This window comes from Cornus florida, unplaced genomic scaffold (assembly GCF_030987335.1).
Source record: "Cornus florida cultivar Cherokee Brave unplaced genomic scaffold, ASM3098733v1 CherokeeBrave_3.0.0_Hap2_Chr08, whole genome shotgun sequence".
Classification (NCBI taxonomy): Eukaryota; Viridiplantae; Streptophyta; class Magnoliopsida; order Cornales; family Cornaceae; genus Cornus; species Cornus florida.
Window position 1 is genome coordinate 77,603,383 of NW_026775578.1, and position 72,089 is coordinate 77,675,471.

A 72,089-nucleotide genomic window follows, 5' to 3' on the forward strand; every position below is an offset into this window, starting at 1 on the left:
GGCGTGCAAACCGTTGTGAAGGGCGGGTATCAAGTCAGCCGGAGGGCGCTTGTTTGCTCGGGGTGTCGCGGAGGCGGCATAACGTGGGGTTGCGTCCCGAAGAAGTGGGCGTCCCTTTAGCCCGAAACCCTATCATTGGGCGAGTGCAGCCAGGGGTTGTACAAGGAAGCGATGGTGGGCAGGTGAGCATACCACTTGGAGGAGACAGGCTTTGGATTGTTGGACGCAGCGGAGTCAGCGCCGTACTGCGACGAGGGCGTCGCAGGATTTGGGTGGGGGAGAATGTCACGATCCGATTCCTAACGACGCCATGAGCATAGAAGATACGCATGCTGGTTGGCTAAGAACATTCATTGACTGGGAATGGTTCCAGGGAAGGGGCATGCAGGACCACAGGATGGTACCTCTTCAGAGTTCAGGCAGGTCGACTCGGTTCAGTTCGAGGTGCTTGTCGCAAGTCTTGGACTTGACTATGAAGAAGGGAGTTGGCCATCCCTGCACAAACTGGTCGGGAGCTGGAGCCGTTCCCCTGACGAGGCCATGGCAGGCCGAAACCAGTCAGCATGTATCCTTGGGAGGGCAGGTCGTGGTGGCTGACCAGGGCGCTTGCGCGAGCTGAAGCAACGCCTTGGTGCCGCACGGGCCGTGCCGCTGCGCCGAATCTCTAGGCCCGTGACAAATGGTATCAGAGCAGGACTTGGGGAAAAGCACAAAGGTGTGCCCCCTTGTCGATCCGGGGGTCTTGAGAATGAAGACGGTGCATTGAAGTTGCGTCGATGAGGAGGAATCAATGCAGTTGGGGGGGAGAGCCTCCATCTCCCCAGGAAGAAGCGTCCGTTGAAGTTGCGCATTGAAGGGCCGGAGGGCCGCGCGCACCAAAGTTCGTGCTTAGTCTTTGGGTGATGCAAACCATGGTGAAGGGCGAGCATCAAGTCGGCAGGAGGCCATTGCTTGCTCGGGATGTCGCGGAGGCGGCATGACGGAGAAGAGTCACGTCCTTGAGGAGTGGACGTCCCCTTGGTCCGAGGCCTATCATTGGGCGAGTGCAGTGCAGGGAGCTGCACAAGGAAGCGATGGTGGGAAGGCGAGCATACCGCATGGAGGCAGACTTTGGAAGGGAGTGGACGCAGTAGTGAAGCGCCGCACTGCGACGAGGACGTCGCAGGATTTGGGTGGGGGAGAATGTCACGAAGTGATTCCTAAGACGCTTGAAGGATGGAAGACACGCATGCTGGTTGGCAAAGAGCAGAGTTTGACTGGGAATGGTTCCAGGGAAGGGGCGTGCAGGACCACAGGATGGTACCTCTTCAGAGTTCAGGCAGGTCGACTCGGTTCAGTTCGAGGTGCTTGTCGCTGGTCGTGGACTTGACTATGAAGAAGGGAGTTGGCCATCCCTGCACAAACTGGTCGGGAGCTGGAGCTGTTCCCCTGACGAGGCCATGTCAGGCCGAAACCAGTCAGCATGTATCCTTGGGAGGGCAGGTCGTGGTGGCTGACCAGGGCGCTTGCGCGAGCTGAAGCAACGCCTTGGTGCCGCACGGGCCGTGCCGCTGCGCCAAATCTCTAGGCCCGTGACAATAAGCACACTATTTTCATTGTAATCCATGTATATTAAAAAATGTAGAATTTTACCTTTAATGAGAAAAGTATGAAAACTTGGGTTTCAATATGTCATTTTCGCACCGGTGTGTGCATTGTGTATGTAATTCATCATTTAGCATTCATTTTCCATATGTGAGGTGTGGCCAAGGGTCTAACACCATTTAGTTTTCATTTTTGCATTTCAATTCACATATTGCATTTTGGTCTAAAATAGTAGAAACCGAGCCTTTAAAGGTTCATTTTCAAATCGGGTGGTGCAAAGTGTGTTCCGACACCTCCACTAGGTCTCATTTATCTTGTATGACGTGTGGCCAAGGGCCAAACAGTCATTTGAAACTATTTCCTAATTTTATTTTTCAAATTTCCTATTTCTAGTTCATTTTTGCCTTTTTGGCCGTTGGGGAGTCAAATTTTGCATCGGTGGTATTTTTAAGCTGTGGACTATTGTAGCACGTCCTAATAGGTATGTTACGTTTGCGTGCATGGTCGTTTCCGGGCAAACCTTCTCCTTTGGTGAAACGAGTCTCCTATGGATTCATTTTGCACTTTTGTTGCATAATCTGATTTTAGGGCATCTTGGGGTTTTCCTTCAGGAAATAAACTCCGGTATTTACATGGTCCCTTAGAAAACGTGATTTTAGGGGGGGTTTCTTTTTCGTGTTTTTCCAGAAAATGTCTTCTTGGTTCTGGAAATCGATCGCAAAGTTCAGCTTTCTGTTTTTTTTTTAGCAGCTTTTTGGACCTCCATGACCAGATTTCATGGAGGGGCATTTCGGGCATTCTACATTGCATTTTTTTTTAATTCTCTAGGGGTCATGTAGAAAACTCAATTTTGAGGGGGGTTTCTTCTTTGTGTTTTTCCAGAAAAATTCGTTTGGTAGCCCGTTTTCGCTCTCAGTTATGGGCAGATTCTGAAAAAATTCATGTAGCAGCTTTTTGGGTCCATCTTGACCTACGCTGTTCAAGGGGTATTTTAGGGACTTTACATCGTGTTTTTTTTTGGTTTCTTCCCCATTGTCAGATAGAAAACGTGATTTTAAGGGGGGTTTCTTCTTCGTGTTTTTCCAGAAAAACTCGTTTAAGAGTCCGTTCTTAGCCTCAGTTCTGGGAAAAAAATCAAATGTTGCTTGTTGTAAAAACACTATTCCTGCCCAGATTTCTTACCCGAAAAATAAGTTGATTTTTTTTTTAAACTTTGAGGTTTCATATCTTTATCATCCGGACTCCAAATCAAGTGATTTTTGAGTCTAAGTTTATTAAATTTTGCTTGTCTATCCAACGGTATGTACGGTTGCATTCAATTCTCTCTGAAAGCACCATTTTACCCCTCGCCAAGTACCCTTGTCGCATTGATTCGAAACCCAAAAGTCTAGTTTTTTGTAACTTTGACGTTTCATATCTTCTTCATCCGGACTCCGAATCAAGAGATTCTTGAGTCTAGATTTATTGATTTTTTTCTTTTCTATCTAATGGTATTCTCAGTTGCATTTGGTTTTGTCTAAAAAGACCAGTTTACCCCTTATAAAGTACCATTGCCGCACTTGTTTTAAAAACCCAAAAGTTTGATTTTATGAAACTTTGGAGTTTCATATCTTCTTCAAATGGACCCTGAATCATGTGACTCTTAAGTCCATCTTGGTTAATTTTTCGTTGTCTTTCCAGTGGTGTGCTCGGTGGCACCGGAATCCATACTTTCAAAAATAACTATTTTGCCCCTGGGGGCTTATTTGTCATATTTTTGATCTTTTGCTTCCACATCAGTTCTCATTGAGTTCCACGACCTCATAGAAGGTTACTTTGACTTCTTAGAGTCTTGTTTTCTGTTTTTGTTTCCACATATCGGATCCGTTATCGGGTCAATCTTCGGTTCATCACAGGACACGCTGGCCTAAAAACCAGGGTTGTCACAACAAGTAAGGCATCTAGCCACAAACTGTGCAACATCCTTCTTTATTCTATTTCACCAATACTGGCATCTCAAATTATGGTATATTTTGGTACCACCTAGATGAACTGCAAAGCGGGAAGTGTGAAACTCAAGTAAAACGTCCTCACGACAACCTGTGGGAACAACCAACAAACCTTTGAACCGTAGACTTCTATCTGCATGCAAGGTCCAATCCTTCACTATCTCACCACTTTAGATCAAAGTGTGAATGACATCCAAATCTTGATCCTATCTCTGTAACTCAATCACTCATCTGAAAAGAGTAGGCTGAGCCACAAGACTAAACAAGAATGCCGACTCACAGTAAGCATAGTCATCAAAGCACTGTAATCCCATTTCTGCCAAATCCTCAAGCATCTTCCATTTCTGAATAGCCAAACCGTCCAAAGTTCCACGAGATTTTCGGCTTAAGGCATCTGCTACCACATTTTCCTTACCCGGATGATACTACAAGTCAAAATTGTAATCTTCCAAGAATTCAACCTATCACCTTTGTCTGTTATTCAAGTCCTTTTGGGAGAAAAGGTACTTGAGACTCTTGTGATCGGAGAACACCTTGAATCTCTTACCATACAAATAGTGTCTCCAACACTTCAAGGCAAACACAACTGCCGCTAACTCTAAATCATGAGTAGGGTAGTTAAGTTCGTGAGTCTTCAACTATCGAGACCCATAAGCCACTACTCTACCATCCTACATTAGCACACATCCCAAACCATCACGTGAAGCGTCACAATAGATTACATAACCCAAGCCATGCTCGTGTATCACCAACACTGGAGCCGTAGTCAACCTTGCCTTCAACTCTTAAAAGGAAGACTCACAGGCTTTATTCCATACAAACTTGATCCCTTTCCGGGTCAAACGGGTCATCGGCATTGCCAAACAGGAAAAATCCTTCACAAATCTGCAATAATAATCCGCCAGGCCAAGAAAACTCCAAATCTCAAAAACATTCTTGGGATACTCCCAATTCAAAACTACTTCTATCTTCGATGGATCCACTGACACTCCGCCTTCTAAAACATTATGTCCTAAAAATTTCACCTCTTGTAGCCAAAACTCACACTTCTCATATTTGGCATACAATCGGTGCTCCCGCAAAATCTGCAACACAACACTCAAATGGACCTCATGTTCCTGAGTTCGTGAATTCACAAGAATGTCATTCACAAAAACTACCATAAACTGGTCCAAGTAATCATAAAAGACACGGTTCATCAAGTCCATGAATGTTGTTGGTACATTAGTTAAGCCAAAAGGCATAACAAGGAACTCATAGTGTCCATACCATATCTTCATCCCTAACCCACAACTGATAATAGCCTGACCTCAAGTCAATCTTTAAAAAACAAATGGCTCCTCTCAACTGGTCAAATAAATCATCTATCCTTTGTAAAGGATACTTGTTTTTTATGGTGGCATGATTCAACTTCCGGTAATCAATGCACAACCTCAAAGAATCATCTTTCTTCTTAGCGAACAAGACCGGTGCGCCCTATGGTGACACACTCGGTTGGATGAAACCTTTCATCCTCAGATCATCGAGCTGCTTCTTCAATTCTTCCAATTCAACTGGTGCTATATGATACGGTGCCATAGAAATCAGCGCGATACCAGGCATCAAATCAATAGTGAACTCCACCTATCGATGTGGAGGCAACTTTGTCAAGTCTTTTGGAAAAAACATCTAAGAAATCACAAACAACTACTGGATAAACCGTTTCCACAATATTATCTTCTTCGGCTAAAAAACTAGCCAAGAAGTAATCACCATAACTCCGTCCACGAATCCCATAAAATGAGGAAGGTTGGGAATCACTTCGATCTCCCACGAAAAAGAAACAATCTCCCTTAGGAGTGCAAACCGTGATTCTACCTCTGAAACAGTCAATCGTGGCCCGAAATGAAGCTAACCAATCCATTCCGGGAATGACATCAGAGCTAGTCATCTCTAGGAGGATAAGGTCAAACACAAAAGTCCGCCCAGCTATCACAATGGAACAATTCCGCACAACTCGGCTCAAGGACACTGAAACCCCAACTAGCGTATTAATACACAACACCTGATCCATAAAACTGACCTCTAACCCCGATGTAAGTGTAAATGATGATGAAATGAAAGAATGCAATACACCAGAGTCAAAGAGAACACGAGCCCAAGAACCAAACACTGGAAAGATACCTTGAAGAACTGATGGACTAGAAGATGCATCAATCAATGCAAGTGCAAAAACACGTCCCTGCGGTACCTGTGCTTGAGAACTGCCAGCCTGAACACCTGACTGCTGCACTGATGTAGCAGGAGTATCCCTTCTAGCTGGTCGTGATCCCTGTGAAGACATGGCAAGCTGCGGTGTTAGCGGTGGTCTGAAGCCTGACTAAACTATAGCCGACTGCGATGGCCTCTGCCGTGACCCTCTGCCACTACTGGTACCTACTCCCTGACTTAGATAGTCTTGATTCAAATGGCCCTGCTGGTCACAACCATAACAAGCTCTCGAAGTTGAAGAAACTAAAGACGACCTCATAGGACAATTGGACTTGTAATGTCCAGGCTGCTGACATTGAAAACAAATGACTCCACTCTTATCAGACCCAGCTGGCATAGGAGTGGTAGGAGTGGATCGTGTAGGCTGCTGCCCCTGAAACTGAGTTGAACCACCCATGTTCCTCTTCCATGAAGGTCCCTCTGAAGATGACCCTGCATTCCTCTTCTGCCTTCACTGTTCCTTTCCTGCATTTCTATCTTTAGCCTCCGCTTCTAACATCAATGCTCTTTCTACTGCCTCTGCATAAATCTTAATGTACTATGTCATTATCAATGGCATCATCTTGTAGTCAAGCTCGGAGACAAACTTCCGAATCTTATCAACTTCATTACTCACCATCTCTGGAGCAAAGCAAGAGAGTGAGGTGAACTTGTTCTCGTACTCCGTCACTGACATATTGCCTTAGATAAGGCCATTGAACTGATCCCTTAGCTCCCATATCTTGGTGACTGGAAAATACTTCTCGTAGAATAGCTCCATGAACATATCCTAACTCATCTCCTCCACCTTGTGCCGGTTGGTAACTGACTTCCACCAAAGCTTGGCATCCTTAGAAAACTTATAAGTGGCTAGGATGATTTTCACATAATCATCCATCACATCCATAGAGGTCAATTGAGTTTCCACTTGATCCATGTAATCGTCCGCTACCATTGGATTTGCACCACTTTCAAACATTATAGGCATCAACTTAGAAAACCCAGAAATCAACTTGAGATGTTTCTGCGCCGGCTTCTCCTCAACTTAAACTACCGGTTGAGGTACCGGTTGTAGAAGAGTAGCAATTGTTACCCTCAAGGCATTCTGTAATAAACGGTTCAATGATAATTCCGCCGAACCTTCACCTCCTTCAGCGGGTGCTTCAACATCCTCCCTTCTGGTGGAAACACCTCTAAGGGGAACCAAATCCCTAAGAAGTGTATCTTCCTCATTTTGGTCCGCCAGATTGGAGCTAGAGCTTTCACCAACATCTCCTCTTGTCGGCCTAGGGCCAACACCCTCCGGTTCCCTTCGTGGTGGCATTGTGCTATAAAACAAGAAAATGGTTCAATGAAATGACGCTAAGGTCCACCGTGGACGACTCAACATGAAATGATGCCATATTAACACTTAGCATGCAAAACTATGCAAGAAACACTTTAGCATAAACATGTAAGCACATAATCAATTAAATAATTAAACATGCTTCTTCAAGTAATAAAGAACGTAACAAATGATCACATAATCAACACAAACAACTTCCCATGCAACCCTGTGTAGGCCTCTACCCGTCGTCCTAATGGTTTTCGAACCATCGCTCTAATACCAAGTTTGTAACAACCCAAACCCATAGGTCCGAACTGTTAACCGGGTCCTTGCCCCGACCTGAGGTCATCTAGGTCATACCATCCATTTTCCTGTGTCCAACACCGTCGTAAGGGTCAATCCCGGGTTTCAAAATACCTTAGAATACAACCTTGCAAGAGTAGTCAAACAATACAGGTCAAAGGGGATGGTCAGCAGGCTAATGGCCCTTCACCAATAGGCTGACAGAACAAGTTCGGTCGGCTGACCTACAAGGTCGATCGGCTGAAATGACTCTAAAACTTGCATGCTCTCAAGACTACTACAGTGGGAGTGTCGATCGGCTGATGAGGAAGGTCGGTCGGCTGAAACATGGTTTCCTAGGTTCAGCTCTCTGGATTGCAACAAAAAATGCACTGTCAGCCGGTTGATGATCCTTATCAACCGGCCAACAGGCCTGGGTGTTGTTATTTGCAACTTCAAACATCAAAATGCTAAATCCCTTTGCAAGCCAATCCATATGAAAACCTAATTTGCAACAAGTCTGAATTCATGGCAAAAGAATAGATAACGATTCAAGATTTTTAAACATACATAGCTTGCCCCATTCATCATGAAATGTTTACATAGTCTCAAATTTACATCAATTACAATCCAGTGTCATAGTTATAATACATATCCATGGTTTGCAAAATAAATACACTTTACTATAGTTTGAGACTTTACAAAAGATTAGTAAATACACAAAAAGGTGGCAAAAACAAATTTCTAATTCTCTTTAAGCTTGTGAGGTTCAGTGTCCACAACTTCCTTCCCGAGTCCTGAAAAATATTAAATATAATGGGGTGAGCAAATTACTCAGTAGATGGTGTCTAAGACACACCTCTTGGAGCCCCGTGAGTCCAAATAATGAATAGGACAATAAGAAACGGGATCATGCTAAGCCGGGAAAATATAACATCAATTCCAAGTTCAAAACAAGCAAATATATGCCATGAATGCAATGCCACGTATGTCACTCCCCATTTTCAAAAACATCCATTGCTTCAGAAACTGTTAATATAACCCGTCCTTTGGTGACTTCGCAGTGACACGAGAGAAGGGTTGGCTGCTGTCCTTGACCTTTGGTACCCCCGCGGTGTCACGTGTTTTCCCCTAGTTCTCTCTAGGTTACATTAACTCACCGGCCCTTTGGTGACTCTGCGGCGACCGGGTTTTCTCAAAACCATTTAAATCAAAACAATTCCCCAAAAATCTCTTTTTCATTTGTTTCATATCATTTCCCTTCATTCATGCCCTATAGTATGCATGTATGTCTCATGTTTTCAATGCAAGGGTAATAAGGGATTTTATACTACACAAATAAGCATGCTTTCATCTAACAAATTCTAACAATTTAACGGACACAATAGGTATAGAAAATCAACAAATAGGCATGTTTTCCATACAAACCAACAAATACACATAGTTGCATGCTCCATATACACAATTAAATCATTTAAGAGACAATCAATTCAAATTAAGCATGTTTGACAACACTGATAGTAGAAAAACTTACTAAGGAACGAGAAATTGGCAATTAGAGACTCCTACCTCAAGATTATGCAAAACCCCCAAATTAATGCCCTAGATCTCAAATTTCCTAGAGTGCACCAACCAAGGAATTGCTCAGATCAACTTGTAGATCTTGCCGTGAGCTTCAATTTGCCGCAAACGGCACTTAAAAATACCAAGGATCGAAGGAGAAATCAAAGTTTGAAGCCTTGAAGTAAAAAGAAAAAGAAAAATGGAAGTTTGAGAGGAAGAGAGAGATACCAACGGGAGAGAGAAAATGGAGGAGGAAATGAGGCCAAAAATGCTTCTTGGTCCATTTTAAAACATGAATGTGGGCCTCACCAAAAATTAAATTATTTTCCCTTTATTTTTATTTTCTTTTTACATCACACACATACATATATACACATTTAATTCAAAATCACTTGAAACACATTAAATAAAAATAAATATGATGCAAATGGATCTAACTAAAATCCCCAGATGCAACAATTCCGGTAGCAGGTCTCACACGGGACTGTCTAACCCGAAAAACTAAAAATTGTCAAAATGATCACCCTTGCATTTCAAAGAGTCTTGGACTTAATGAAATACTCTAAACAACTCACCGACACACCCAGTACACCCCATGGTGTCCAGTACGTACAACGTGAAAAGACAAAAATGCCCTTGCAACGATAAAAATTTCGAAAAAATAAAAAATAGCGAAAAATAGAAACATCACAAATCCACTGGGCTATCGCACATATCAAAACTTATGTAAGCAGCATCTCAATAAAAGAAAAAAAAAATGCCTCTCTATGTGTGACGAAAATGCCATTGTTTTAAATGGTTGTATTAAGTTCACTTTGTATCTATGCTCATAATTTTAAGTAAATGATATTCAGACCTATTATTTATTTTAAGGGTAAATTGCATTGACACTCCTCGATGTTTTGCTCAACGCCACTCAGCAGATTGTTAATGACTTTTTTTACATTGACATCCCCTGAGTAAAAAAACGTGCATTGACACCTCATCCCGACCTCATAAACGATATGAAATTACCTTCCTTTTGACTTATCAACAACTCCATTTAAATCATGCAATTACAAATGATGAGCGCTGAAAAGTATACATTTAAACCCCTTAAGCTTGAGTATTCTAGGACCTTTATCTATCTTATTTACCCGTTTTAGTACTTATTTGTGTTTTTGTCTATTTCAGGTCAATAATGTTAAAATGGGCTAAAAATGAGTTTTTAAGGCCTTTTTGGAGTCAAACTAAGTCTTAGTGATGATCCGGAGCAAAAAGAGGCTGATTTGGAGCAAAAAGAAGCTGATACTGAAAAGCTGAAAAGTTGGATGGATCGCAGAAAAAGTTGGATCGATCGAACTTTTAGTTGGATCGATCAGAAAAGTTGGATCGATCGAAAAATAAGTTCGATCGATCGAAAAAAGTTGGATCGATCGAAAATAAGTTGGATCGATCGAACTGGACATGCTGGCAGCAAGCTGTCACTTTTTCCGTGTGCGCCTAAAAGTTTACCTACCAAAAAGTTGCGGGATTAGATATTTTTGGGCATATATTCTAGACTTAGTGACTAAGAAAAAGGACCTTATATATAAAGGGAAGTGACCCATTTGTAAAGGAGGATTCTTTAGGCTTTTTATCAATTTTATTTTCTACATTGTAATTTTTATTTCTCTCTTTAGAAAAGTTAGAGATTAGGGTTAGAAGAAAAGAGAGAAGTGGAGGCACATCTCAAGAACACATCTCTAAATCCACTATCTCTCCATCTCTAGAGCTTCAAAGAAGAAGAAGAAGAAGAGGAAGAAGAAGATGGAGCTATGTTTGGAGCTTGATTCCATGACTACATCCACCTCCTCCATGATTGACTAGATTGGATGAGCCCTAAGTCTTGTGTAATCTAAACCCTTGTATTTCTATTTTTGGGGATTTTTATATATATTGTTGTGATTAGTGTTCTAGCCTTGTGAATTTCATGAATCTTGGTATATTTCTATGATTTCCATGGTCTAATTCTTCTTATTAATTCTCTAGTTTATGTACATGTCTATGTGTGATTAAATTTGGAATTATGTCTCACATGATTCATATGGGTTAATTCTTCCATTGATTCTCTATTTTAATTACATGTTGTCTTATGTGTGATTATTTGGGGAATTGATCTCTATACTAGTTTTTCTATATTAATTACATGTCTATGTGTGGTTGATTGAGAATCTAGTGATGGCTAGACATTAGTGCTTAATGGAATGCTTTTGTTATGTCTCTTGATGGTTCATACTTATTCCTTGATGGATTGTACCTCTCCCATAGTTTATTTTCATGCTAGTAGTGTAGTGTTAGATGGGGGAGACAATTCATGCTTGTTCTTTGATGTTCCATACTTCTGAATGCAAGAAGCATATGCTCTAATATTGTGGTGTAATGGAATTTTGAGCTTAATGAAGGATTAATGACTAGTTATGAAATGTTGTATCTTTCACATGTGTTTAGACAATTTATTCCTCTCCCAATAGATATATTGTGGCCTCTCACATGATGTTTAGACAATACATGTTTAACTAAGTCATCCTTGTGAATCATTTGGACTATGAGCTTAATGAAAGGTTTAATGACTTGATTTGATATTTTGTTCTCTTCACATGTTGTCTAGACAATATATTCCTCTTCCAATAGATATATTGTAGCCTTTCATATGTTGTTTAGACATTATACACTTGTTGAGTCACCTTTGCTAGTCAAACTAATTTTGTTCACAACAATATATTCCCCATTAATGGAAAGCAAGTGGTTAATTACATGAACTTAGTGGTGATTCCAACACCCTAAGTCCTCTCTTCTCATCTCTTAAATCCCTATCTCTACTTAGTTTTATTTTTATTGCATTTTAATTAATTCTTTTCTAGAAGTAATCAACCAACCCAACTCTCTTTTGCAATCATTTGGTACGCTAGAGTCAAAGTTGAAATTCCAACACGTATAATCCCTTGGGACGATCCCTACTCACTCTTGCTACGTTAGTAGTGGTGTTGGTAGTGGTTTTTATAAATTTAAATTTGACATAAAGGGCTTTTCTTGAACCACACATTCACTACATTTAGTTTGGCGTATTGGAACGGCCGTCGTCAGATTTTGGCGCCGTTGCCGGGGATTAACGGTTTTGTTGGAATTAAACTAGACAATAGTGTTCATTAGATTGCTTCTATTTTTATTTTATTTTCCATTGTATATTCTTTTCTCTTGATTCTCATTATTATTTGTTCAATTAGGTGCTTGACTACAAGGAAGGCGAACTTTGGAACTTAAAGCAATCATTGGAGCTAAAAAAGCTAAATTTGGAGTTGAAGTGCTAAAGGACCATTGTGAGCAATTCTTGGCACTCTTGTATTTTAATTGTTTCACTTCTATGTATGCTTGTGATAACCCTTGTTGAGACTCATTTTATTGCTAAATTTTTGTCCAAGCATAGGCCCTTGTTGAGGCCAATTTTTTTTTTTTTTTTTTTTTTTTCTTGCATTTGGGTTTTAATTGTGAATAGAGGAATTGTTTGATCCAAGTTTGGGGGGGAATTACATCCCTTCACCTTATACTCCTCCATCATGTTTTAATCCTTATGAGATTGAGTCCAATTCATTTCATGCATCATCTTATTATGGACTTGATCACTCATTGCCCTCCACCACCATTTTATGATGAATCAATTCCACCACCTTCTAAGTACTCACCCGGATTTGAAGAAAAAGTGTTAGCTTTACTTGATGTGCATATTTCACACACTTCACTTATTAATTCTCATTCTCAAACTTTAGCCAACTTAGAAGCTCAAGTTGAGCAAATTACAAATACTCTTTCTCATCAAGAGGAGGAGGAAGAGGCAAATGAAAAAATAGCAAGAACTTCAATGTATATAGATGAGGATGATGAGAGTGAGGAGAATGAATCAAGTGAGCTAATGCCTAGCACTCTATCTTGTATAGAGGAGGAAGTGGCAAGTGAGTTAGTGGCTAATCCAATAGAATATAAAATGATTAATGAGGACTTTCCTTGTTTTGATTATAATTTTATCTCGGAGATGGCTACTCTAGAGAGTGATGAGATGTTGACCACACTTGAGGTAGGAGAGAAGGAGGAGGAACTTGTTGAAGAGGGCCTTCCTTCTATTATCTCTAATGACCCTCTTGAGGAGTGTCTTTTGGAAATGTATAAAAATTGTGGTTTTGACTTTAAAAGCTCTAAAAATGAAATAAACTCTCTAATGGACTCCTTAGCTTACTTAGAAGGTGAGGAAATGGTAATTTATGAGGAGGAGAAGAGGGATGAAGAGAGGGTGTTTCTTATTAATCCAAATGAGTCTTTGAAAGACAATGCCTCACCGATTATCAAAGTGAATGATCATTTGAATGTGTTTCAAGAACACAACAAAGAGGCAAGCCTAACCATGATTGATTTTGTTTTCAAGACCGTGGATGAAAGGAACAATATCATCTCTTTTATTTCTTTTCAAGTCATTCTTTTGGAGGATGATTTTATTGTCATAAGTGGGACATTAAATGAGAAAAGTGAAAAGAGGGTCAATAAGGATGTTTCATATCCAGTTTTTGATTCATTTGATTAGTGAGTTGACCTAACATCTTGCTAGAGACGTTAAACACTAGTATTCGTAGAGTTTCACAACTCTATTCCTCCCTCATTTCTTTTTATTTTTCATTCTTGTGTACATTCTTCCATCTATTTTTCAAATTTTCATTCTTGTTACCATCATTGGGGCTTAGCATAGGATTTTCTGCACTTTCAGTTCAAAATTAGGCATTTGGTGCCAGTTCGATCGATCACAAGAGCACCTTCGATCGATCGAATTGTTCTTCGATCGATCCAACTATGGATTCGATCGATCGAACTCCACTTGAGTCCCAACACTTAGAAAATTTTTGGACCTGCATCCAAATTCCAATATGCATGCTCTCGGGATCTCCAAATTTTCAAAAGTTCGATCGATCGCAAACCATTTTGATCGATCGAACTACCTTTCGATCGATCCAACATGTGGTTCGATCGATCATGAGTCCCAACACTTAGAAAAAATTTCAGGCCTCATCCATTTTTCAAAAATGCATGCTCTCGGGATCTCCAAAATTTTACATGTTCGATCGATCGAATTTCATCTCGAATCGATCACAGCTATGTTCGATCGATCGAACTTAATCTTCGATCGATCACAACTTTGCCCCTTTGACCCTTCCACTATTTGACTTTTTCCTATTTCTATTTTTATTTATTTTTATTTTATTTTATTTCATTTAGTTACCTCTCTTGACTAAAAAAAAAAAGAAGTTTTTGGAAATTTGTTAAAAACACAAAAATATTTTTGTTAATTTTATTTTATTTTCAAAAATTCCAAAAAGATTTTTATTTTATTTTCATTTTTACTTTTATTTCCAAGCTTTATTTTTATTTTTATTTCAAATATATATATAAAAAAATATATATATCAAATCCCAAAAACATTTTTATTTTATTTTATTTTATTTCCTTTTATCTTATTTCCAAAAATTCAAAAATATTTTGTTTAACTTTAATTTTTAATTCTTCTAACTTATCAAAAAAAAAAAAAAAAAAAAAAATCTTTGCATTCCTTATTTCTTACATTTTTATTTACTTACCTTTTTATTTTTATTTGTGTACATATTTGTTTTGTCTAAATAATAATAATAATAAGAAAAAAAAGACGATTTTTCAAAGAAGTATTCCGTCTTGCTAGAGACGTTAAACTTAGCACCCATTTTGCATTTTTCTTACATTTTTCATTTTTCTTTGCATGTTTTCACATATATATTAAAAAAAAAAAAAATGAAAAACAAAAAGTAAGAAAATTTTGTATATACTTGCATTGTACATATTCTTTTCATTTTTTTGCATTGTACATGTCCCTTTTCATTTCTTGCATTGCACATATTGTTTTTCATTTCTTACATTGAACATATTCTTTCATTACATTTTGCCTTATTTAATTTTCTTTTTATATTTTTTTCATGCATTTTATTCTTTGTTTTTCTTGCATTTTGTATATACTTGCTTTCATTAAATGAAAAATATAAAAAGATTCATCATTGTGCCCTTATGTGTAGTCATGCATACTTTATGTTTTAGTTAGAGTTTGATCTTATATCTCTCTTGCATCATGTGTTACATTGCCTTAGAATGCTTGATTTGATTATTCTTATCCCATTTGATATTTGATATGAGTTTGCTAGCGTGATTATTCAAGTAGGTTGTTGATTCCAAGTTTGGGGGAGACGTCTTTCGAATTGGATCATGACCGGGCTTCATGTCTACACCACCACGGTATACTCTTTCCACTTTTTTTCCATTGTTCTCATTGCACATTGAGGACAATGTGCGGTTTAAGTTTGGGGGTAAGGTGTCTTGTTACATTCTACTTAAGATTTGAGCTTTAAATGCATGATTGAGATTTGAGATTGATGTTAACTATGATTTTGATCTTTTAAGGACTATATTGCTTAAAATTTAAAAATTGCTTGATTTGAGAGTCCAATACTCCTTGTATGCCTCGAGGATGCCATTTAGGAGTAAATTTTTCAAAAGATTGATATCTTACTTGCATTTGTGGTCCACATCATCCTGAATTTGTGATTGTTTTGAGATTCATTCTAAGATTCTACACTAGTACCGGTGCACACTAACATTCATTTGTGGGGTACATGCTTTGTTGATTATTGAATTGGTTATATCCCAATTGAGCTAGTAGCGTATTGAAAGCTTTCATTCTTGATAAAGGTGGATAACAACCCCTTTTCATTGAGTAGCCGGGATTCTTGCCTCATTAAGCAGTGAACTTCTCGCGCCGAAAGGTGGAGGGCCCAAACTCTAGGTTAATAATTGAAAAAAAAGAAGAAGAAGAAGTTGCAAAAGTAATAAAAGTGAGGACTTCTCCCAAAAGGCGAGTTGTGGGAAATGATTAGATGGTTGTTGTTTTAATTTGTAGCCTAGTTGATTTGAGTTTGTAAGTCCGTTGGGGTGTCTTAACACCTAATGTCCTAAAGCCATCTGGTTTGGGAGTCATTGACCTAAAGCTCGCTACATGAATCTTCTAGAAAGCTTAAGAGATCAACACATTGCACAATATTTCCATCTTTGATCCTCAATAAAAAAAATAAAAAATAAAAAAAAAAATGAGTGAAAAGAATAAGCACACCTAGAACAATAAAGTTTTAATAAAAGGTCCACTCTCTTATCCTGATGATCGGTACTAGATTTATGTGCTAGTTTGAGGGTAAGGATGTGATTACTTCTCTAATTGGCTAAGATAGCAACGCACTTGATGCCGGACCTCTCACATGGATTCTAGACTTGTTTCGATTTTCATGATCATTTTCTTGATGTGTGAAGGACCATGCTTGCTTGTTTGATGTTGAGAATTTGGGAGATTGCTTGGAAATGGTTGAAAAATTGCATACTTGAGGTAGTTTTCTCCCAATGCTTGTTTGTAATATTGGTGCCTCTTTTGAAAGAATGAGCTTAATGTTTGTAGGTATCATTTCTGGAAACCCTCACGAGACTTCACTCATCCACTAGGGGTAACTTAGGGGTTTAAAAGACTTGTTGCATATGTTAAATGCAATCGTGTTCCCTACGAAAATGGCGCTATCATTTTATTGCTTTCTAGTTCATAGTTGTTTAGTTGTTCATTTCATTCCTTACTTCGTAGTTCATTGCTAGGGACTAGCAATATTTAAGTTTGGGGGTGTGATGAGCGCTGAAAAGTACACATTTAAACCCCTTAAGCTTAAGTATTCTAGGACCTTTATCTATCTTATTTACCCGTTTTAGTACTTATTTGTGTTTTTGTCTATTTCAGGTCAATAATGTTAAAATGGGCTAAAAATGAGTTCTTAAGGCCTTTTTGGAGTCAAACTAAGTCTTAGCGATGATCCAGAGCAAAAAGAGGCTGATTTGGAGCAAAAAGAAGCTGATACTAAAAAGCTAAAAAGTTGGATGGATCGCAGAAAAAGTTGGATCGATCAGAAAAGTTGGATCGATCGAAAAATAAGTTCGATCGATCGAAAAAAGTTGGATCGATCGAAAATAAGTTGGATCGATCGAACTGGACATGCTGGCAGCAAGCTGTCACTTTTTCCGTGCGCGCCCAAAAGTTTACCTACCAAAAAGTTGCGGGATTAGATATTTTTGGGCATATATTCTAGACTTAGTGACTAAGAAAAAGGACCTTATATATAAAGGGAAGTGACTCATTTGTAAAGGAGGATTCTTTAGGCTTTTTATCAATTTTATTTTCTACATTGTAATTTTTATTTCTCTCTTTAGAAAAGTTAGAGATTAGGGTTAGAAGAAAAGAGAGAAGTGGAGGCACATCTCAAGAACACATCTCTAAATCCACTATCTCTCCATCTCTAGAGCTTCAAAGAAGAAGAAGAAGAAGAGGAAGAAGAAGATGGAGCCATGTTTGGAGCTTGATTCCATGACTACATCCACCTCCTCCATGATTGACTAGATCTACACTTAGGGCTTGGATGAACCCTAAGTCTTGTGTAATCTAAACCATTGTATTTCTATTTTTGGGGATTTTTATATATATTGTTGTGATTAGTGTTCTAGCCTTGTGAATTTCATGAATCTTGGTATAATTCTATGATTTCCATGGTCTAATTCTTCTTATTAATTCTCTAGTTTATTTACATGTCTATGTGTGATTAAATTAGGAATTATGTCTCACATTATTCATATGGGTTAATTCTTCCATTGATTTTCTATTTTAATTACATGTTGTCTTATGTGTGATTATTTGGGGAATTGATCTCTACACTAGTTTTTCTATATTAATTGCATGTCTATGTGTGGTTGATTGAGAATCTAGTGATGGCTAGACATTAGTGCTTAATGGAATGCTTTTGTTATGTCTCTTGATGGTTCATACTTATTCCTTGATGGATTGTACCTCTCCCATAGTTTATTTTCATGCTAGTAGTGTAGTGTTAGATGGGGGAGACAATTCATGCTTGTTCTTTGATGTTCCATACTTCTGAATGCAAGAAGCATATGCTCTAATATTGTGGTGTAATAGAATTTTGAGCTTAATGAAGGATTAATGACTAGTTATGATATGTTGTATCTTTCACATGTGTTTAGACAATTTATTCCTCTCCCAATAGATATATTGTGGCCTCTCACATGATGTTTAGACAATACATGTTTAACTAAGTCATCCTTATGAATTATTTGGACTATGAGCTTAATGAAAGGTTTAATGACTTGATTTGATATTTTGTTCTCTTCACATGTTGTCTAGACAATATATTCCTCTTCCAATAGATATATTGTAGCCTTTCATATGTTGTTTAGACTTTATACACTTGTTGAGTCACCTTTGCTAGTCGAACTAATTTTGTTCACAACAATGTATTCCCCATTAATGGAAAGCAAGTGGTTAATTACATGAGCTTAGTGGTGATTCCAACACCCTAAGTCCTCTCTTCTCATCTCTTAAATCCCTATCTCTACTTAGTTTTATTTTTATTGCATTTTAATTAATTCTTTTCTAGAAGTAATCAACCAACCCAACTCTCTTTTGCAATCATTTGGTACGCTAGAGTCGAAGTTGAAATTCCAACACGTATAATCCCTTGAGACGATCCCTACTCACTCTTGCTACGTTAGTAGTGGTGTTGGTAGTGGTTTTTATAAATTTAAATTTGACATAAAGGGCTTTTCTTGAACCACACATTCACTACATTTAGTTTGGCGTATTGGAACGGCCGTCGTCAACAAATTTAACATCTTACCTAAATTTAATGGACGAAACTAACATCTTCATCTCTTCTATATATTTAGATATAGTTTATATATAATAGTACTTATACCACATAACCACCACCACAACATAAAAATTAAAATAAAAAAAAAAATTAAATTTTTTTTTTTTGAAATATGAAGATAAATATATAGCACTATAATCACCTGCACCAGAACCATCACCACCATACCCAAACACCATAGTAAAAGACAAAATATATATATATATATATAACAACTATGGCCAACCCATACTTTTACGTCCCAAACGCCACTAGATGGTTAAAAAGTAATTTCATAGCGGGAAGAGATCAACATAACCACCACAACCACACCCAAACCACACCACAACAACCACCACTAGAGTAAAAAAAAAAAAAAAAAATTTAAAAACAACCCTGGCTAACCTATACCCTCCACAACAGGGAGGCAAAAAAAAATCTGCTGAGAGAGAGGAAGTGTTGATGGCTAGGTACTAAAATGAAAAAAGAAGAAGAAGAAGAAGAAGAAGATTAGGGTAGAGAAAAAGACTTAACGATGAGGGTAGTTTTATTAATTAACAGGGTTGATATTTTTTTAATTAATTTAATTAAATAATTAGGGACAAATATGACATTTGAACTACATGGGTGTCATTGTTAAAAAAGTCATTAGCCAGCATCTGAGTGACATTGACAAGGGATCAATGCAATTTACCCTTTTTTTTTTTTTTTTTTTTTTTTTTTTTAACAATTATGAATATAATGGCTAAATTTTTAGTATTTGGATTCAAATTTTCTAGTTCCAGAAACTGTACCCAAGAAACAGTGTCCATTCCTAAACCAAATCATCCAAAACAGCATCGTATCTTTATCCATAACCTTCACAGCTCTCTCTCCTTTCTTTCTTCTTCGTCCCGAATTACACCACAACAAACACCATCAACGTAGAAAAAATTTAAAACAGCCATGGCTAACCCATACCCACCACAACGGGGAAAAAAAAAAAATCTTCTGAAAGAGAGGAAGAGTCGACGGCTAGGTACTAAAACGAAGCCAAAAAAAAATAATAAATAAATAAATAAATAAAAAAGGTTAAAAGATTAGGGTAGAGAAAAAATGACTTCATGTTGAGGGTAATTTTGTCAATTAACAGGATTGATATTTTAAAAATTAATTAAATTAAATAATCAGGGCAAATAGTAAATTTGAAACCACACGGTATCTTTGTTAAAAAAATTATTAACCCGCATTAGAATGACATCGACCAATTAAGGGTCGACACAATTTATCCTTTTTTTTCTTTTATTTGTCAAACTAATTTTAACAAATATGAATATAATGACTAAATTTTTAGTACTAGGATTCCAATTTTCTAGTTCCAGAACAGTACCCAAGAAACCGCGTGTATCCCATACAAAATCTACCAAAACAGCGTCGTATCTTCATCGATAACCTTCAGAGCGCGCTCTCTCTCTCCTTTCTTTCTTCATCGTCCCGAACTAACTAATCTCTTCCACCGACGCTCTCAACAACGGCGATCTATCGACGGTTCTTGAGTGCTAAGCCTAATGGGCTTAAAACATAGAAATAGAAAGTAAGATTAGCCCCAACTGAACACACAAAATTGATCAAATATGGAGAACTCAGCCTTGGCGGCGGCAGCAGGAGGAGGTGGCGGTGGAGTCGTCAACGGTATGATTATCCCTCAAAATCAAAGTGGGGATGGTTCAACAGCAACAGTAACGGATTTGGATCCGAAGCAAAACCTGAACCAAGTAATAAACTCCATACAGAAGACGCTGGGACTCCTCCACCAGCTCTACCTCACTGTCTCTTCCTTCAACGTAGCCTCTCAACTCCCCCTCCTCCAACGCCTGTATGTATCTCTTCCTTTCTTTCTATCAAACAAACCCTAGATTAGATTTCTTTGGAAAAAAAAATCTTTCTTTTTTCGATTCAATTCTTAATTGAATTTATTTGTTTTTACAGGAATTCTCTTGTTATGGAGCTGGATAACATGATGAAATTGTCGGAAAAGTGCAACATCCAGGTCCCCATGGAGGTCCTCAAGTTAGTCTTTTTCTTTTTCTCCTTTTTTTTTTTTTTTCCTTGTCTTGTAGTTTACATTATTATGTCTTTAATTTGTGATAATCGATTCATTGTTATTGTATGTCTAGTTTAATTGATGATGGAAAGAATCCCGATGAATTCACAAGGGATGTTATAAATAGCTGCATTGCCAAAAATCAGATCACCAAAGGCAAAACGGATACCTTCAAGGTTACCCTTTTACTCTAATTTCGCTTCCTACCTAATAATTTCACAATTCCACTTCTTCTTCTTTACCCCTTTGTGTAATATGTAATTCATTTTGCCTCACTTAATTATCTACAATCCACACCTTGTTCTCCAATGTTATGGATAGCAATGATCTTATGTTATGTAATTCTTAAACCATTTTTTGTTATCATTTTAGCAATGATCTTATGCTCTTTTTTTTTTTTTTTTGTACCAAAGTTCAATTAAGACCATCATTTGTGCAATATTTAACTTACCTTTTTTCTTTGTAGGTTCCTTTTTAGGCAGCTTTTGTCTTCCAGTAATTCCTTAATTCTTAATACATCTGTCAAGTTTTGTGTCATAGGTTTAAACGAACTGAGGTGGCAGTAAGTGAGATTATACAGAGTTGGTAGGAGTGCACGTGGAGTGTTTTATTGGATGATCATATTTATAGTTTCTTCTGTGTATATGGACTGATAACTGATAATTGGCATTTTTGCCTGGTTAAAAGCAAAAAACTTATTGTTTAGTATGACTCATGAACATAATGTGCCTTCAAAGCTTTCCTTTACCATTTGTTGTATCAGATTGTAGGGGATATAAATTCTCTTTGTACACAATATGATGGATATAATAGAGATAATCTTAATACCATCCCATTCAGGAAAAAATAAGAGATAATCTTGGCCTAATGGTTTTTCATATGATATCCTACAAGTGTTAATATGATTCATGCACATTCCAGTGGCTCCTTTTTTGCAGATTATTATAATTCTTTGTGTTAATTATATTTTACAAATACTATACTTACACACTGTTGATTTCTTCAACTAAGCTTTAAGAATTCTGCATTTTTTACAGGGTTTTCGCAGGCATCTCCTAGAGGAACTTGAACAGGCATTCCCTGATGAAGTGGACGGTTACAGAGAGATACGCGCGGCTTCTGCTGCTGTAAGTCACATTTCTCATTAAGTTTGTTTCAATATGTTGTTCATTCAATTATGATATTGCCAGGTGTCAAGTTTACCCCGAGAAGTAGTTCCTGTCATTCCCCTTCTACGTGTGTTTGTATATACGTGCATGTGTGTATGTATACATGCATATATCCACCCCCCACCCCCAAACCCTAACCCCTGATGTTTTTTGCATAACTGCTACTACCCCTTCTGTCACACCCTGCTCCCCGTAGTCACGTGAGATAACAACCAGGAAAATGACATAACACCTCAAAGTTCTTCTAAAGTGAAATGCAGTATAATGTAATAGTAACAATAATGCTACCAAAATTTTCTCAACTCTCAAAGTCTAAAGTCTTCATGTAGACCGAACCTATACATTCCAGATTAAATACATGATTCAGAAGTCCATATAACATTGTAAGACTTTCAGAAGTCCATATAGCTTGTGGTTTTGCATTCCCCTTTTGAATGCTTTTATTTATTTATATACAATTAGTCACATACATAACATTATAAGAAAATGTACATCAATCTCTTCAAAAGGTTTTAAGTGATTCTGCTAATGTAAATATCATATGTGACACGTGAGAGACCAACAGATTAGGTCGATAAATAAAAGTGAGCTACCAGATTTGGTATTCACAAGTGCTGGCACCTATACTTTTTTTTTATTATTTTTAATAAATACAAACTTACACCATAAACTTTGCTAGTCCCTTATTCACATCAGATTAGGTGGGTCAGGAAACTTCCCTTGAGAAAATTTGCTGAGCCGATTGACTACTATATATTATATACCCCCAGGAATCCAGTTGTCTCATGCCAAAACCCTTCACATAAAGTTGTTTAGTCCAAATGAGTGCATGGGTTGAACATGTGGGCATGCCATCTTAGTGTTGGCACACCTGTCACATTCAACCACACGCTTCTTATATTCTACAAGGCTCCACGACACCTGGCATTAATTAATCACTACCATCATTCACCAAAGAATCTCATTTTGAAACTCGGGATATTACACCTTCTGATTGTTCGTACTTGGAAACCTTCTGAGAATTAATCTCAATTTATTTATTTATTTTTTTTAATCAAGGCAGTCCACATTTTTTTTATTTTTTATTATTGCTTTACAAACCCAATCATATGAGATAATGGTTATCTTTACTAGTTTCTCCTTGTGTAGATTAACACTGGCCCAACAGGAAAAGATCCTAACCACACACTTGCTTCTTATATTCTACAAGGCTCCACGACACCTGGCATTAATTAATCACTACCATCACGCACCAAAGAATCTCATTTTGAAACTCGGGATATTACACCTTCCGATTGTTCGTACTTGGAAACATGCAAAAAGTTGTCCAAGGAGGAGCTGATCCTTCCCATTACCCAACAAAAAAAGGCATAACAAGAGTTACTCTTTACCTTTATCAATAGAATTTTCCTCCCCCTCAAGACCACGTATTTCTCTTTCCCCAAATACGACACATCCAACATAAAGGATCTGTATATAAAAATGGAAAAAGAGAGAAAAAGATAACAAAGCTGTATTTTAAGCTTTCCCCCTCCTGAGCTTTTTCTTCTTTCTCCAAGTAAGGAGTGAATCTGCCACTGTACAGGGGAATAGCCTTGACACCCCAAAGATGCCAGCACAACGGATTATAGCTCTCTTGCCACTGGACAATGAATAAGCAATTGGTCCATCACTACTTTCCTCTCTACTCACACAACATCAGTTGGGACTTGGGAGTGATTTTTTATTATTTTTCTTTTTCTCTAACTTAGGTTACCAGTGGTCCGAATCTTCCCATGAACCATTGTTGATGCAAAAAAACCCCATTGGAAGGAGCATTGGAGCCCCTCCTGCTATCCATGGACTTAATTTTATTAGAACTGTATAAAATGACTTCACCTCAAAACACATATTTCAATGCCCCATTTCATGTCATCCCTTTCTGTTGGGAATCCACCTTATATGAATGGAGCTAATAACTCACTCCCAATCATTCACATCTCTCCCACACCCCATTTCATACCATCTCACGCATTCCTTCTATAATCCGCCATTAGGGCATTCTCACTTGCTAATGCATATGCTAGTTAAAGAATATATTTAGTCCTTTTTCCTTTCTGTGTGGATGTGTGTTTATTTGTTTATATATATATAGCTCTAATATCTTAACATCTGGTTAAGGAATCGAAACGGCTTGCACAAGCACAAAGCATATTACCAAATGGAGATGTGAAGATCAAGCCCGAGCTTTAAGAACCTAGGTCATTGACAAATCAGGATAATTTAGCCTATTTATGTATTACAATCTCTGTTGGTTAGATTAACTCTGATCCTATTTGGCTGATTTTGTAGGTTGAATTTCTTTAGTGCATGCCGAATATGTTATAATGGTGTGACTTCTTGTAACTTTAGAGTAGTTCATTCTCTATGAACTGTCAGAATGATGTATAAACTCTCAGAATGAAATGTCAATCTATTTCAGCATTCAATTTAAAATTACTTTCTTCTAAAAGCCAGTAAAATATAAAATTACCATCTTCCCTTTCACATGAGGTAAAACAAGAATCAATTAAAAGTTGTATGTTTGTGCTCCAGTATTCGATTCATTAGCCAGATGTCCAAGGACAAATTTAGTCAAATTTAAGCATATGGCGAAGGAAAAATTTAGGCAAATTTAAGCATATTATGTTTTATTGTATCATTTTAGTAATGGTGCTGTGTAAAACTATCAAATTCAAATATTTCCTAGATGGGTAAATTGGGATATTACTCGAACCTCTTCTAAAAATTAAACTAACCTACACGGATTTCCCTTCTGTTATGGTCAATGCTAGTCAATGACGGATTTTGCTGATGTCATGTACTGAATAAAGTGAAGTTCTCATATTACCCTTCGTCCATCTCCTCTCTCAAAGATGGTACTATAATCATTTATCACAACTTGAGGGTATTTCAGTAAATTAAACATATTTGTTAGTACATTTAATGGTCCGGACTGGGAAGGGAGGGGTTGGTTTTATTTTTAAGGGAGGTCTGAGTAATTATGGCAAACTATAATAGTTGTTTCTGTAATTATGGCAAACTATAATAGTTGTTTCTATAATTATAACAAATCATAAGGGATGTGTATAATTAATACCCTCCTAGATGTTGTTACTTATCAAAAATATTTCCTAATCCCAATTCAAGATATGATCCCAATTCAATATTGAAAACCACAGGAGAGGAATTTATGTTATCTATTGCCTCTATTGGCCGAACATATAAATTGACAACATGGCTCATGGAGAATTGGTAACTGTTGAAATATTTGGTTTATTTGCAAGAAAAACCCATGCATTGTACAAGTTTTGCAAGTCGCTCCCTGCATTGGGAGTATCCTACAATATTTTCAATAGTTAAGGAACAACTTGCAAAAAAAACTTGTATAGTAATTTTTTTATTCATCAACTTATATGTAAAAAGCTAGTGTTGTTGTATATACCTACAGAAACTTATAAATACCTTTCGTAATAACCATCTATGTAAGCTTGGTCACATGTGAACTTCAGCATACATATATTTTATAATTTATAGTAATATTATTCGTGATAATTATATTGTCCGTGTATATATATATATATTATTCGGCAATTAATGGAAAATATTTTCTTTGGATGAGCAGATGTTGTTAGAGTTAACAACTTACTTTACATCAAACCAACTTACTCCCTTTACAATTGATGGGGAAACGTAATACCAGTTGTGCTATCATTTTATCTATGGCTTCTCCATTGATTTGGATGTAAAATATTTTATTTTTTTAGTGTTTGATTGTCAAAAATTTAAGTAAAATCAAATAAAAATAATTTATTCATTAATTTTTTACAAGTTATTTTACACTTTCAACCCGATAACTTGATCACAACCTCGATTTAGACTTTTGCTAAACACTAAAATATGAAATAAAAAAAATAAAATAAAAAATTATCTGAAAAAGAAAATTATTTTTTATGAAAGATATTCGGCTATTGGCCTTGGCCAAACACCAAAAAATAAAAAAAAAAATAAAAAGTAAAAAGAATTTAGTTGTAGAAACAAACGTACCCTACTCTGTTCATGTTTATGTTGTATCTAATTTGCATGGACTTTGCTCCCAACGGAGGATCGCGGAGAATACAAACTATTTTTATGCTAAGTGGTGTGTGATGCTTCCTATTCCTATCCCAGTACCATCATGCATTGCATTAACAGGCATCCTCAAAGCCACTAATATCGGCGTTTCATTCTTTTAATTACTCATATGCCTATACCACCTATTGGACCATTTTAGATGTCACATTCATTTAAGGTTTTGTTTGTTCCGACATAATTTAAATAAAATATATATATTTTTATTTTTTAATGTTTGATAAGGTGTAGGTGGAAGTTTATCGTGTTGGATGAATAAAATAATCTGTCAAAAATTAATGATTAAGTTATTTTTATTAAATTTTAAAATAAATATTTTACTTAAATTTGACAACAAAACACCAAAAAAAAATTCATAATGGAAGGAGAATTGGAAGCTTGAAGCCATGGTCTGAGAGAGAGAGAGAGAGTAGACGAAGAATAGCCCCAAAAAATCTAAACATGTGGTTTATATCCGATTCTTTAGCTCACCTTGGTCTCACCTTTGACCACAAAGTCTAAAATGCCACTCTGGTGGAGCCAGGATTTAAATTCAGGTGGGGCATAGCAAAACATAAAATAAAAAAAAATTGAAGAATTTTAAGTAATAGAAGGAAAAACACAAATAAGAAGAAAAAGGGAAAGAAAAATGATAGGACTTGGAAAGAAACTAATTAGAGCATGAATGAACAAGGGAAAAAAGTAAATTAAAGAAATTTAAAGAATAAATGGGGAAAAAAAGGAAAAATTAAAGAAATTTTGAAAATTTGGGTTTGGATTTTTGGGGAGTGGGGGATCATATATATAATATAGGCATATACTAGCTCCGCCACTAACTTTTATGTACCTACATGCATATCCACATAAATGTATATACACTTAAACACATATTCACATAAATGTACAATAAGCTACACGCATACACTTAAACACATATCCACATAAATGTATATAATATAATAAATATGAAATGCACGTGGACTTAAAAAGATTACCATCGCATGAAAAATCCAGGTGTGGGACCTAGACCTTGACCAAAAATCCAAAAAAAATGCTAAAACGCCTCAAAATACATTTCTAAGAGTTTTAAACCCAAAGAAATATCCCAAACCACTCTCGGAACCTTCATGACACACTAACCGCGGTGCGTGACATGCAAAACGAGGAATAAAAATAAATAAATCCGAAAATTCGAAAAACACCCAAAAAATTGAAAATTTGAGAAACGTCATAGGCATGCTCTATGATATCTACCAGGGTATGTACAAGCAATTTTAATTTTTTTTTGGAAATCATGAGCACCTATAATTAAGGTGCCGAAAAGGTTAAATGATAAAGGTGCAAACTTGTAGTGGCTAAATATTAATTACTCCACAGATAGATAAATATGACCCAAAAATGAGTTGAAAGGATGCAAATTTCGAATTATATAAAGCTACTAGCATGACTAATACATGATCTTCCACTACGTTTCTTTAACGTAAAAGATTTCAAACTGGACGCATATAATTAGTGGGAAAATCTGAAAGTACATAATACTACTAAACCCGAGGATTCATGGGAATCTTGATTGCTTTTAAATTTCAAGTCCTACCATTATTTGCTAGAAAGGAGACCTTAATTTTTTTGAGTCTAACCAAGGCTTCTTTCATGTTTATCCTTTACCCGGGTATATCATTTGAGCATTCCACAGCTAAACCCAAGATAGATGAGAAGCATTGCTCATTCACAAAGAAATCTTCTCCATATCTTCCAATCAAATTGGAGTCCGCAACTCCAATTATGGAACCATCCAATGCTTCATTCACCCAACGCTTCAAACTCATCTCCCCGGCAAACATTTCTTCCGTCGGCTTCTTCCTTGTGAATGTTTCCATCAACATGATACCGTAACTATAGACATCACCTCTTGTAGATACTATTCCTCCCGTTCCATACTCTATGCAAGACTACATTAATTACAAAATCAAACACCAAAATTGAACTTTAGTATGGGAATTTTTTTTTTTTTTTCTTGTTTAAAAAGAAATAGGGATGCTCGAGCATGAACTAAATTAAATAACAAACATGGAACATCACCTGGTACCATATACCCAATTGTTGCTAAGGTCATAGTTTGTACCATACGATCCCCTTCACTTAAGAGTTTCGCAATTCCAAAATCAGCAACATGTGCAACCATGTCTTCGTTGAAGAGGACATTGCTGGGCTTCAAATCGCAATGAACAATGGGTGTAGTATGACCATGATGTAGATACTCCAAGGCTGATGCAACATCTATCATGACATTCAACCGTTGCAGGATATCCAAACAATAGTTGTGAGAATACAACCACTTCTCGAGGCTCCCATTAGGAATGTACTCTAGTACCAAGGCCTTGAAATCCAGGTTAGAGCAATTGCTGATGATTTTAATTAGATTCCGATGACGAATGTTGCGCATTACTTCACACTCGATATCAAAACTCTTGAAAGCTACTTCTAGTTGCAAATTGAAAATTTTTACTGCAATACTCATTCCATCCTGGAGCATTCCTCTATATACTGAGCCATAACTCCCCATGCCGATTAGGTTGGTTTCACTAAATGCTTTTGTTGCTTGTAGAAGTTCCTCATATGAAACTTCTCTAAGCAAGAGGTGACAAATCTACATGGGTCTGCAATTTGATCTTTTTGTTTCTTCCTATCAACACAAACATGAGGGCCACAACAAAAATTGCTAATGCAATAGGGGTTTAAAATATATATCAACCTCAGTGAAATTTTTGACCTCGATCTTTGATGAAGTTTACATGGGGGGAATTGTATTCACGGTACACCACAAAGTGCACCATTATGCATAAAGGACTTGGCTGTAAAGTTAGCAAAATGTCCTCCAGTAGGAATTTCTCCTTGCAGACTATTGAAAGACACATTGAAATAGTTGAGATACCTGAGTGCCTCCAAGGACTTGGGAATAACACCAGACAAGCTATTATTCGATAGATCCAAGAATTTCAAGCTTATTAAGTTGCCCAGTGATTGATGAATAGGTCCTTGCATTTTATTGTGGTCCAAGAAGAGAGAAACTAATGACTGAGCTCCTCCAATGGTGTTCGGGATTGTACCTGATAAGTGATTTCATGACAAGTCTATTTCTATTATGACTTTCAAATTTCCAATATGATCCAATGGTAGTTGACCTCTTAGGAAGTTTGAGGATAGGTTTATAATCAATAGATCTGTAAGGTTCCACAAGCTTGACGGTATTATGGAAATCAATTTGTTGGACTTGAGATGGAGCATTCTCAGTGAATTTAGCTCACCAAAGCATGTCGGAATCGATCCATAGAGCTTGTAATTACTTACATTCAAGGCTCCCAACTTCTTTAATCGACAAAGATCATCTGGGATGTATCTTTCAAATCTATTATTTTCAAGACGCAAATGATCTAGATTTCTTAATCTTCCAATTGCTTTTGGGATAGGTCCAATCAATTGGTTGTTTTGTAAATTTATATATTCCAAGTTACTCAAATTACCGATTCCACTCGGGATGTTTCCCTTAATATTGCATTCAATTGCCTCAAACGCTTGTAGTCTAGACGACAAATTGCCAAATGAAATTGGAAGTATTCCGTTCAATGGAATTAATGATATGCCCAATATCTCCAATTTTTTGCAATTCATTAAAGAAGAGAGAAATCTCACCAATGGAATTAATGATATGCCCAATATCTCCAATTTTTTGCAATTCATTAAAGAAGAGAGAAATCTCAACTCCGGAGTAGAAGATTCTCTGGTCAAACTATTTGTACTAACTATGAGCCCCCGTAGGAATCTTGAACTACCAAGCGTATTTGGTATACATCCAATGAATGAGTTTCTGCTTAAGGTAAGGATGTTAAGCTTAGAAGCATTAGAGATAGAGTTGGGGATTGTTCCACTGAGTTAATTCCCTGCTAGATCAAGCCAATTAAGATTCGGAAGCCAAAACCCCATGTTAGAAGGTAAATTACCTCATAAGTAATTATCGCCTAGGTCAAGGTATGTCATTGTTGACACATTGAATATTTTGAATGGAATGGTGCCAGTGAAGGTGTTTCCATAGGCTACAAGAAGCTCGAGATTAAGGTTACCCATCTCATCTAGTAAAGTACCTATTGTTCCATTTTACATTTTCTTAAATTCATTATGCACAGGGTAAACGTTTACTAAAGTAAAATAAAGGTAGACTAAGTAGTAATTAAAGTCTCCAAGTTACCTGTCAAGTTGTTATGGCCAATAACTAGATGCTTGAGCGAAGTAAGGTTTCCGATTTACCTGGATATGCTACCGGTGAATTCATTACGAAACAATCCTAACCATTGAAGCGCTTTGCATTTCCATAAGTTGGATAGAATTTGACCTGTGAGTTGATTAGTGTCAAGATCTAGATTTTCAAGAAAAGGAAGGTTGAAATGAGTGTTCACTAGGAGGCTTCCAGATAGGCTATTGTTTGATAAATTAATAGTTCGCAAAGAAGAAATGTTGAAGATAGAAGATGGAATACGCCCTGTCAAATAGCCACTTGGGAAGCTCAATTTTTCCAGACGTTGAAAATTACCTATCTCCGATGGAATTTCACCTGCAAAGTTGTAAGAAGCAACACATATATAATTTTTTCCTTTGTTATACTAGTAATGAATGTATAATGAAGATATGAACACTTTGTTTTGGTGCTTACAGGTAAATTTGAACACCAATTGTAAATCATAAAAAATAAAAAATAAAATCCTCACATGTATACTCATTGAAAATACAAATAAAGGTAAAATGAAAAAAAAACCCCTAAACTATGGGAAAACCTACAACTAACCAAAAATGCAAAATACCCCCTGAACTATGCAAAAAAGTTGCTAATCACCCCCTCCGGCCAAGGTCCGGTGAGAATTGGCCATTAAATTTGGTTAAATTTTTTTAAAAGACCATACTGCCCTTAGAAGTATGAAAGGACAAGAGTGCCCTTAATTTCTAACCTTTGACTTCAATAGCCAAACATGGCTTTAACCGGGGACCACAGTGACGGCAAGAATGTCGGCGAGCTATGAAAGATAGGGAAACTATGAAAGATTGATTCTGGAATTTGAGAGAGAGAAAGAGGATACCTCTTCAGTTGTAATAATTGTTTTGATGTGCTGAAACATAATTGAAACAAAAACAATTTAAGCAACAAACAGAGGAATGATTAAGGCAAAGATGGAAATGGATACCAGGTGTTCTAGAAATTGACCTCCAAACTGAGAACGATTGCTCTTTTTCGGGCAAGAATTGTAGAAAGATAAGAGAGCAGAGGATCAAGAATTCGAAGATCCTTAACATTAATCGACACACATCGCATTATGGCATACTTATCCAAATCAAGAATTGTACCATGCCCACTTTGGTCTAGCAACATCCGACTCCTAGAAACAGCCGTCTGTGATTAGGTTGCAAAACTTGGCGGGATGGAACGGTGGTGCTTACGGCGGTTCTAAAATCAACAGGTATGAGCGTAGAGAGAGGGAACGAGCGATCATCAGACGACCGTAATTGCCCTTCGCCTCAGCCACGCCTGCTCCGACGGCCGTAATTGCTCCGTCATAGTCACTTTCTCTTTATATTGTAAGGTATATATATATATATATATATATATACAGACATAAAATCAAGGCTCGCTTCCTCTGCTCTCGCATAGCCAAGCGGTGAACCAATTCATTATGAACACCCTCAATCTCGCCTGAAATTTCTTCGCCGAGGAAAAACAATTAATTGACGAAGATGTGATGATGCTTACTAATCAAACTTTGAAAATAATGGAATCACAAATGGGGATATATATACTCCTTAGCCGCCTCAAAATTGAGAATCCAGAACGGGTCCTCAAAACCCACTACGCAGGATAGCGCTCCGACAACCTCCAGTAGAGCAAGACGAGTTGAAATAGAACAAGTCACCCGTTCCATCGTCATCTTCATCGTCATCGCCATCATAGCCGAGGGGCCAATTTTTGGGTACAAATAACTGTTTCTAATCGTGAGGGAGGTTGAAGAGAGAGAGTGAATCGGATTCACCTGAGTGATCGAGTTGGGAGGGTATTGAGTGGTGGGTGAGTTGGAAGAAACCGAGTTGAGAAGAAACAGAGAGAAGATTGGTTAAAAGAGTTGGGTTTAGGTCAGAGAGAGAGATGAGGGGAAGAGCGGTGGTGGGTGGTGGTGGTGAGCCGCGAGTAAGGAGGGAGATTGGGTGGGAGGCGATAAAGGAGTCGGGAGAGAACATCAGCAGCGGTGGCGGCCGATGAGGAGAGATGGTTGGGTTAGATCGATGGTGTTAGCAGCGGAGCTGTGATTGTGCCATACGAGTTAGGGAGTCAATTAAAGAAATTGATATTATCAGCAAACTGCGTTGTTTTATAAGGAGGGCAGTTTTGTTTTTTTTCTTTTCCGGTGGCCTAAGGGGGCAAATTGCAACAAATTGAAATTTCAGGAGTTTTTTTTTTTGTAGTTCCAGGGGTTAGTTGCAAAATCCCCATAGTTTAGGGTTTTTTTTTTTTTTTTTTTTGCATTTTACCCTAAAAATAAACAAGAAACTTGCAAGTAATATTTAGTTAGTGTCACTACATGTCAAATGTGCAACTTGGCCAGGCCAACCCAGCCCAACTCACACTCAGCCCAAATTTTTTGGAATTTGGACTTTTAAATTCACAAATCCGGCCTAAATCGGGTTGGGATCTTTCAAAGCCCAGATAATTCAGGTTGGGTTCGGGCTCAACTCGAACCCAACCCAAAATTTAAAAAAACTTCCATTTTTTTTTTTTTTTCTCTTAGTACTCACACACACATACATCCACTGAGGCTCGGGTTGGGATATTTCAAAGCCCAGATAATTCGGGTTGGGCTCGGGCTCAACTCGAACCCAACCCAAAATTTAAAAAAACTTCCATTTTTTTTTTTTTCCTTTCTTTTTTTTTTTTTCTTAGTACTCACACACACATTCCTCCATTGAGGCTCGAACCCCTGACCTCCTTTTGAAAAGTAAGGGCCTAATACCGCAGACCACTGGCCTGTTGGTAGCTTTCAAATCTTTGATATATATGTATCTATTTATGTGAAGTGTCTTATCATTTACTAAAAATCTTAATTGGTCATTGATATATATATATATGTGTGTGTGTGTGCGCGCGCGCGCGCGTGCGCGTGTTTGTGTGTTTGATCGCAGAAAGAGAAACCAAATGCAAACAGGTATCAAAGAATTGCCGCCCGAATAATTTAAAAATAAAAATTTATTTAATAACAAATAAAAAGAAAAAAGTTTTTTTTTTTCATATTTAAAATAAAATAAGGTAAGTTTTATATATTTTTTTTGTATTAATAAAAATAAAATTAGAGTTGAAAAAACACAAAAAATAATAATTGAATACTTCATAGCCACAATACTAATAGTTCAATAAGATTTAAAAAACTTATTAATGAATTAATATTTTCGGAAAATTTTTTAAAAAACTTCCATTTTTTTTTTCACCTTCCAATTTTTTTTTTCTTTTTTCATTCCTTCCAAATATATATATTTATATCTATATATGTGATTGAAGAGACTATAAATGGTAATAACAGTGAGGCGGTTGCTGCTTTTCCTCCCCCCCTCTCTCTCGATCCGATTTGCTCTCCACCGACGGCAGCTTGTGTTAAGAATTACTTCCACTTACATGGATTGTCTTAGAGTTTTATTCGGAGTGATTTAAAAATAAAAATTTATTAAATAACAAATAAAAAAGAATTTTTTTTTTTACTTTTATATTGAAAATAAAATAAGATAAGTTTTATACTTTTGTATTAATAAAAATAAAATTAGAGTTGAAAAATCATAAAAATTAATAATTGAATATTTCAGTGACAATGATGTTTCAAATCAGAAAAGAAACGATGTAATTTGCATATTTGTTCATAAGAAAAGAAAAAAAAGAAGAAAAAAAATTTAAACAGGTCAACCCATCCAGCCCAAACACATTCGGGCTCGGGTTACTGTCAGAGTCCAGAATTTTTGACATTGAACTGGCCTAACCCAACCCAAATTCGGGTTAAGGTTGGGTTGGGACCAAGCTGGGTTGGACCGGCCCAACTTGTAGCGCTACTACATGTAGTGGTAGACAAATTACTAGCGTTTTGCCATACATGATATGGTTGAACAATTAACTACCAAGGGAAACTCCTATGCAAGTTTATCAAATTTCCTTTGTGCTTACGGATTTCCTACTCCACGGCAGGTATATATCAAAAATATTATACCCTCGGTTTCATATTAGTTGTCTACTATTTAACCTAAATTAGATGTCCCATTTGGGAATTTAAAAAAAAACAAAAAAAACTATTTTTTCATACTTACCCTTTAATTTTTCAAATATCACCCAACTTGATAATATATACCTTTAAACTGAAAAGGACAACATTGTAGTTTTAAAAGGGACCATTTAAAAACTTAAAATATCAAAAGTGAACAACTAATATGGAATGGAAAGAATAATTAATTCTTGAGTTAGATGTGAAGTTAAAATCATACATTTCAAGTTGTTTTCACCAAGATATAACTCCTTTAGCATAGACAGGTTCCCAATTTGTCTAGGTATACTGCCAATGAAGCCATTGGACTGTAATGATAGGTATTGGAGCTCCCTGAATCTGAACAAATTGGCGAGAATTTGGCCGTTAAGCTGATTATGAGAAAGATGTAGTTCTCCAAGTTTTGGAAGATGGTTGCAAATACCTTCGGGCAAACTTCCAGACAAGCTATTGTTTGACAAATTAATAAACCTCAAAGAAGAAATGTTGAAGACTAAAGATGGGATGGATCCTCTGAGCTTCTTAGAATCCAACCACAGTACTTGAAGTTCAGAAAGACTACCAATTTCTTCTAGAATATTTCCATGTAAAGAATTGCTTCCGATATCCAACATCTCTAGCTTGGAGATGTTGCATAATGATTTTGGGATAGTACCTGTGAAACTATTGTTATTCAGATTCAATTGGTGGAGCTTTGATAAGATCCCAAACCATGGTGGTGTTGAGATATGTGTGCCCTAGCATAGCACATTCTTATTTGGATTGTAAAAGTCATGGTTCCTTATCTGAATATTATTATTAAGGCATTATACAATTGGTGAATGGAATGTATTATTTTTTTCGATTCATTATGGAATTGATTGTGTCTACTTGATTACAAGATATATTTATATATGTATGTAATGGTAATTAATACTGAGTTATAAATTAGTAATCATAAATGGTTCAAAGTCGGTAATTATGGATGAATATTTAATTAGTTAAGACTTGAACCGAGTCCACGATAGATTGAGATATATTACGAGAGTTGTCTTATGCAATTACTCTCTATCACAGTCATGGCTTTTGACTCTCAAGCATGAGAGAAGTATAGACTCTTTATTAATTAATAATTACTTTGATTTGTTCGGCGGATACCTCGGGATCCTTAAATCGGCACTTTGAGTAGTTATGTAATTAATAGTTAGAAGTTTATATTCTCAATATTTGCATCAGTGCTATTTGTATTTATTTTGTTTTGATTATGGTTGATCACAAATTAAATTCGAAGACCTTCGTATGCTTTAGACAAAATGTTTTCTATATATATTTATTTAGTAAATTATTATTTTTGTCAAACAAATATTTTATTGTGATCGAGCCGGAAATAATCAAAGGTAACAAAATAATTATATTAATTATGTTGTCGAATTGATGGTTTTAATTATCCGATAAATAATTATGCATAGAGGGGTCAAAGTGCAACATTGACTTAGAGGTTATTTACTATTTAATTGGAGTGCAATTAATTTCTTTTAGTGGAGTAGAAATTAAATTATGAATGAATTGAATTGGGTCCATGGTTTAATAGACCATACCAATTATTAATTTATAGTAGCCAAGAAAATAGTAAGCCCAAAGGATTCTCACCCATAGCCCAAGTTGATATTAGAGTCATATTAGAATTAAGAAATTTGAATTAGAGATGGAGAAGGATTTATTGTTTCCTTTTCTTATTTTTAGTTTGCCTATATATACATGGGTCCATGTATATTTTAGGTGTGACTTTTAGAACAAGAAAAAGGAATATATTTTTTCTCTCTAGTTTTTAGGGTTTGTTTTCTCTTCTAAAGGAGGCTACCACAAGCCTTGATTCCAAGGTCATTCATCAAGGCATATTGGTGATTCCTAAAGGGAAGATTATCATCAAGAAGAAGGAGAAATGATCTTGCTAAGGGATCTACAATAAGTGAGAACATTTACTTTAGAGGAAAGATTAAAAGGTTTACTCAGACCTTTGATGTAAGTATTCAAATTGTTAATTGAATGATACATCATCTTTTATTTTGCATAAAACTTGTCTCTATGTGATGAATCAAGATCTGCACGTTTCCCAACAAGTGGTATCTCTCCACTGAAGCCGTTGAACTTCAAATTGATTTGGTTTAATCGGCGCAGATGAGCCAACTCGTCAGGTATAGACCCATTGAGATTGTTGTGACTGACATCAAGTGTCGTAAGGAAGAGTGATTTCCGAGATGTAGAGCAATGGTGCCTTGGAGACCCATGTGAGAGAGAACCAAGGCAGTTACCCTATGGTGGGTGAGACCACAGGAGACACCAACCCAATTGCAAACTGAGGTAATGGTTGACTAATTATTAGCCAATACATGTTCATGGTCATAAATGATGCGGGCTCTGAAGGCGAGAAGAGCATACTGATCACTAGTGAAATTTGTAATGGACCTAGCCAAGCAAGCCACTGAACAATAGTGTATCGACAACGCCAGAGAAAAAAGGAAGCTAGTCTTAATCTCCATGAGTTTGAGTTTCATGTGAAATATATCTATAGACTTAGCTAACAAGTCAGGCTTGGCAAGATGTTTTATAAGATGGTGAAATCATGGTCTGGTTATTATGATGATGGATAGTTGATCACAACCGTCTATTCTATTATCCAATCAAGATTACTATTACTACAAAACAACGATTGGAATTTCTTGTTGGGTGACTACACATATTTAATTAATTGCCAAGACGGGCACAAATCCTCTGCTGTAGATTCCCAAGCTGTCCCCTCCTGTAAGTTCTTATGTGGTTTATGTTTGGCCACGTCATTCACCACCATTTGACAATTGAGACCGTGTTTGGCAATCACACCACCATTTATAAGTAACATCACAGGATCTAAAAAGTAACATCACAGGAGTCTAAAAGTAACATCACCATTTATGTGCATACCTTTGGCCACGTCATTCACCACTATTTGACAATTGAGACCGTGTTTGGCAATTACACCACCATTTATAAGTAATATCACATAATCTAAAAAGTAACATCACAGGAGTCTAAAAGTAACATCACCATTTATGTGCTTACCTTAATTTAAGGATGAAGATACTTATAAATGGTGGTGAAATGTTACTTATAAATGATGGTGTAATTGCCAAACACATTATATTGAATTGAGTTAAGTTTGTATGTGACATTACTTAGTCTGTATTATATGCATAACGTATTTTGTGTGTGAAGATACTTATAAATGGTGGTGAAGAAGGATCCAAACGCTACCTCAATTCCACTCAAACGCTGCCTTAAGAGCTATTAAATGAAGAATGATGTGGCAAAATGTAGGTCACTTAAAACTCACAGCAGGAACTGCATAGGAATCTCACAACAAAGGATTTGCGCCCAAGCCAAGACTTGCATAAGTCTAGCCCCTAGCCCCTCAAAAACGCAAATGAGGTGGTCTACTCAATGTGATTGATGGTGAAGCTCGAGTTATTGTCCCCTTGCAAAGGTTTTCATATTTTCATTTTATAGGACCAGAAAAAAAATATATATATCTACTCATTTTATGGGAATTTCTTGTTGGGTGACTAACACCTATTCAATTAATTGCCAAGACTTGCATAAGTCTTGCCCCTCAAAAACGCAAATGAGGTGGTCTACTCAATGTGATTGATAGTGAAGATTGAGTCATTGCCTCCCTTGCAAACGTTTTCATTTTTTCATTTTATGGACCAGAAAAAAAAAAAAAAAAAAAAAAATTTCTCTCGTTCATAATAAAATCTTATGGAATAATGATATTTTAAATTTTCATTTCTTAAACAAATTTCTTTATAGATATGTACCTTTTTAATTTAAAATTTCACAAGTGTAAACTCTCCTACGACTTTAATCACTTTTCCTAAAGCTTTGTTGAATACAGTTTTAAGCTTTCATAAAAATGTATAAGTGATGTCGTACCTTTAAGAGGAATTTTCTTACTCTTTAACTGAAGTCTTGTCATAAATCCAAATTTTTTTATTTTTTATTTATTTTCTTTTTAGGTAGGGGTCAAAAGAATTATAACTACAATTAAATATATACTCCATTTGTCCCAAAAATTTTGAGGTGTTTAGGAAAACCATCTTTTATGGTATTGAATTTTTAATATTTTTATTATTATATTGATAAGAGTGAATTTTCAAATTTATCCTTGTTAAAAGATAAAAGAGTACTCCGTAATTAATGCATTAAATTAATGTCAATGGATAATTTGAAAATATTATAAAAAAATATTCATCTATTTTTTAATATGAGACATGTATTTTGGGACATCCCAAAATCGAAAGATGGATAAGAATTTTGGGATGAATGGAGTGTAAAGTAGGACATGTGACAAGTTAGATGCATCATCATTATTAAGGTTGTGGAAGTTGGATCAAAATCTTCTCATATACAACAGTAAATAGGTCCCATACAGTCAGTGATGCATGTTAGGAAAATGTTATGATGCAAGGTTAAAAACATCACAACATTTGCTTAACGTGCATTACTAACTAGAGGAGATCAGTTTACTTTTGCGCGAGAGAAGATTTTAGGTCGTGGAAGTTAAGCCATGTGCACGGTTGTTGGAAGCTCCACATGGATCTTGGATAAAGCTCGTGTCCTTTCCTCTAGAAAATATTGTTGGAAACAAGTTCTGAAATCTAGTGTTTCATGTGAATGAAACTTGTAAAAATACAGCCACGTTAGACAAACAATGTGAATGTGATTTTAGGTGTCCATATATCACGTACATTAGACTATGTTAATTATTGCAACGTAAAAAGATGAATACTTATTGAATTGTTATGCAAAGAGTATAGTGGTGTAAGTGCGTGTGAACAACAGTTTTTATGAAGTGGTGTATATGTTGAATCAGTGTAACCTAGGGTTTTATTTTGTGCAAGACTTGTATATGATTAATCTCGTGTAGTTGTTGTTTCATTTAGTAGAGAATTAAATTATATTATTTTGTTATTATAACTATAATATTCTAGGATTATTCTTGTCATTGATTATGCGTGAAATTAAACTATGTTATTGCCTAAAATTAAAGGTTTAAGCTTACTTTGATAGCATGAATAAATTGCCTATGTTGACAACCTTGTAGTAGTGCAGTTGTATCAACATTGTAAACTTGATATTGCAAATGCCATTGTAGCTTGAGGACTTAGGGCATGGCTTGTGTGGATTTCAAATTTGGGTGTGTATGGAAGGTGGTTAAATGCATTATATAACCATGTAATTGTTGTGACACTAGTGTTGATTTTAGAAATACATGGGCAATGAAATATTGACATGGCTAGGGTAAGGCCCTAGTGCGGGAGGTACAAGTTCTCCCTAATATAGTACGCACTTAGGTGGTTCCTTGCGGGCGAGTAACCCAAAACAACTAATTTTCTTGCGTTATGAAGTTCATAACCGGACGCCACTTCTAAGTTGTCCATATTGTTTGATTCGCATTTCATTTTACAAGTTGATATTACTTCGAGGTTATAACTTGTAATTTATTGGATGTTCCAATATTGTTGACTATGTTACCTATTGTGGATTGCTTTCAAATTATTTCAAACATAGCTTAGGATGATTTCTTAGCTTCCCCCTTGAAACTAGACATTAGGAGGCATGATCCACATGTGTTTGGTTTATATTACACTTACAAAAATCATTAAAACTTTAGGATATACGCATACGCTTCATCCTACTGAGTAAATTGTTTACTCACCCTAGTTGATATTTGTTTTTAAGGCAAGGAGACCTTCTTTTTGGATGCACAACATTCCTAACTTAGCTTGAGTTTCATTTGGATACCTTTTGTATAACTTTGATATGCAAGTGTTGGCATGATATAGCTTTTTTGAAGTAGTTAATGTATAACTTGTTTAGAAGTATGCCTTGCTTCCTTTTGGATATGTAATATGAACTTAAGTACTTTATTTTGATACTACTTTAATTTGTATGTAATAAGGCCAAGGGCCAAGAACTTTTTATGTATGTAAAGGATGTCATTTTTCAGCATGTTTTTATTTTCTTGACATACCTTGCACTCGGGGGTTACTTTACAAATTTGTTCCAAAAAGTCCCATTTTAGCCCTGAAAGTCAAATGTTTTTGAAAAATGGCTGCTCGCAGCCAAATGCTTTTTCTTTTTAACATACCTTTCACTCGGGGGCATTTTGGTCATTTTACGTTGCTTTTTATTCTTGGTTTGGACCATGGTTGATCAGAGACTCATTTTTAGCGGGGGAGGGGGGGGGGGGGGGTTTCTTCACAAACCTTTTCCAAAAAGTCCCGTTTTAGCCTTGAAAATCACGTGTTTTAAAAAGAAATGACTGCTCGCAACCAAATCGATCGTACCGGGCACATTTTGGCAACGTTTTAGTAAAACTTCATAAATTTATATCTTCTTCGTTTTAACTCCAAATCAAGTGATTTTTGAGTCATTGTTTATTAATTTTTCATTGTCTATCCAATGGTTTGTATGGTAGCATCCATTTTTGTTTGAAATGACCATTTTACCCTTAGTGACATCTTTGACCGTTTTAAACCCTAGCTTCTACATTTGCTTCTTTATGAGCCTCGTGATCTCTTAGGAGGTCACTTTGCCATCTTAGAGGTGCTGTCCATCTTTAGAGACATTTTCTCTTTTGTTGCTTTCGTGTTTCGAACTCAATATTGGGTCAGTTTTTGGGTTACTGGCAAACTCACCGGGTTCTTTAAAATTCAGGTCGTCACAACTGGTCATAGTTCTCTTCCGCAAACATTTAAGGAATGATTCATTTATTTGGCCAAATGACCTTTGTTCTTCTTTGCAAAGTGTCCCACTCTTCTAATTCTATGGAAGCATCATTATATACCTTAAATCAATTATCTTAATTGAATTTGAGGATGAAAACCTAAAAATAAGAGAAACACAAAAACAATATCAAAGCATAAAATATAAACTACTTAACAAACAAAAATAGATAAATAAGAGGACTTTAATGTGTAATATTAGGCGCTCATCAATTGGACTTTAACTATACATTTTTTCTCTCTAAACAAATACCTTTCTTTCCCTCTCCACGTCGGCCATTCTAATTCCTCGGCCCAAAAATATATTATTTCCCCCATCTCTCTCTCTCCCTTCGATCTGTTTCACAGTTTCCAAATTGCAGACCTCAAATTAGGGTTCAAATAGGGATGTTTAAAGAGAGAGAGATAGTCGATGTTGGTTTTCTTGTTTTTCATCTTCTACTTCGAGTACCTCTATTACTTTTGGTGTGTATATATATGTGATTGTTGGTGGTGGCGGGCATGATGGTGGTGGGAAACTTTCCGGTAATTGCTGCCTTGGACGCCTCTCCTTGGTCAATTTCTTTTTCTTTTTTTTCATTTTTTGTTATGTGATTTTTTGGGGAAAAAAATAAAATAAATAACAACAATGAATCTCTACCCACCGTCAACACCAAGGAGTGCAGTGCGAGGTCATCAACGCCAACGCCACCACCGTTTTTTTAAATTTTTTTTTTTTTTTGCCCCTCCTTTTCTCCTTTGTCTATGAATAACCATCACCACCAAGAAGTTTTATTTTTTTTTTTGGCCTTTCTATCTTCTCTCTCTATGAACCGCCACCATTGGTCATCAGCCACCAACCACCACCATCCTCACCCGGTCACCCACAAACCACCCGACAACCACCACTAACATGACCCATTACCCACAATCAAAACCCACATAACCAAAAAAAAAGCCACCACTACAAATCCAACACCACCATTGCCGCCATCGGTACTTTACTCGATCTAACAATTTCAAATAGAAGTAGATATGTTTTTCTTCAATCAATTTGGTTTCGATTTGTTGTTATTTTTAATATTTTTGTATCCGTTAGTTTTTCCCTCTTTGAGCAGCAACCAAAAAAGAAGACATATATATATATATATATATATATCTATAAGAGATGAAAGATGAAGAAAACTTAGAGGAAGAAAAAGGGTGTTGGGCTACTAATCAGTGATAGTGATGCATGGAGAAAGAGAGGGATGGAAATGGATAGTTTTGATACCCTGTGACGACCCTGGTTTTTAGGCCAGCGTGTCCTGTGATGAACCGAAGATTGACCCGATAATGGATCCGATATGGGGAAGCGAAAATAGAAGCAAGACTCTAAGAAGTCAAAGTGACCTTCCATGAGATCATAGAACTCAATGAGAACTGATGTGAAAGCAAAAGGTAAAAAATATGACAAATAAGCCCCCAAGGGCAAAATAGTCATTTTTGAAAGTATGGATTCCGATGCCACCGAGCACACAACTGGAAAGATAACGAAAAACTAACCAAGATGGACTCAAGAGTCACATGATTCGGGGTCCGGTTGAAGAAGATATGAAACTCCAAAGTTTCATAAAATCAAACTTTTGGGTTTTTAAAACAAGTGCGGCAATGGTACTTTACAGGGGGTAAACTGCTCTTTTTAAACAAAACCAGATGCAACTGAGAATACCATTAGATAGAAAGGGAAAAACCAATAAATCGAGACATAAGAATCTCTTGATTCGAAATCCGGATGAAGAAGATATGAAACGTCAAAATTACAAAAAACTAGACTTTTGGGTTTAAAATCAATGAGGCAAGGGTACTTGGCGAGGGGTAAAATGGTCCTTTAAGAGAGAATTGAATGCAACCGTACATACCGTTAGATAGACAAGCAAAAGTTAATAAACTTAGACTTAAAAATTACTTGATTTGGAGTCCAGATGATGAAGATATGAAGTCTCAAAGTTTAAAAAAAAATTAACTTAATTTCCGGGTAAGAAATTTGGGCAGGAATAATATTTTTACAGCAAGTAACATTTGATTTTTTTTTTTCCAGAACTGAGGCTAAGAACGGACCCTTAAACGAGCTTTTCTGGAAAAACACAAAAAAGAAACCCCCTTTAAAATCACGTTTTCTACCCAACATCATGAAAGAAACCAAAAAAAACATGATGTAAAGTCCTTAAAATTTCCCTTGAACAACATAGGTCAAGATGGACCCAAAAAGTTGCTACATGAATTTTTTCAGAATTTGCCCACAACTGAGAGCGAAAACGGGCTACCAAACAAATTTTTCTGAAAAAACACAAAGAAGAAACCCCCCTCAAAATTGAGTTTCCTATTTGACTCGCAAGAGAATTAAAAAAAAATGCAATGTAGAATACCCGAAATGCCCCTCCATGAAATCTGGTCATGGAGGTCCGAAAAGCTGCTAAAAAAATAGAAAGCTAAACTTTGCGATCGATTTCCGGCACCAAGACGACATTTTCTGGAAAAACATGAAAAAGAAACCCCCCCCCCCTCTAAAATCACGTTTTCTAAGTGACCATGTGAAGACTGGAATTTATTTCCTGAAGGAAAACCCTAGGATGCCCTAAAATAAGATTATGCAACAAAAGTGCAAAATGAATCCATAGGAGGCTCATTTCACCAAAGGAGAAGGTTTGCCCGGAAATGACCATGCACACAAACGTAACTTACCTATTAGGACGTGCTATAATAGTCCACGGCTTAAAAATACCACCAATGCAAAATTTGACCCCCCCAACGGCCAAAAAGGCAAAAATGAACTAGAAATGGGAAATTTGAAAACTAAAATTAGGAAATGGTTTCAAATGACCATTTGACCCTTGGCCATACTTCATACAAGATAACTGAGACCTAGTGGAGGTGCTAGAACACACTTTGCACCACCCGATTTGAAAATGAACCCTTAAAGGCTCGGTTTCTACTATTTTAGACCAAAATGCAATATGTGAATTGAAATGCAAAAATAAAAACTAAATGGTGTTTGGCCCTTGGCCACACCTCACATATGGCAAATGAATGTTAAAGGATGAATTACATATACAATGCACACACCGATGCGAAAATGACATATTGAAACCCAAGTTTTGATGCTTTTCTCGTTAAAGGCAAAATCCTACATTTTTTAATATACATGGATTACAATGAGAAGAGTGTGCTTATGCACACTTTACATATATGGAATCAAAGAATACAAGTTTTATCAAAATAACGAAAGTAAACATGATATGCTAACATGTGCATATTCAATGTCATCAAAAATACTTCAAGGCTTCTAGCATGTCTAAGAGAGTTGTGTATCCCACAACAAAGCTTCTTTACCTGCAAAACACCCAATAACTTCGGGGTGATTAAACAAGACTAACAAGTTTATTCGTAGGGGATGAGCATGCATCGACTCGATTTCTTTAGAGATTTTTAGGACTAACATGATATAATTCAAAAGGAATCATGCCACCTAACGTCTATGTCAAAGTGAGACTCAGGGATCATCCTAAGCTACCATGGAGTATAAGCAACAAGAATTATGATATAAACACATATATGAAACAAGTCAGAGTTGGCATAATCCAAGAACACGATAAGAAGGATGCTAGAATACAAGGATCACATTATCAAATGCAATTAACATGATTGGGAGTGATACATGAAATCAAGAACAAGGCATAATATCTATGCAATTAACAAGATTAGAGCATTCTAATTAACACGATAAAAGTAATATAAGAAATCAGTGACAAGGCATAGTATCTGTGTAACTAAACAAGGATGGAACATTCCATGGAACACAAAAAGAGTTATATCAAGAGCAAGGCATAATATCTATGCATTTAAACAAGGATAGAATCTTCCATACAACATGAAAAGAGTCTTAAATCTTTAAGGAATACAACACTTGAAATTTAAGGAGTTAAATCACGAATGAAACATAAAATCTTTGCAATGAGACAAGTTTGGAGCATTTCACATACAAGACAAGTTTAAATCTTCAAGGAATAGCAACTTGAAATTTAAAGAGTGAAATCAACCAATGTGGAAACTAGGATATCGCCCGGATTAAAACCATACTCTTGAGATCACTTTAGGGCTACTAACCCATGTGTACCTTTCCCCTAGTGCGCACTATAGTTTAGAGGGACAATCCCCCGTACTAGAATCAAGTCCTAGCCATGTCAATTCTTGATTGATATCCCAAGTTCCAAAATCAACAAGTTGTGCAAGTCAAGATTGTATCAAAATACAAGAAATGCATTAACCACATATCATACACAACCAAGATTTTGGAACACACAAGTCATACCCTAAGTTCTTAACTATGATGGCATGTAAAATGTTAAGAAATCAATGTGTGCATTTATATAGACCACAACCAAGATAAATAGCACATGAAATCCATCGAAGCAAATATACCATAAGTATAAGATACATGATTCAATTGTATATTAAACAACACATGTGTGAATAAATCATTCCGAAACAAATGAGCATGTTCATTAAGCACATTAATGAAACCAAGATACAAGAAGTCTAGATATATAATATCAAGGCATGATTAACTCGAGGGAGACATAAAATGAAATTTAATCTACTTAAGGGATTAAATTATCAATGTTACATGGCAAGTCCAAATGTTCCACAAACAGGTTATGTCAAGAATCATGTCAAGGCCAAGTTCAATGTCAAGTTTTAAGTTCATTTCATACACGACACAACCATGTGAGTCAAGTTCCATACAAGGGAAATAAAAAAATGTAAGTTTTAAAACTTATCCGATTATGCTCAAAGTAATACACGTGAAGGAACTTATCAAGAAAATTATGAATACAAGGTTAGAAACTTAATCAAGTGCATAGAACCATTAAATGGATTTTAATTATTTCATTTAATTAAAATCTCTAGATTTTGAAAGTCATCCAAATGACCTCAATTTAATATATGTTATACAACATGTCATAACTTGATTTAAGAACACGGTACAAGTACATTTCATCCAAGGTACGGCCACGAGTATCAAACTTTAATACTAGAAAATAATAATTGAAAGGTTTCAAAACCTAATCAAATATTCTAAATTTAATATATGTGAAACTATATGACATGTATATCAAGAATTTCAAGTCAGAAATCTAACGGGATGAATAGTACACTTGGAGCAATTTAATTAATCTAATTAATTAAATATTACTAGATTTTAAAACTTCTCCGATTACTCTCAAATTAATCTATGTTGAAGAGCATACTAAAGTCTAATATAATATGCTATCACATGTTGATTTAAAGTTAGATAAGGCCACATGATTTAATATTTTATTCAAGATAAATATTAAATAAAATCTTCATTACTTGTCCAAATAATCTAGATTTAATATATGTCAATCTACATATCAAGGGGTAATATTCTATCATGCCACATGATTAAACAAAGTTATGAACAACCGGAAAAATTAAATCCTTCATAAGAAAAATAAATAATAAAATTTCTAGATTTTGTGATTCAAGCATGTAATCAAGTTGTATAAACATCATATGCATGTAATCAAGTTGTATAAACATCATATGCATGTAATATAGCAAGAAAGTAAATTATAACACTCCCTACCTCAATTTGAGATGAAAACCTCAAATCCCCACTGAAAAAAAAGTGTTCCGAATCCGCCGAAATCGAAGGGTTTTGACGGGGACTACACGATCTACATGAATCCGAAGGAAGCCCCATGAAAATCACAACTTGACTCTTAACCCAAACTCAAGAAATAGTTGGAAATGAATTCTAATAAGGGGAAATGATAGAACACGTCGAGGGGAACAATAAATGTAAAGGCCGAAAGATTTTTACCAAGGAAATCAAGTGGAGGAGAAGGAGAAAGGGTGGCATCCAAGGAGCTCCCATGGCTGCCGGCCAAGAACTGGAGAAGATGAGTGAAAAAGTGATTTTTCACTTTAGGGCATTCTATTTATAGTAAGTCTCAAAAAGTGCCCCGAAAGGGTCCCACCAGGTCCGGAAAAGTGAATTTTGAGCAAACTCGCTCAAACAGCAAAACTCTATGAACAAAAAAGATTCAAAATAATAAAATACGAACAACGGAAGAAACAGCGTCGAAAACCGAGTCCCGAGCAGAAAGTTATGCCCCAAACAAGTTCAGCGGCAACCGGGTCCAGAAACTCTGAAATTAGAGAAAAACGACCAGAAGGAATTTCCAAGAGTCCATGACTCGATGAAATGTGAAAATGAATCTCATATGAGGATCCAGGCTCCAGACGAGACATTTTGCAATAACTTTCGTTAATTGCACAATGGCCCCTACAAAAAGGGTTAACTACGAAACTGCCCCAGGATGAAAATATCTTCCAAAAGATATTTTCTTAGATGCCCTTAAAATAAAATATCTTCAAAAGATATTTATGAAAAATACCCCAAGAAATGAAAAAAATTCTGAAGAATTGTGCATCCATGCCCCTATGGGCACCGGGAGCAACCAGAGTACTTTCTTACAAAAGTAAAGATACGTATTTCAAGGAAACCACTCAAGATGAAGGTACGTGAAGTCAAAAACCAACTCTGAGCATGAGAAGTGAGGTTGTGCCAACAATGTGACAAACGGGGAAAAGACAGAATAGGAAAAAAGATGAAACAGGGAAAAAGACGAAAGGCGCATAGTGTCCGAAAAGTGAAAATGCGAAAATGACTCGGTACTCAAAGAAAGTTGTCAATTCACATGAACGAGTCTCAGAAACCAATTCCGAGCACTCAAGATGACACTAAGCGACACGAAACAGAGCTCAGAAAATAAAATTAAACATTAAAAATTCATTTGTAAAATTTCAAGAAAAAGGAAAGGAAGGCAAATGACCGGGTCGTTACATACCCCCGGATTTCTGAATATGGGTTGGCTAGGCCCACACCTGAACACCCGGAGATATCAAAATAAATCGGTAATAAACGAACACAAAGTACAAAAGAGTACATAAGAATAAATAAAATGCTGAAAAGAAACTAAAATGATAATCTAATAATAAAAATCTCATAATAAATTTCCATTAATTAATAAACTCTTCTGATACAACTGATCCTCCAAAATATACAACTCGGGAATCTATACCATGTGGACATCTAGAAAAAAAACCCAACTGAAAGCTGAAACATAAACAAATCTCCTAAGTAGATACGAAAGAATGAAGTAAACTGATCCCTGCTCAACACGAATAACCTCTACTCCTGACGAACACCTGAAAAAAATAATGGTGGGTCAGGCCCACAAACAAATTCTACTCTACTACAGTCCGAGTAGAGATTCGATACACGTATACATCATAGTCAATCCAACAATAACTAGTAGTCCGTATATATATATAAATAGACACTAAAGGAACCTGTAATACCCCTAATTTTAAAAGGATAGTCTCGGTATTTATTTATTTGTTTTAATTATATTTTTAATTATTTAATTGATTATTTGACTTATTGCTTATGGGTTTAATTGAATTAAATGTTACTTGAGTATTTGATTATGTGTCTATATGTTATTTGTATTTGTCTATGTGTTAATTGTTTAATTAGATTATGTGCTTAAATGGTATTTTGATTAATTGTAAATTAAATATTTTCTTCTATTTTATTATTTTATTTTATTTTTCTTTTATGGTTATGGTTAGTAATAATGGGCCAACTAATTGGGTCCCATGAACTAATTAGATATGAGGTTGGATGAATACGGATTATTACCCATGAATAGTTGTGTATATATATATATATATATATATATATATATATATATATATATAGATATATATTATATACATATATATAAGGGAAATGAATTTATTAATTACTTTTATGATAACTTGGGTAGTAATATTTAATCGGATATATAAGTTTTATATTTAAATAATAAAAATATACATAGATTTGATACGTGTTATGTTTTAAGTTACTTTATAATATTATGGTAACTTAAGTATTATTGGATAATCCATTAATAAATAATGGGTAATTTATTAATTACTTTTATGGTAAATTGGGTATTAATATTTAATCTGATGTATATATTTTATATTTAAATAATAAAAATATAAATAAATTTGATACGTGTTATGTTTTAAGTTACTTTATAATATTATGATAACTTAGGTATTATTAGATAATCTATTAATAAATAATGGGTAATTTATTAATTACTTTTATGGTAACTTGGGTAGTAATATTTAATCTGATGTACATGTTTTATATTTAAATAATAAAAATATACATAGATTTGATACGTGTTATGCTTTAAATTACTTTATAATATTATGGTAACTTAAGTATTATTGGATAATGCATTAATAAATAATGGGTAATTTATTAATTACTTTTATAGTAACTTAGGTAGTAATATTTAATCTGATGTATATATTTTATATTTAAATAATAAAAATATATATAGATTTGATACGTGTTATGTTTTAGGTTACTTTATAATATTATGGTAACTTCCATTAATAAATAATGGGATGTGTATAATTTATTTATTTAATAAAGATTTACAAAAATTATATACATAACATATTTTACTTACCTTTTTAATATTTTAATATTTATTTTTTTAAAGTTGACTTGGATTGGGAAAAGGGTTAGGGTTATTTTATTTAGCCTATAAATATATAGCTATAAGTTGTAAAAGGGGGTTAAAAATATGAACGTGATATATTCTAGAGAGAGAAAGTTAGAGAGGGAATGAGGAAAATAAATGAAGGAGAAGAAAAACCCTGTAGAGAGAAGATGAAGGAAGAAGAAATTTAACTTTCGATCCGAAAGTTTAAGGTAAATTCTTCTTCTATCTCTTTCCCTTTGATTCGTGTTTCTGTACATGCCTAGGAAATTCCAGGATTTATTAAACACATAAAATTAAATAATTATGCATGTTTAATTGGATTAAAATATAGGTTTTATGAATTTGGTTCATATCTATTCTTGTGTTATGAATTGATAAATGCATGATTTTGATTTGATTTCCGGTGTGAATTTTTACATGTTTAAATTATGTATTTTTCATATCTGTGGAATGATGGAACGTAGAAACATGTCTAGGATTCCTAAACATTAAATAGGAACTAGGTTTGGGTTTAAATAAATTTAAATAGACTCAATCATAATGATGCTTGCTATTTGAATGTTTTAAACAAACGAATGGATTTAATCTTTTAAAATATTTTATCAATTGAGATTAAATGTGTAGGATGAATTGGATATAAAGAATGCTTATTTGACGGTATAATAAAATATCATCATGTATAAGATTCAGTTTGTGTAGGACGTATGATATAGGAAGTTTAAATAAATAATAAGTCATTCCTATTTTGTGATAACTTGATATCATATTATCATAGGTATTTCTGGATTGTTTGATGTATTTCCTTAATCGGTACATCAATTGTTGGATTGTGTGGTTTAATACACCGGTATGGGACGATGGCATTCTAGGGACGGATTAACTTATCAGTTAAGTCCTACCTATTTTATATAAGAGAATGAATTAACTAAAATGTTAAGTCCTACTTATATTCAAGTCAGGTCAGCTGAACAAGTTGAATGACTTATGGAGGATTAATTTATTATATATGGGAATGGATTAACTAAAATGTTAAGTCCTATTTATATTCAAGTCAAGTCAGTTGAACAAGTTGAATAACTTATGGATGATTAATTTATATTGGATAAGATGGTTACTAGATTTTATATATATAAGTATGGTGCCATGATATGAGCTTGATTCTCAGGATTAGTGGTTAGGGCCCGTTATCGCCAGGGATGTGTAGCTAGATATAGTGTAGTTGTGTACCCTGGTAGGTCTAGGTACTCATGCCCACTATATGTGACCCTATAGTCTAGTGAAGTTCCTTTAGTGTGTGTATATATATATATGGATTACTAGTTACTGTTGGATTAACTAGGATGTATACGTGTATCGGATCTCTACTTGGACTGTAGTAGAGTAGAACTTGTTTGTGGGCCTGACCCACCATTATTTTTCAGGTGTTCGTCAGGAGTAGAGGTTGTTCGTGCTGAGCGGAGATCAGTCTATTTTATTCTTCTGATGCTATATAGGAGTTCCTTTATGATTCAGTTTTCTGATTTAGATAGTTATTGTTATCATTTGTTTAGTTTGGATTTTCTAGGGGTCCACAAAGTATGGATTCCCGAGTTGTATTTTGGAGGATCAGTTGTATCAGAAGAGTTTATTAATTAATGGAAATATATTTTGAGGTTTATTATTAGATTATCATTTTAGTTTCTTATCAGCATTTTATTAATTCTTCTTTACTCTTTTGTACTCTATGTTCGTTTATTGCCGATTTTGTTTTTGATATTCTCGGGTATTCGGGCGTGGGCCTGGCCAACCTGCATTCGGGAATTTGGGGGTATCACAGAACCTCACTAGACTATAGGGTTGCCTCAACCTGAATAGTAGGAAACATGCAAAATGCACATATAGTGGGCTTGAGTACATAGACCTACCAGGGCACATAACTACACTATATCTAGCTACACATCCCTGGCAATATACGCGCCCTAACCACTAATCCTGAGACTCAAACTCATATCATGGCACCATAATTATATATATATAATCTAGTAACCATCCTATCCAGTAAAATTAATCCTCTACAGTAATCCTCTATAAGTCATTCAACTCGTTCAGCTGACTTGACTTGAATATAAGTAGGACTTAACATTGTAGTTAATCCATTCCCTTATACAAAGTAGGTAGGACTTAACTTCATTGGTTAATTCGTCCCTAGAATGCCACCGTCCCATACCGGTGCATTAAACTACACAATCCAACAATTGATGTAACAATTAAGAAAATACATCAAACAATCCAAAAATTAGCATGATAATATGATATCAAGTTATCACAAAATATGAATGACTTGTTATTTATTTAAGCTTCGTATATCATATGTCCTACACAAACTGAATCTTATACATGATGATATTTTATTATATCGTCAAATAAGCATTCTCCATATCCAAGTCATCCTACAAATTTAATCTCAATTGCTAGAACAATTTAAAAGATTAAATTCATTCGTTTGTTTAAAACATTCAAATGGCAAACATCATTATGATCGAGTCTATTTAAATTTATTTAAACCTAAATCTAAGTCCCAATTTAATGTTCAAGACCCTTCAAAATCAACAAGAAGTAATACTACACTATTTACGAAACTTCTTCAGTAAGGCTCGAGCTTTTGTCCTAAATGCTCAAGCACCCTACTTCAGGCTCGAGCATCCTATCCGTTGCTCGAGCTTTTTATCCTAGTTGCTCGAGCTTTCCCTTTCAAGCTCGAGCTTTTCCTTTCAGGCTCAAGCTTTTCATCAAAGGCTCGAGCTTTGCCCCCAAGGCTCGAGCACTGTAACAGCGGACCGAACACTGTTACTCGAATCAACCCAGAATTTTACCGCAAACTTATTCTTTATTTGTTCAAGGATTCCTAGGCATGTTTCTATATTCCATCAATCCATAGATATGGAAATTACATCATTTAAATATATAAAAACTCATAAAGGAATCAAATTAAAAATCATGAATTTATCAATCATAACACCAAAAACATATATGAACCAATTTCATAAAACCTATGTTCTAATCCAATTAAACATGTATAATTATTTAATTTTATGTGTTTAATAAATCTTGAAATTTTCTAGGTATGTACAGAAACACGAATCAAAGAGAAAGAGATAGAAGAAGAACTTACCTTAAACTTTCGGATCGAAAGTTAAACTTCTTTTTCCTTGATATTCTTCTCTAAAGGGTTTTCTCCCTCAAAGGGTTTTCTCCTCCTTCCTTCCTCTTCCTCTTTCTCTCTCTAACTCTCTCTCTTTATAATATATTACGTGATATAATTTTAAACCCCTTTTTCAACCTATAGTTGTATATTTATAGGCTAAATAAAATAACCCTAATCCTTTTCCCAATCCAAGTCAACTTAAAAAATAAAATAAAATAACTTAAAATATGATATATATATATATATATATATATATATATATATAATTTATGTATATCCTTATTAAATAAACAAATTATATACATACGATTATTTATTAACATATTATTTGATAATACTTAAGTTACCATAATATTAAAAGGTAACTTAAAATATGATACGTATAAAATCTATGTATATCCTTATTATATAAATATATAAAATATATACATCAGATTAAATATTAATACTAAAGTTACCATAAAAGTAATTAATAAATTACTTTCCTTTATATATATATACACATATATATCTATATATATATATACATATATTTTATCCATGGGTAATTATCCATATCCATTAAACTACCTATCCAAGTAGTCCATGTAACCCAATTGGTTGGTCCATTACTACTAACCATAACCATAAAATAAAATAAAATAAAATATTTAAATTACAACTAATTACAATTAATTAAAACACCATTTAAGCATATAATCTAATTAAACAAATAACACATAGACAAATACAAATAACATAAAGACACAAAATCCAAATAATCAAGTAATACTTAATTCAATTAAACACATAAGCAATTAGTCAAATACTCAATTAAACAATTAAAAATGTAATTAAAACAAATACATAAATACCGAGACTATCCTTTTAAAATTAGGGATATTACATTCTTCCCCCCTAACAAAAAAAATTATGTCCTCGGAATTCGCCCTTACTTTCTTCTATTATGCTTGGAAATGGAGAGCGAAAAACATCCTCCTATTCCTAAGTAGACACAACCTTATTGTAAGGGCTCCACTTAACTCAAATGTATCAATTAGTATACATGGTTCCTATATTTAAGAAACACAATAATCATACAATGTATAGGTCGTACCTAACAACAACGCAATCCACCCAATATGACAAGGTAATGGCCCGGATTCCTCCAAGTGCCATAGAATATACGCTCAAAACTCCTATGCACCCAATGCTAATGATTTGGTAACGCTAATCCAGAGGTGACTGCCTCAATTGATAAACACAATCATCTAAAAGTCAAAGTAACAAGTAAAATTGACCTTTCTCCAAAAATCGCCTTGCTTTCTATATGCAAAACAGAACGAGCAAACGACTCCCTGATAGAAAACTCTAATATACGAGTTCAACTGTTTACAACATCCCACTGCCACCTTCCAACTACGCGCAGTTCATTACAAAGGAGAGTATCTCTCTCCGACATATTTTTAAATGAAGTCAAGGTCTGATTGTACAACCCTTACTTCCATTTCAAACCAACAAATGAGAGGTCTGCATTATAAAAAATATAAAACCTCCAAAGTTGTCACACTAACCTCCTTGTGCCAATAATACCATAGACAAAAACTGAAAAACGAAGTAAATGCTTCCAATTATCCATAAAAACCGAGGATATACGCCGCAAACATATCCTTTATGGTCGAATAAAATCTCTCGATCAATTCCTCCGTCTAAAGATATGAAACATAGCTGCTGCCCCAAAATTTTTATAAAGCTCCTTCGAAATAGCATTTTGATCCACTATAATAGACATCCACATGTTAGAACACAACTAACATTATACTATAGAACTACTATGAAGCTCTAAAATGAACATCACTCCAATTAATGTCCTCAAGCGAACTTTCTCAATCCACCACTTTTATTCCATATGAAAAAATTAAAATTCCAAATCAATGTCGATAATTCCCACCGACCGTCCATTCCTGTTTAGCCCTACTTCTATATTACTTGTAGGAAGTGGCTAAAGATTCCTATGATATCCGATGATCAACTTTCCACGTTTCTAGCAGGTGTTATACTTAGGGCAATTATATATACATCCCTATCCGTACCTGTTCACTAAAACTGACATTTGATGTCATGATGTACCTTCTAACCGTCTGAGCGCACTGAGAAAAATTATACATTTTCCATCTCAGTCGCTCGACCGTCATATCACTTTTTACAGAAACTACGAAATCCTCCTCTAGTACCTTAAACTCCATCTGAATAAGGTAACTCCGTCTCTTGGGTTAGCTCCGATATCCAAAGTTGACCTTCTCAACTATCTTAGTAATAACAAGTGTTATGATTACACCTGCTATAAATTCAACTGATAACTCATTAACTAACTGAAAGATTTAAATATCTTATCGGTTGTTGAGAGCATCCATTTCCACCTTCGCTTCCAATAGACGGAACTTGATGCATAGTGTGAATCACCACTGTAATCCATCTAAACCGTCTGGTGATCCGTTCTATTCGTAGAACTGAAGTTCTACCAGTTAGAAATAGACAAGAATTAAGCTGATCTAATTTAATCAGTAAACTAATATCACATCCAGAATACTGACCCTTGTGTAAAATTTGCAATCCCTCAACTAAATCCGTAAAATGCTCTCTCATTTCCACTTTAGTATAGGAAATGGCTGCAAAGATCTGGTGATCTTTGATGATCCATCTCTACTATCTAATAAATATTAAACTCAGAGAGAAATCACTATGTTCCTCCTCCTGCCTGTCTTCCAAACATCAGCTTCATATCGTGGAGTATCATGTCTCCACCTGGATGAATAAAGAACTAAGAGTTGTGAATCTCAGTCCTTGCATCCTCCATCCAATTTATCTGCAGAAAGTACCATTAGTCCGATACCACCAGCTTTCGTCTGTACCCATCGTTTAAATTGGAGCACCTTCAAAAGCGAATTCTGCTACTAAATCTATCCACCACAGATCCGTAATAAACTTACCAATATTGAAAGTCAACTGGTAATTCCATTTATCAATAGGCAACTATGACTTTAACTCAACAAAAGTCAACAAACTACGACATTTCCATACACACCATGCACCTCTTCTTTATCATATAGGTGAGCGATCTCGTTATCTTGCCTTTGACACACCCTGTTTCCTTAACGAAAGTAAGTGTCAATCAGACTTCTTATTTAACATCAAATGAATATGAAACCTTTCCATCCTCTAAATAAGTCATCAATTTCCTAGCAATAACTAGTTGTTGCGAATCATGACTTAAAAAAAAAAAAAATCCATATTATTTATGCAAGTGAATAAAACCTAGTTTCCTCCTCCATGTGCAACACCAGTAACTCCTCCTAATGACACGCCCTCATGAATAAAATTCTTGATTAAGAATAGACTGATGAATATTTATTCAGTCTACTATCCTTAATCGGTGTCATCTAATAAGTACCTAAACCAGTACTAAATCCTCCTTCCGACTTGGTAACAACTTCTAGAATTTTCAAGAAGATTTTCAACAAATCCGGCACCTCTAATAAATCATTATGGCGTTACAGTGATCTTTATTTACCACCACCTCACGCATACTAAAACATTAACAACCACCAATATCATGGCGTTGTAATATTATACAAATCCATACCTAAGGTAAAGATATCAAACTAATCGTTCTAGATTGTTTGACTCGTAGTGATGGTTTAACTATCTCATCCCAAATAACATACCAAAATGATGCATGTCCAGGTCCAATAGATTGGCTAGAATCATGTATATCTACCAAATCCTATGACCACATGCTCACAATCCTAGCGTAAATAGTGCTATTACTCCATGTTATTAAAAATAATAGTTGGCTAATTACATACGTGTGTCCCCAACTAAACCACATACCATTAACCAGAACAATCAACTAAAATAAAACACGTATGACCAACACAATAGCACAAAATATATTCCTACTTTGGACATCGTTCTTTCTATAAAAGAAAGTCTCCTTTGAAATCAACCTTACTAGATTGTTTCACAATTTCTTTTATAGTTTCGTAGATAATCATCCAACTTTGAAACAAATCCTTTAAAACATAGCTTAAAAGCACATATGTTTGCCTAAGCAAATACCAAGGGCTTAACCCTCATCCTCCCTATACGCGGAATATAAACAATCTAACTTGGCTTAATAAAGCGAATTAGAACGTCACAACATAATCCATATACTTTTTTGAACGTGATACAAAATCATACGTTTCGTTCTGATAAGAACTCCATCAAATCCCCAAACTACTGAGAATATTTCTTATATATCTCTTTTTAAGATGATAAGAACATTTAATTATATGTAGATTGATTAATACCAATTCTACAAATAACATTCGCTACACTACTAGCACTTCAGATCACCTCACGTGATCATCCATCTTCAAGATTTAGTACCCTCTCTATTGGATACACAGAAATCTCCTCCATTAGGATCCTCTTCGGCTCCTACTCCTCACTTGTCTCCTTTTTGAGATCAACTGAAGATGTGTTAGCCCCGATATGCGGTGACCTATCACCTACACCTAAATCCTTCCTTGGCTTTATACTTTTAAAGTAACGCCAACCCGAAACTAAACATTCGATCTCAAATTCTGCCTTCTGACAAAGAAATTGATAACGTACTCCTTTACTCTTTTGGGTCTTTATCGCTTTAGCCTTGGACCCATCATTTTCCTAATATCAACCATTTTGGAGCCACAGAATATAATTGACATCAGTTCCTCCTAACGAGTACAACGAATCCTAATATGGGCTCTAAGTTTTAAGAGACGCAACGCGGAAGTCACATAATGAAAGACACTCTTAAGGACACTTAAACCTGGAGTGCTCTGATACCAACTATGATACCTCCGGATTTCCAAATGTGGGTTGGGCAGGCCCAAGCCCGAACACCTGGGGATATCAAAATAAATCGACAATAAATGAACATAGAGTACAAAAGAATACATAAGAATAAATAAAATGCTGAAAATAAACTAAAATGACAATCCAATAATAAAAACCTCAGAATAAATTTCTATTAATTAATAAACTCTACTGATACAGCTGATCCTCTAAAATATACAACTCGGGGAATCCATACCACGTGGACCCTAAGAAAAAAATCAAACTGAAAGCTGAAACATAAACAAATCTCCTAAGTAGAATCAGAAGGATGAAGTAGACTGATCCCTGCTCAGCATGAATAACCTTTACTCCTGACAAATACCTGAAAAAAATAATGGTGGGTCTAGCCCACAAACAAGGTCTACTCTACTACAGTCCAACCAAAGATTTAATACACGTATACATCCTAATCAATCCAACAATAACTAGTAGCTCGTATATATATATATAAATACACACTAAAGGAACCTCACTAGACTATAGGGTTGCCTCAACCTGAATAGTAGACAACATGTAAAATGCACATATAGTGGGTATAAGTACCTAGACCTACCAGGGCACATAACTACACTATATCTAGCTACACATCCCTACCGATATACGCACCCTAACCACTGATCCTGAGACTCAAGCTCATGGCACCATAATTATATATATATAATCTAGTAACCATCCTATCCAGTAAATTAATCCTCTACAGTAATCCTCTATAAGTCATTCAACTTGTTCAGCTGACCTGATTTGAATATAAGTAGGACTTAATATTGTAGTTAATCCATTCCCTTATACAAAGTAGGTAGGACTTAACTTATTTGGTTAATCCGTCCCTAGAATGCCACCGTCCCATACCGGTGCATTAAACCACAAAATCCAACAATTGATGTAACAATTAAGAAAATACATCAAACAATCTAGAAATAACCATGATAATATGATATCAAGTTATCACAAAATAAGAATAACTTATTATTTATTTAAGCTTCCTATATCATATGTCCTACACAAACTGAATCTTATACATGATGATATTTTATTATACCGTCAAATAAACATTCTCCATATCCAAGTCACCCTACACATTGCTAAAATAATTTAAAAGATTAAATCCATTCATTTGTTTAAAACATTCAAATAGCAAGCATCATTATGATCGAGTCTACTTAAATTTATTTAAACCCAAACCTAAGTCCCTATTTAATGTTCAGGACCCTTCAAAATCAACAAGAAATAATACTACGCTGTTTACGAAACTTCTCCAGGTAAGGCTTAAACTTTTGTCCTAAATGCTCGAGCACCCTGCTTTAGGCTCGAGCATCCTATCCTTTGCTCGAGCTTTTTATCCCAGTTGCTAGAGCTTTCCCTTTCAAGTTCGAGCTTTTCATCCAATTTCTCGAGCTTTTCCTTTCAGGCTCGAGCTTTTCATCTAAGGCTCAAGCTTTGCCCCCAAGGCTCGAGCACTGTAACAGCGGACCGAGCACTATTACTCGAATTAACCCAGAATTCTACAGCGAACTTATTCTTTATTTGTTCAAGGATTCTTAGGCATATTTCTACGTTCCATCAATCCACAGATATGAAAATTACATCATTTAAATATGTAAAAACTCATAAAGGAATCAAATTAAAAATCATGAATTTATCAATTCATAACACCAAAAATAGATATGAACCAATTTCATAAAACCTATGTTCTAATCCAATTAAACATGCATAATTATTTAATTTATGTGCTTAATAAATCCTGGAATTTCCTAGGCATGTACATAAACACGAATCAAAGAGAAAGAGATAGAAGAAGAACTTATATTAAACTTTCGGATCGAAAGTTAAACTTCTTTTTCCTTGATCTTCTTCTTTAAAGGGTTTTCTCCTCCTTCCTTCCTCTTCCTCTTTCTCTCTTTAACTCTCTCTCTCTAGAATATATTACGTCATATAATTTTAACCCCCTTTTTCAACCTATAGTTGTATATTTATAAGCCAAATAAAATAACCATAATCTTTTTCTCAATCCAAGTCAACTTAAAAAATAAAATAAAATAACTTAAAATATGATACGTAGATAATTTATGTATATCCTTATTAAATAAACAAATTATATACATACAATTATTTATTAATAGATTATTTAATAATACTTAAGTTACTATAATATTAAAAGGTAACTTAAAACATGATACGTATAAAATCTATGCATATCCTTATCATATAAATATATAAAATATATACATCAGATTAAATATTAATACTAAATTTACCATAAAAGTAATTAATAAATTACTTTTCCTTTTATATATATATACATATATCTATATATATATATATATACAACTATTCATAGGTAATTATCCATATCCATTAAACCTCCTATCTAAGTAGTCCATATGACCTAATTGGTTAGCCCAATACTATTAACCATAACCATAACCATAACCATAACCATAACCATAACCATAAAATAAAATAAAAAATTTAATCTACAACTAATTACAATTAATCAAAACACCATTTAAGCACATAATCTAATTAAACAAATAACACATATACAAATACAAATAACACAAAGACACAAAATCTAAATAATCAAGTAACACTTAATTCAATTAAACACATAAACAATTGGTCAAATAATCAATTAAACAATTAAAAATACATAAAATCGAGACTATCCTTTTAAAATTAGGAGTGTTACAGTAGTTTAGTGAGAGAAAGAGAGACGAGAGACTAAAGGCGACCTAAAAAATCAGAAAATCAAAATTAAAGTCAGCAGCCTACTGACATGCAGCGCAATTATATATATATATATATATATATATATATATATATATATATATATATATATATACAAGTATACTTCAAATAAGGGTAATATGGGAATTTTAATTTTTTCAATACAAGAAGTTAGCAAATTCCGTCATTGACTGGCATTGATAATGACCGAAGGAAGTTTGCGTAGGATAGTTTCATTTTTAGAAAAAGTCCGAGTAATTCCTTAAACTACAGAAAAATCCTTGTAATTATGGTAAATCATAGGGAAGGTCCATGTTATTATGCTATCTTTAATAATAGCATATATGTAACGACCCAAACCCGTGGGTCTGAATCTTTAACCGGGTCTTCACCTGAACCCGAGGTAAACTAGGTTATACCATCCATTTCCTGTGTCCATATCTATCATATGAGTCAATCCAGGGTCTATAATACTTTAAGAAACAGCCATACAGGGAGGTTAAATGATACAAGCCAAAAGGTTGGGATCAGTCGGCCGATGGCCCTTGACCGGCCGGCTGACAGGACTAGTACGGTTGGCTGACAAACAGGGTCGGCCGGCTGAAACGATTGCACAAAATGTATACTCTCGGGACTTTGCTACTGTAGGAGTGTCGGTCGACTGGTGAGGAGGTTTGGTCGGCCGAACCTGGGGTTTCGGTCGGCTGGTGGAGAGGGTCAGCCGGCCGAAACAAGGCTTCTTGGAATTCAACTTACTGGAAGGATTTCTGGCTGGGCTCTTTACAGGCTAAACCTATACTGGACCTGTTACGTAGTTGAATTCCAAATTCACGACAACAAATCATGACATTATACATTTGAAAGGCATCAATAATAAATCAAAATATAACTTCTTTTCCCATTCATCATGAAATATTTACATAGTCTCGTTTCCCTTTAAAATACTAACAGGAGTTATAGTTTACAATACATAACCATGACTTGCAAAATGAACACACTTCACTATGGTTTTGAGACTTTACAAAAGTATAACAAATATACAAAAGATGGCAAAAATATATTCCTAGTCCTCCTTAAGCTTGTGAAAGGTCTGCGTCTCCTACTTCCTTCCCAAGTCTTGAAAAATGTTAGATGTAATGGGGTGAGTAAATTGATTAATAGGTAGTGCCTAAAACACACCTCTTGTAACCTCGTAAACCCAAACAACGTATAGAATTATGGAAAATTAGATCATGCTGGGAAATATAATATTAATGTCAAGTCCAAAATGAATGAAATGATGTTATGGAATGCTATGCCATGTCGCTCCCTGTTTTCAAAATCATTCATCATTTTTCAAATTGTTAATATAACCCGTCTGTTGGTGACTCCACAGCGACACGAGAGAATGATTGACTACTGTCCCTGACCCTCGGTACCCCCGCGGCTTCATTTGGGGCCCAGCTAGCTCAACCACGCTAGGGAGATTTCCCTAGTTCCCTTTAGGTTATATTAATACCACGGCCCTTTGGTGACTCCGCGACGACCGGGTTTTCTCAAAACCATTTTATCAAAATTCTTCCCAAAAATCCCTTTTTTTCTTTATTTCAAAATCATTTCCCTTCATGCATACCCAATGATATGAATGTGTGTCTCATACCTTCAATGCTATGCCATTAAGGGATTTTCATACAACACAATTAAGCATGTTTTACAAGAAATTCTAGGAAAACTACAAATACTTTCATACATCATTCTAGCAAGTGAACAACATAATAGGCATAGAGAATCAACACTTAGGCATGCTTTTTATACAAATCAACTTGTACATATAATCATGAACTTTGTACACCATAATTAAATCCTTTTAGGGGAAATTAACACCAATTAAACATGTTAGCAACAAGTAACAAGGAATTGACTCACAAAGGCACAAGAAAATATGAATTAGAGACCCCTACCTCAAATTAAGCAAAAATCCACAAATATGCCCTAGATCTCAAATTTCCTAGAGTGCACCAACCAAGGAATTGCTCCGATCAATTTGTAGATATCGCCATGATCTTCAATTTGACGTAAATGGCTTCCAAAAATACCTTGGGGAAGAAATCAAGCTTTGTAGCTTTGATAAAAAATAAAAAATAAAAAAAAATAAAAAAATAAAAAAAAAAACAAGGAAAAAGGGGAGAGAGAGAGACCAGCGGGGAGAGAGAAAGTGAAGAAGGGAAATGAGGCCTAAAATGCCTCTTTGACCGCTTTAAACAAAATGTGGGTCCCACCTATTTTTAAATAAAAATTTTCTTTTCTTTATTAATTTAAATCACAAATACACACATATATATATCCACAACCACATAAAACACATTAATTAACATGCATGATGTGATACTCCCGGATTCCCGAATGCGAGTTGGCCAGACCCACGCCCAAATATCCGAGGATATCAAAAACAAAATCGATAATAAATGAACACATAGTACAAAAGAATAAAGAAGAATAAATAAAATGCAGATAAGAAACTAAAATGATAATCTAATAATAAACCTCAGAATATATTTCCATTACTTAATAAACTCTTCTGATACAACTGATCCTCCAAAATACAACTCGGGAATCCATACTGTGTGGACCCCTAGAAAATCCAAACTAAACAAATGATAGCAATAACTGTCTAAATCAGGAAACTGAATCATAAAAGAACTCCTATGTAGCATCGGAAGACTAAAGTAAACTGATCCCTGCTTAGCAAGAACAACTTTTACTCCTGACGAACACCTGAAAAATAATGGTGGGTCAGGCCCACAAACAAGTTCTACTATACTATAATCCAAGTAAAGATCCGATACACGTATACATCCTAGTCAATCCAACAGTAACTAGTAATCCGTATATATATATACCACTAAAGGAACCTCACTAGACTATAGGGTTGTCTCAACCTAAATAGTAGATAACATGCAAAACGCACATATAGTGGACATGAGTACCTAGACCTACCAGGGTACACAACTACACTACATCTAGCTATACATTCCTGGCGATATACGCGCCCTAACCACTAATCTTGAGACTCAAGCTCATATCATGGCACCATACTTATATATATATAATCTAGTTACCATACTATCCATTATAAATTAATCCTCCATAAGTCATTCAACTTGTTTAGCTGACCTGACTTGAATATAAGTAGGATTTAACATTTTAGTTAATTCATTCGCTTATATAATAAATTAATCATCTACAAGTCATTCAACTTGTTCAACTGACCTGACTTGAATATAAGTAGGACTTAACATTTTAGTTAATCCATTCCCTTATACAAAGTAGGTAAGACTTAACTAATAAGTTAATCCGTCCCTAGAATGCCACTGTCCTATACCGGTGCATTACACAACACAATCCAACAATTGATGTAACGATTAAGGAAATACATCAAACAATCCAGAAATAACTATGATAATATGATATCAAGCTATCACAAAATAGGAATGACTTATTATTTATTTATGCTTCCTATATCATATGACCTACACAAACTGAACCTTATACATGATGATATTTTATTATACCGTTAAATAAGCATTCTCTATATCCAATTCATCCTACACATTTAATCTCAATTGCTAAAACATTTTAAAAGATTAAATCCATTCGTTTGTTTAAAACATTCAAATAGCAAGCATCATTATGACTGAGTCTATTTAAATTTATTTAAACCCAAACCTAGTTCCTATTTAATGTTCAGGAATCTTAGGCATGTTTCTACATTCTATCATTCCACAGATATGAAAAATACATAATTTAAACATGTAAAAATTCACACCGGAAATCAAATCAAAATCATACATTTATCAATTCATAACACAAGAACAGATATGAACCAAATTCATAAAAACTATGTTCTGATCCAATTAAACATGCATAATTATTTAATTTTATGTGTTTAATAAATCCTGAAATTTCCTAAACATGTACAGAAACACGAATCAAAGGGAAAGACATAAAAGAAAAACTTGCCTTAAACTTTCGGATCGAAAGTTAAACTTCTTCTTCCTTGATGATTTCTCTCTATAGGGTTTTTCTCCTCCTTCCTTCCTTTTCCTCCTTCCTTCTCTAACTCTCTCTCTCTCTAAAATATATTACGTGAATATTTCTAGCCCCTTTTTACAACCTATAGTTATATATTTATAGACTAAATAAAATAACCCTAACCCTTTTCCCAATCCAAGTCGACTTAAAAAAAATAAATATTTAAATATTAAAAAGGTAAGTAAAATAAGTTACGTATATAATTTATGTATATCTTTATTAAATAAATAAATTATACACATCTCATTATTTATTAATAGATTATCCAATAATACTTAAGTTACCATAATATTATAAAGTAACTTAAAACATAACATGTATCAAATCTATGTATATTTTTATTATTTAAATATAAAACATATACATCAGATTAAATATTGCTACCCAAGTTACTATAAAAGTAATTAATAAATTACTCATTATTTATTAATGGATTATCCAATAATATTTAAGTTACCATAATATTATAAAGTGACTTAAAACATAACATGTATCAAATCTATGTATATTTTTATTATTTAAATATAAAACATATGCATCAAATTAAATATTACTACCCAAGTTACCATAAAAGTAATTAATAAATTACTTTCCCTTTTATATATGTATATAATATTATATATATATATATATACATAACTATCCATGGGTAATAATCCGTACCCATCCAACCTCCTATCCAATTAGTCCATTGGACCCAATTGGTTAGCTTATTACTACTAACCATAACCATAAAAGAAAAATAAAATAAAATATTTAATTTACAATTAATCAAAACACCATTTAATCACATAATCTAGTTAAATAATTAACACATAAACAAATACAAATAATACATAGACACATAATCAAATACTCAAGTAACACTTAATTCAATTAAACCCATAAGCAATTACTCAAATAATCAATTAAATAATTAAAAATACAATTAAAATAAATAAATAAATACCGAGACTATCCTTTTAAAATTAGGGGTATTACAAATGAGATGCAAATGGACCCAACCAAAATTCCCGTAAGCAACAATTCCGGTAGCGGGTCCCACACGGAACTGTCCGGCCCGAAAATAGAAAAATGTAAAAATGACAAACCTTGTATTTCAAAGAGTCCTGAACTCAATAAAATGATCTAAACAACTCTTGGACACAATCGTTACACTCCACGGTGTCCAGTATGAAAAAGGGCAAAAGACGAAAATGCCCTTGCAACGACAAAATTCCCGAAAAAATGAAAATGGTGAAAATGAAAACATCACAATCTCCCCAACTTAAAAGGATTTCATCCCCGAAATTAAGCCATACCTATGGAAGAAAATAACGCTGGGTACTTAGAGCGAACCTCTTGTTCGAGCTCCCAAGTAGCTTCCTCAACTCCGTAGTGTCTCAAAAGAACTTTCACTGACGGTATCGTCTTATCCCTTAACACCTTCTGCCATGTGTCAAGGATCTAAATTGGTCCTCTTTATAGGAGACATCCTCATTAATGTCCACATCAACCCAATCCAAAACATGAGATGGATCGATTCATACTTCCGTAGCATCGACACATGAAAAACATTATGAACCCTGTCTATCTGCTGTGGCAAAACAAGTCTGTAGGCAACCTTTCCTACATGGTCCAAAATCTCAAACAGTCCAATGAATCGTGGTGATAACTTGCCACTTTTCCCGAATCTCATCAATCCCTTCCGTGGATAAACCCGTAGAAAAACATAGTCTCCCACCTCAAAAGATAGCAGCCGTCTCCGCCTATCCACATAACTCTTCTGTCGGCTTTGAGCCATGAAAAACCTCTGTCTGATCAGCTTAATTTTTCAGTAGTATCGAGTACAATATCGGGTCCTAAGGTGGTTGTCTCATCTACCTTAGTCCAACAAACAGGAGACCTACAAAGTCTGCCATACAACGCCTCAAATGGAGCCATCTCAATGCTCGTCTGATAACTGTTGTTGTTGGCAAACTCAATAAGCCGTAGATGATCCTCCTGTCCACTTCCCAAATTAAGTACACATGTCCGAAACATATCCTCCAAGATCTGGATGGTACGCTCCGACTGGCCGTCCGTCTGTGGATGGAATGCTGTACTAAGATGCAACGCTGAACCAAACACTACTTGAAGTCCTTCCCAGAACTTTGAAGTGAACTTGGCATCCCTATCTGAGACAATGGTTACTGGAACTCCATGCAACTTTACGATCTCTTTTACATAAAGCACACCAAGTGCCTCTGCGTCATCTGTTGCCTTAATAGGCAAAAAATGAGCCGTCTTAGTCAGTCTATCTTGATGACCCATACGACTTCATTGCCCCTCCGGGACTTATGAAGGCCTGTCACAAAATCTATAGTAATCTGCTCCCATTTCCACTGCACTACAGGCAATGGTTGCAACAAACCTGCTAGTCTCTAATGCCCGGCCTTGACCTGTTGACAGGTAAGACATCTGGCCACAAACTGTGTAACATCCTTCTTCATTCCGTTCCACCAATACTGGCGTCTCAAATTATGATACATCTTGGTACCACCTGGATGAACTACAAAGCAGGAAGTGTGAAATTCCCGTAAAACATCCTCACGACAACCTGTGGGAACAACTAACAAATCTCTAAACTGGAACCTCCATCTGCATGCAAGGTCCAATCCTTCACTATCTCAAGATTAGAGTGTAGATGGCATCCAAATTCGGATCCTGTCTTTGCGACTCAATCACTCCTCCGACAAGAATAGGCTCAGCCACAAGATTAAATAAGAATGCCGACTCATTACAACCATCATCATTAAAACACTGTAACCCCATCTCTGCTAGATCTTCAAGCATCTTCCATTTCCGAATGGCTAAACTGGCAAAGTCCCATGAGATTTCTGGCTTAAGGCATCTACTACCATATTTACCTTGCACGAATGATACTGCAAGTAAAAATTGTAATCTTCTAAGAATTCAACTCATCGCCTCTGTCTATTGTTCAAGTCCTTTTGGGAGAAAAGGTCCTTGAGGCTCATATAATCTGAGAACATCTCGAATCTCTCACTATACAGATAGTGTCTCCAAAACTTCAAAGCAAACACAACTGCCGCTAATTCCAGATCATGAGTAGGGTAGTTGTGTTCATGAGTCTTCAACTATCGAGACCCATAAGCTACTACTCTACTATCCTGCATCAGTACACAACCCAACCAATCACGTGAAACATCACAACAGATCACATAACCCAAGCTACACTTGGGTATCACCAACACTGGAGCTGTAGTTAACCTTATCTTCAACTCTTGAAAGGAAGACTCACAGGCTTCATTCCACACAAACTTGATCCTTTTCTGGGTTAAGCGAGTCATAAGTGCCGCCAAACGGGAAAAATCCTTCACAAATATACGATAATAACCCGCTAGGCTAAGAAAACTCGGGATCTCAAAAACATTCTTGGGTTGCTCCCAATTCAAAACTGCCTCTATCTTTAATGGATCAATCGATACTCCACCTTCAGAAACAACATGCCCCAAAAACTTCACTTCTTGTAGCCAAAACTCACACTTCTCATATTTGGCATACAATCGGTGCTCCTACAAAATCTGCAATACAATACTCAAATGGATCTCGTGCTCCTCCCGAGATCGTGAATACACAAGAATGTCATCCACGAAAACTACCACAAACTGGTCCAAGTAATCGTGAAAGACACGGTTCATCAAGTCCATGAATGTCGCTGGTGCATTAGTCAAGCCAAAAGGCATAACAAGGAACTCATAGTGTCTATACCATGTACGGAACACTGTCTTCGGGATATCCTCATCTCTAACCCGCAACTGATAATAGCTAGACCTCAAGTTAATGTTCGAGAAACAATTGGCTTCTCTCAACTAGTCAAACAAATCATCTATCCTTGGCAAAGGATATTTGTTCTTGATGGTAGCATGATTCAACTCTCTGTAATCTATGCACAACCTCAAAGAACCATCTTTCTTCCTAACAAACAAGACCGGTGCGCCCCATGGTAAGACACTCGGTCTGATAAAACCTTTCATCCTCAATTCATCGAGTTGCATTTTCAATTCTTCCAATTCAACTAGTGCTATACGATACGGTGCCATAAAAATTGATGCGGTACCGGACATCAAATCAATAGTAAACTCCATTTCTCGATGTGGAGGCAACTCTGTCAAGTCCTTTCAAAAAACATCCAGAAAATCACAAACAACTACAGGATAATCCTCTTCCACAACATCATCTTCTTCGACTAAAAGACTAGCCAAGAAGTAATCACCACGGCCTCTTTCACGAATTCCATAAAACGATGAAATGTGGGAATCACTCTGATCTCCCGCAAAAAGGAAACAGTCTCCCTCTAGAGTGCAAATCGTGACTCTTCCTTTGAAACAATCGATCGTAGCATGAAATGAAGCTAACCAATCCATCCCGAGAATAACATCAAAACTAGTCATCTCCAGGAGGATAAGGTCAAACACAAAAGTTCACCCGGCTATCACAATGGAACAATCCCTCACAACTCGGCTCAAAGACACTGAAATCCCAACTGGCGTATCAACACATAACGCCCGATCCATGAAACTGACCTTTAACCCCGATGCAAGTGCAAATGATGATGCAATGAATGAGTGAGATGCACCAGAGTCAAAGAGAATACGAGCCCAAGAACCAAACACTGGAAAAATACCTCGGAGAATTGATGGACCAAAAGATGCATTAGTCGGTGCAAGTGCAAAGACACATCCATCCAGTGCCTATGCCTGAGAACTGCCAACCTGAACACTTAACTACTAAACTAACATAGTAGGAGTATCCCTCCTAGTTGGCCATGATCCCTGTAAAGACACGGCAGGCTGTGGTGGTAGCGGTGGTCTGAAACCCGACTGAGCTATAGCCGACTGTGACGGCCTCTATTGTGGCCCTCTACCACTACCGGTGCCTGCTCCCCAATTCGGACAATCTCGAATCAAATGGCCTTGCTGGCCACACCCATAACAAGCTCTCAGAGCTGAAGAAACTAAGGATGATCTCATAGGACAATTAGACTTGTAATGTTCAGGCTACTGACATTAAAAACAAACAACTCCACTCTTATCAGACCTAGCTGGTAAAGGAATGGTAGGGGCGGATCGTGCAGACTACTGTCCCTGAAACTGAGACGAACTACCTCTATTCCGTTTCCATGAAGGTCCCTCTGAAGGTGATCTGGCATTCTTCTTTTATTTCCACTGTTCCTTTCTTACATTTCTATCCATAGCTTCTGCCTCAAGCATCAAAGCCCTTTCCACTGCCTCTAAGTAGACCTTGAAAGACTGGGCTGTTATGAACGGCCTCATTTGGTAAGGAAGGCCAGAGACAAACTTCCTTGTCTTATCAACCTCATTGCTCACTAACTTAGGAGCAAAACGAAAAAGAGACGTGAACTTGTTTTCGTCCTCCGTTACCCTCATATTGCCTTGGATAAGGCCATTAAACTGTTCCCTTAGCTCCCACCTCTTGGTAATCAGAAAATACTTCTCATAAAACAGCTCTTTAAACTTCTCCCAACTCATTTTCTCCACTTTGTGCCAGTTAGTGACTGACTTCCACCAAAGCTTGGCATCCTTAGAAAACTTATAAGTGGTTAAGATGATTTTCACATAATTATCCGTCACATCCATAGAGGTCAAATGAGTTTCTACTTGATCCATGTAGTCGTCCGTTACCATGGGATCTGCACCACCTTCGAAAATCACTGGCATCAACTTAGAAAACCCAGAAATCAACTTGAGACATTTCTGTGCTGGCATCTCCTCTACCTGAACTGGCAGTTGAGGTACCGGTTGCGGAAAAATAACAATTGTTACCCTTAAGGCACTCTGTAACAATCAGTTCAATGCTAGTTCCGCCAAACCTTCACCCTCTTCGACGGGTGCGTCAACATTGCCTCCTCGTGTGGAGATACCTTTAGGGGTAATCAAGTCCCAAAGAAGTGCATCCTCCTTAACTTGCTCCACTGGATTGGAGCTAGAGCTCTCACCCACATCTCCTCTTGTCGGCCTAGTGCTAACACCCTTCGGTTCCCTTCGTGGTGGCATCATGCTATAAAACGAGAAAACGGTTCAATGATGTGACACTAAAGTCCAACCATGGACGACTTTATACAATGATGCCATACTAACACTTAGCATGCAAAGCTATTCAATAAACACTTTAAATAAATATGTAAGCACATAAGCAATTAAACAGTTAAGTATACTTCTTCAAGTAATAAAACACATAGCAATTAATCATATAAACAATGCAATAAACTTCCCATACAACCCTATGTAGGCCTCTACTCGTCGTCCTAATGGTTTTCGAACCACCGTTCTGATCCCAAATTTGTAATGACCCAAACCCGTGGGTCCGAATCGTTAACCGGGTCCTCACCCGAACCTGAGGTCAACTAGGTTATACCATTCATTTCCTGTGTCCATATCTGTCATACGAGTCAATCCAGGGTCCATAATACTTTAAGAAACAGCCTTACAGGTAGGGGTGGGCAATAAATTCGCGAATCCGTGGATCCGATCTGTACGGATCAGATCGGATTGATAGAGCCATGGATCGGTGGCGGATTCAAAAAAAATTGAATCCGTAGTTCACGGATCGGATCACAGATTAGGCTATTAAAAATCCGATCCGATCCGTGAATCCGATCCGTGGCCAATCCATTGCATATATATATATATATATATATATATATATATATCATATAATACAATTATACCATATTCAATTATACAATCCTATATATATAATATTACTATATTAGTGTTGGGACCACCTCACCTTGAAATTTACGTGACTTTGAAAAGGCAGTGGACTTTTTGCATCCCCAACAAAATGGAATCTTTCGGCTTCCTAACTAGGTTTGGCCAGATCTTGTGTCAAAACAGCTTCCTCCTTCGAGTAACTTTACTCTTTCTTCCATTTTCATTGAATTAATCCTTCTGATCTACTCTGCCTGAGAACTCAAGGAAGACCAAAGAGAAAAACGGCCCTCACCAAATCGAAATCTAGCCATCAATCAGTGAAAAAAACCCCGTCTCACCTCTCTTCTTCTAATCTTCTCTCCCATATCCTTCTTCTTCTGTCGAGCTTTTCTTCATTTGTGTCTCAGTAGGCACATCAAAGATCTCGCCAATCCCTAGTATCTTTCTTCAATGGCTTAGCCTTTTGTGAAAAAGGACGACGATCGCGATGACGAAGGTATGTGATAATTCGATGTTTTTTTACTGATAATAGTTTCCTTTGAATATTTTAATTCTGTTGTTGTAACTATTTAT

At 35.7% G+C, this 72,089-nt stretch overlaps 3 protein-coding genes across 4 annotated transcripts; 1 reads left to right on the top strand and 2 right to left on the bottom strand.

The window, feature by feature from the left end:
- The first annotated feature begins 20,142 nt into the window (after positions 1 to 20,142).
- On the top strand, positions 20,143 to 24,509 carry LOC132268158 (mediator of RNA polymerase II transcription subunit 10b-like). Of its 2 annotated transcripts, none has more exons than XM_059768926.1 (5): positions 20,143 to 20,634; positions 20,748 to 20,828; positions 20,936 to 21,038; positions 21,900 to 21,989; positions 24,363 to 24,509. In XM_059768926.1, exons 1-5 carry the CDS (start codon positions 20,393 to 20,395, stop codon positions 24,375 to 24,377), a joined length of 531 nt encoding a protein of 176 aa, XP_059624909.1. In that variant the 5' UTR covers positions 20,143 to 20,392; the 3' UTR covers positions 24,378 to 24,509. The 2 variants fall into 2 exon arrangements, with proteins under 2 accessions (XP_059624909.1, XP_059624908.1); XM_059768925.1 differs by having other exon boundaries at positions 20,145 to 20,634; positions 24,192 to 24,509.
- A 2,859-nt stretch (positions 24,510 to 27,368) lies between these two features.
- On the bottom strand, positions 27,369 to 32,516 carry LOC132268159 (receptor kinase-like protein Xa21). Its single transcript, XM_059768927.1, has 3 exons — positions 31,391 to 32,516; positions 28,239 to 30,765; positions 27,369 to 28,108 (listed from the first exon to the last, which is right to left on the bottom strand). Exons 2-3 carry the CDS (start codon positions 28,720 to 28,722, stop codon positions 28,062 to 28,064), a joined length of 531 nt encoding a protein of 176 aa, XP_059624910.1. The 5' UTR covers positions 28,723 to 30,765; positions 31,391 to 32,516; the 3' UTR covers positions 27,369 to 28,061.
- On the bottom strand, positions 28,968 to 35,106 carry LOC132270490 (LRR receptor-like serine/threonine-protein kinase GSO1). Its single transcript, XM_059771672.1, has 2 exons — positions 34,713 to 35,106; positions 28,968 to 29,266 (listed from the first exon to the last, which is right to left on the bottom strand). Exons 1-2 carry the CDS (start codon positions 35,104 to 35,106, stop codon positions 28,968 to 28,970), a joined length of 693 nt encoding a protein of 230 aa, XP_059627655.1.
- Between the last annotated feature and the right edge of the window lie 36,983 nt (positions 35,107 to 72,089).

Excerpts from the sequence above, each read along its gene's own strand:
- LOC132270490 (XM_059771672.1), bottom strand. The coding sequence starts at position 35,106 with ATGTTGGATATCGGAAGCAATTCTTTACATGGAAATATTCTAGAAGAA. Across the intron at positions 29,267-34,712 it reads TGGTGAAAACAACTTGAAAT|GTACAATCCCGAACACCATT; the intron begins GTATGATTTTAA and ends ATCACTTATCAG.
- LOC132268158 (XM_059768925.1), top strand. The coding sequence starts at position 20,393 with ATGGAGAACTCAGCCTTGGCGGCGGCAGCAGGAGGAGGTGGCGGTGGA. Across the intron at positions 20,635-20,747 it reads CTCCCCCTCCTCCAACGCCT|GAATTCTCTTGTTATGGAGC; the intron begins GTATGTATCTCT and ends TTGTTTTTACAG. Across the intron at positions 21,990-24,191 it reads TACGCGCGGCTTCTGCTGCT|GAATCGAAACGGCTTGCACA; the intron begins GTAAGTCACATT and ends CATCTGGTTAAG.
- LOC132268159 (XM_059768927.1), bottom strand. The coding sequence starts at position 28,722 with ATGGGGAGTTATGGCTCAGTATATAGAGGAATGCTCCAGGATGGAATG. Across the intron at positions 28,109-28,238 it reads AATTGGGTATATGGTACCAG|TCTTGCATAGAGTATGGAAC; the intron begins GTGATGTTCCAT and ends TAATTAATGTAG.